At 34.6% G+C, this 60,948-nt stretch overlaps 12 protein-coding genes across 20 annotated transcripts in view; 7 read left to right on the top strand and 5 right to left on the bottom strand.

Moving 5' to 3' along the window:
• The first annotated feature begins 1,247 nt into the window (after window positions 1-1,247).
• On the top strand, window positions 1,248-4,801 carry LOC111781139 (probable carboxylesterase 15). The gene is made up of 2 exons (XM_023661587.1): window positions 1,248-1,936; window positions 4,367-4,801. Exons 1-2 carry the CDS (start codon window positions 1,293-1,295, stop codon window positions 4,671-4,673), a joined length of 951 nt encoding a protein of 316 aa, XP_023517355.1. The 5' UTR covers window positions 1,248-1,292; the 3' UTR covers window positions 4,674-4,801.
• A 3,839-nt stretch (window positions 4,802-8,640) lies between these two features.
• Window positions 8,641-9,457, bottom strand: LOC111782200 (RING-H2 finger protein ATL70-like). Its single transcript, XM_023663021.1, has one exon. It carries the CDS (start codon window positions 9,350-9,352, stop codon window positions 8,825-8,827), a length of 528 nt encoding a protein of 175 aa, XP_023518789.1. The 5' UTR covers window positions 9,353-9,457; the 3' UTR covers window positions 8,641-8,824.
• Window positions 9,458-11,023: 1,566 nt separating this feature from the next.
• On the bottom strand, window positions 11,024-12,011 carry LOC111781659 (syntaxin-121-like). Its single transcript, XM_023662345.1, has 2 exons — window positions 11,471-12,011; window positions 11,024-11,385 (listed from the first exon to the last, which is right to left on the bottom strand). The coding sequence occupies exons 1-2, from the start codon at window positions 12,009-12,011 to the stop codon at window positions 11,024-11,026; spliced, it is 903 nt and encodes a 300-aa protein (XP_023518113.1).
• Window positions 12,012-14,147: 2,136 nt separating this feature from the next.
• LOC111782214 (aluminum-activated malate transporter 8-like) lies at window positions 14,148-15,944 on the bottom strand. The gene is made up of 6 exons (XM_023663040.1): window positions 15,755-15,944; window positions 15,522-15,662; window positions 15,176-15,448; window positions 14,960-15,087; window positions 14,726-14,875; window positions 14,148-14,648 (listed from the first exon to the last, which is right to left on the bottom strand). The coding sequence occupies exons 1-6, from the start codon at window positions 15,942-15,944 to the stop codon at window positions 14,148-14,150; spliced, it is 1,383 nt and encodes a 460-aa protein (XP_023518808.1).
• Window positions 15,945-18,730: 2,786 nt separating this feature from the next.
• On the bottom strand, window positions 18,731-22,905 carry LOC111782189 (digalactosyldiacylglycerol synthase 1, chloroplastic-like). The gene is made up of 7 exons (XM_023663010.1): window positions 22,195-22,905; window positions 21,873-21,905; window positions 21,642-21,729; window positions 20,587-20,945; window positions 20,241-20,507; window positions 19,735-20,084; window positions 18,731-19,562 (listed from the first exon to the last, which is right to left on the bottom strand). The coding sequence occupies exons 1-7, from the start codon at window positions 22,804-22,806 to the stop codon at window positions 19,034-19,036; spliced, it is 2,238 nt and encodes a 745-aa protein (XP_023518778.1). The 5' UTR covers window positions 22,807-22,905; the 3' UTR covers window positions 18,731-19,033.
• A 1,023-nt stretch (window positions 22,906-23,928) lies between these two features.
• Window positions 23,929-26,146, bottom strand: LOC111780973 (ribosome biogenesis protein NSA2 homolog). The gene is made up of 9 exons (XM_023661355.1): window positions 26,021-26,146; window positions 25,809-25,928; window positions 25,644-25,711; window positions 25,180-25,288; window positions 25,026-25,094; window positions 24,848-24,905; window positions 24,506-24,741; window positions 24,364-24,415; window positions 23,929-24,231 (listed from the first exon to the last, which is right to left on the bottom strand). The coding sequence occupies exons 1-9, from the start codon at window positions 26,021-26,023 to the stop codon at window positions 24,164-24,166; spliced, it is 783 nt and encodes a 260-aa protein (XP_023517123.1). The 5' UTR covers window positions 26,024-26,146; the 3' UTR covers window positions 23,929-24,163.
• A 1,373-nt stretch (window positions 26,147-27,519) lies between these two features.
• LOC111781226 (exocyst complex component EXO70A1-like) lies at window positions 27,520-36,760 on the top strand. 4 transcript variants are annotated; one of them, XR_002812960.1, is made up of 13 exons: window positions 27,520-27,830; window positions 28,056-28,151; window positions 30,004-30,209; window positions 31,397-31,639; window positions 32,096-32,234; window positions 32,332-32,544; window positions 33,075-33,280; window positions 33,900-34,097; window positions 34,177-34,276; window positions 35,213-35,451; window positions 35,540-35,701; window positions 36,471-36,496; window positions 36,600-36,760. XR_002812960.1 is itself a non-coding variant. In XM_023661704.1 (12 exons), the coding sequence occupies exons 1-11, from the start codon at window positions 27,672-27,674 to the stop codon at window positions 35,658-35,660; spliced, it is 1,920 nt and encodes a 639-aa protein (XP_023517472.1). In that variant the 5' UTR covers window positions 27,520-27,671; the 3' UTR covers window positions 35,661-35,701; window positions 36,600-36,760. The 4 variants fall into 4 exon arrangements, 3 of the variants coding, with proteins under 3 accessions (XP_023517472.1, XP_023517471.1, XP_023517473.1); XM_023661704.1 differs by lacking the exon at window positions 36,471-36,496; XM_023661703.1 differs by having other exon boundaries at window positions 36,471-36,760.
• A 5,009-nt stretch (window positions 36,761-41,769) lies between these two features.
• LOC111781234 (NDR1/HIN1-like protein 1) lies at window positions 41,770-42,614 on the top strand. Its single transcript, XM_023661716.1, has one exon. The coding sequence runs from the start codon at window positions 41,871-41,873 to the stop codon at window positions 42,495-42,497; it is 627 nt and encodes a 208-aa protein (XP_023517484.1). The 5' UTR covers window positions 41,770-41,870; the 3' UTR covers window positions 42,498-42,614.
• Window positions 42,615-44,446: 1,832 nt separating this feature from the next.
• LOC111782041 (transcription termination factor MTEF1, chloroplastic) lies at window positions 44,447-45,924 on the top strand. The gene is made up of 2 exons (XM_023662808.1): window positions 44,447-45,500; window positions 45,792-45,924. Exons 1-2 carry the CDS (start codon window positions 44,556-44,558, stop codon window positions 45,801-45,803), a joined length of 957 nt encoding a protein of 318 aa, XP_023518576.1. The 5' UTR covers window positions 44,447-44,555; the 3' UTR covers window positions 45,804-45,924.
• A 1,179-nt stretch (window positions 45,925-47,103) lies between these two features.
• Window positions 47,104-54,252, top strand: LOC111782040 (transcription factor E2FA-like). The gene is made up of 15 exons (XM_023662807.1): window positions 47,104-47,476; window positions 49,463-49,655; window positions 49,897-49,950; window positions 50,053-50,138; window positions 50,210-50,298; window positions 50,414-50,468; window positions 50,646-50,698; window positions 50,778-50,828; window positions 50,922-50,970; window positions 52,510-52,575; window positions 52,680-52,756; window positions 52,963-53,197; window positions 53,311-53,377; window positions 53,493-53,822; window positions 53,896-54,252. The coding sequence occupies exons 1-14, from the start codon at window positions 47,270-47,272 to the stop codon at window positions 53,630-53,632; spliced, it is 1,422 nt and encodes a 473-aa protein (XP_023518575.1). The 5' UTR covers window positions 47,104-47,269; the 3' UTR covers window positions 53,633-53,822; window positions 53,896-54,252.
• A 1,407-nt stretch (window positions 54,253-55,659) lies between these two features.
• On the top strand, window positions 55,660-56,434 carry LOC111781995. Its single transcript, XM_023662751.1, has one exon. The coding sequence runs from the start codon at window positions 55,731-55,733 to the stop codon at window positions 56,220-56,222; it is 492 nt and encodes a 163-aa protein (XP_023518519.1). The 5' UTR covers window positions 55,660-55,730; the 3' UTR covers window positions 56,223-56,434.
• A 1,787-nt stretch (window positions 56,435-58,221) lies between these two features.
• LOC111780935 (lipid droplet-associated hydrolase) overlaps window positions 58,222-60,948 on the top strand; it is a 4,398-nt gene continuing 1,671 nt past the window's right edge. For 3 of the 6 annotated variants that reach the window (XM_023661300.1, XM_023661299.1, XM_023661298.1), the window contains exons 1-9: window positions 58,222-58,574; window positions 58,666-58,739; window positions 58,823-58,894; window positions 58,998-59,026; window positions 59,300-59,350; window positions 59,970-60,020; window positions 60,357-60,416; window positions 60,500-60,582; window positions 60,909-60,948. The exon at window positions 60,909-60,948 is cut by the window's right edge and continues 108 nt beyond it. In XM_023661300.1, the coding sequence (XP_023517068.1) occupies window positions 58,384-58,574; window positions 58,666-58,739; window positions 58,823-58,894; window positions 58,998-59,026; window positions 59,300-59,350; window positions 59,970-60,020; window positions 60,357-60,416; window positions 60,500-60,582; window positions 60,909-60,948 (651 nt within the window). In that variant the 5' untranslated portion in view covers window positions 58,222-58,383. Of the gene's footprint in view, window positions 58,575-58,665; window positions 58,740-58,818; window positions 58,895-58,997; window positions 59,027-59,299; window positions 59,351-59,969; window positions 60,021-60,356; window positions 60,417-60,499; window positions 60,583-60,908 lie in introns of all 6 variants that reach the window. The other 3 variants (XM_023661301.1, XM_023661297.1, XM_023661302.1) reach the window with 3 other exon arrangements.

The raw sequence follows: 60,948 nt of genomic DNA, 5'->3' as shown, positions 1-60,948 counted from the left end.
AAATTTGAACAAAAAATGCATTGTTTTAAAGGGTAACCTTAAAAAAGCAACCATTTAAATTATTAGGGGTTCAGGTCTCAATAATTGGAATGCTAAATTGCACAACGCCACCATCTTGGAGGCTGTAGCCTAGAGGTCAACTGCCTCATCACGTGACCCTTTTTGTTTCTTTATTTTCTTTATTTTGCTTTTTATTCAACCCTTGAAGTTTTAAATTTTCATCCCACTTACCTCACACTATTCTTTTATACTTTGCACCTTCCATATGCCCACATTAATGACCATACTTTTCGGTCGATATTATACACTTGGTCAATCATAAGTTTAATTTGTATATTAATATGTTTTGTGTGATGCTTGAGTAAAGAAGAGTTACATGAATGAAGCGACGCCATATTCAAACGAGAATAATTATGTGATAGCTAAGAAATATATATAAGAATGGATAGTTATTATTGATACCAATGATATACACATTTTCTTTCGGTGGCTTGATCATAGTAACTCTAAAATTAAATGTGTTCAACTCGTAATCCTAAGTTGAGTGATCATTCAATAATTTTTCTAGGAAGATGTGAGTGAGAACAAAACATGCCATAATAACTCGTGTTGATTCGTAGGAATAGTTTTTCAACTTTAGAAATAATTCAAGACATATTGAAAATGTTATACCCGGTAACGTTGAGAACGTTGCATTAACTTTATATCAATTTATCAGCTCATTGTTACAACTTAGACTAAAAAAACATCCATCATTATACGTTGAATAATCCATATTTCAAAGTCCATATTAATATCATACTAATTAACCTAATATTTTCCCACTAAATCAACTTTAATTGAAAACTCTTTTCACCGACCCATATTTTTAAATTATAAATAATTACAGTGGCATGAAACAATAAACACCCAATTATTTAAACCTTAAATAATCTAAGTCGGCTAATTACCCCTTTTCATTAGTTATGTTTATTGTTACCCCAATTTAAGTAATAAAGCTGTCATTACCATTTTTAATTGACCTCTGTAAATTAAACAACATTAAAGATAATATTTTGACTAATTATTATATATTTTTTTAATTTATTAGCCAATTTAAACATTTTTATTTTTACTTTTTTTAAAAACGTCAATTTACTCATCCACCACCACTCCCCTGTGAAATTACCATTCTACCCTCCCTTCGTCTGTGTATAAAAGCCTCTTGCCCCTTCCCTTCATTTCCACCATAATTAAAAAAAAAAAAGAAAAAAGGAAAAAAGAAATATATATATATATATATATACACACACATGGGTTCCCTTCCTTACATTGTCGAAGATTGCATGGGCGTGCTCCAACTCTACAGCGACGGCACCGTCTTCCGCTCCGACGAAATCCGCTTCCCGTTTCCAATCACCGACGACAGCTCCGTCGTCTTCCGCGACGTTCTCTACGACGCCGTTCACGGTCTCCACCTCCGTCTCATAAAACCAGCAGTATCATTAAATTCCAACACTAAACTTCCAGTCCTGTTCTTCCTCCACGGCGGTGGTTTCTGCGTTGGCTCCCGATCCTGGGCGAATCCGCACAATTGCTGCGTTCGGCTTGCCCTAGGGTTGGAAGCGCTAGTAATCGTGCCGGACTACCGTCTAGCACCGGAAAATCGGCTTCCTGCGGCGGTGGAAGACGGAGAAAAAGCGATCGAGTGGGTGAGAAAGGGGGAAGACGCGTGGATTGAAGAAGGAGCGGATTTGGAGAGGGTATTTGTGATGGGAGACTCGTCGGGAGGGAACATTGCGCATCATTTGGCGGTAGGGTTTGGGAATGATCGTGGAAGATTTGGAGTGAGAATTAGAGGATTTGTTTTAATGGCGCCGTTCTTCGGCGGAGTGGTGAGGACGAAATCAGAGGAGGGTCCGCCGGAAGATTTTCTGAACTTGGACGCGCTTGACAGGTACACGTCCTCCTCTCTCTCTAACTATAAGATTCTTTTTTTTTTTTTTTTTTATNTCTTCAATAAATCTTAATTTAGTAACTTTTTAAAAAAACAAATTAATATTTCTCTGTAAATTTTGAAAAATATGATTTTTTTTATACAACATTTAGGGCTAATTACTTAATTAAACTCTTTTTAGTAAAAGAAAAAAAATAAATAAAACTAACTATAAAAATTAATATTAAGATTTATAAAATAGACAGAGAAAATTGATATTTTAAATTGAAAATTATTAGGGAAAATTATCACTGTATTATATTATTTAAAATTGGTAGTCATGTTGGCACAACTCCTTCCCGTCATTTTTAAATTATTTATTTATTTATTATTATTATTATTATTAGAAGTTATATTGTTTAAATATTTTATCTAAAATCAATTGCACAATTCAAATGACGAAAATAACCCTAGATAAATATCACAAAATTTCAGAAGTATTTTTTTTTTAAACACATAAATACCACAAAATTTTATTTTTAAAATCAGAATATTTTAATCAAATTTGTTACCCAATCTTGGCTTTTAAAAATTCAGTCTACCATGCAATATATATTTATAATTCTATCCATTGGTCTAAATATTTGAATTTTTTTTTTAATCTCTCAATTTCCTTGATTCTTTGAAGAAAATTTCTATAAGATAATAAATTAGTTATTTTGTTTTTGGAAAAAAAGAAAAAAGGGGAGTGAGAAAATAATAAAAAGTAGAAGAAAAAGAAAAAAAAAAAGAAGGCATGCAGTGCAAATGGATGATGGGAAAATAGTCAAAACCAAATAGTTGACTTTCTTTTCTTCTCAATCTAACCTAATCTTCTATCATCTTCCCAAACATCTATTTCCACCTCATCACCCACTCCACGTGGCTATTATTCTTTTCCTAGTCAGCCACAAAATATTATTAATTTTTTAAATTTATTTATTTATAAAAAAAAAAAGTATATTTCTATTTTGAATGTTAAAGGTTGAAATCTATGGTCCACTCCTAACCACTCTCTTATTATTTATATTATTTATTTATTTATTTAATTTATTAAAAAATGAATTTAAGAAAATAATTTCTTAGAAATGTCATATTCAAATCTCCACCAGGTAAAAGGAGAGATCTAGTCTATGCCTTGGACTTTTGACCCACCATTATCACACCACAACTTCCTGGATTTATTGCTAAAATCCAAATCACACAATATATAAATACCTAAACTAAAATAATTATAATTATAATAATATAAAAATACCAAAATTTAGAGTTCATTAAAAATAAATTTGGTGTAATTTGAGTTTAATATCTTAAATTAAGAGATGATGAGATAAGATTCAATTAAATTTGATCTTCGTCAGCAAATAAAAAATAAAAACTTAATGTTTGGAGCCATATTTTTCTTCCTTTCTGATATTTTTGTAAGAGCACTTATAAATTATAATGCATTTAGAAAGTGACTTAAAACAATATTAAAGTTTTAATTATAATATTTTACTGAAATCTGTTAGGATTTAGCCACTTTATTTATATTTATTTTATAAAAAAATTAATGGATAAGTTCATTCAATTAAACTTATCCATTAATTTAATTTATTTGACCTAAATCTTTTAACTTTTCAAATATGATTGTTTTTTTGTTTTGTTTTTGTTTTGTTTCATAGTGGAGTTACAATCAACTGATTATAGTTTAAACAAAATTATGGAGGAGACAATGATTAAACAATGAAATAAAAGAAGCATAGTGGAAGGTTTAATAATCTCATACCCTAATTATGCACTAACTAATTACATTTTCTTAATATTCTTTCCTTAAATCTCTCACACATAATTCATTCGAATCTTTTGGAAAAAGAGAGGGAAAGCGACTTATGGATTCTAACCAGATCTCTATGCTTCATAAACTCATTCCCTTTGTAGTGATGTCACAACCCAACCACTCAAACCTATACTTATTTGTGGATAACACTATAGAATATATACAAAAATATATCTATATATATATATATATATATATATAATTTATCAAACAAGGTCGATAGGTGTAACAGCCCAAGTCCACTGCATCCACTGCTAGCAGATATGTCTGTTTTGGCCTTCCTCTTTCCGGCTTCTCCTCGAGGTTTTAAAACGTGTCTGTTAGGAAGAAGTTTCCTCACCCTTATAAAGAATGCTTCGTGGGGTCTTATAATCCACCTTCCTTCAAGGCCAGCGTCCTCGCTGGCACTCGTTCTCCTCTCTAATCGATGTGGGATCTCACAATAAGTACTGTCATTGAACATTATTTATGAACATAAAAAGATGTCCTCCTTCAAGTATCGATGTCAATTCGAGTGGATGAATGACATTACTAAAGATTGGAAGACATGTCTTTTATGAACACTTTAATGAGTCTCACAATTGATGGATCAGGTTTTGGAGGCTATCATTACCCTTGGGAGAAGATAGAGACCACCCATTGGCAAACCCATTTGGGCCATCAAGCAAGAGCCTTGAAGGAGTGAATTTGGAGCCGATCATGGTGATGGTTGGTGAAAATGAATTGCTGAAAGACAGAGTCCAACACTATGCCAAAACACTCTCACAATTGGGACACAGAATTGAGTATGTGGAGTTTGAAGGCAAACAACATGGGTTCTTCACTAGTTCTCAAGATACTCAACTGGGCGATCAAGTCCTGGCTATTATCAAACGTTTTATGCTTCAAAACTCTCTTTGAATTTCACATACTGAATTATCCTGATGAACTATCCATAGTGTTCTTCCATGTGATTCATGAAAGTTTGTCAAAGATAATAAGTTGAATAAATAAATGGTAACAGGTGTTCTTCGATCGGAGATTTACAGAGTTTTCTGCCTATTTTTCAGTCCTCTATTCAAAATCAAAATCCTAACCCACGAGATTGGCCTAAACCATACTCTTTCGGCCAACGAAGATTCAATAGACACATTTAGAACAAAGCCAATATATCATTTCTCTTTGTACCACTAACTAATTTCTCTTTGTACCACTAACTAAGGTGTACCTTTAACCCAACTCGAATTACAGGGATTGGGTTGGGTTGGGTTAGGTTGGATAAGCATTTCGAGTTGGGCTTGGTTCATTTTTCTGAACCCGAACTGATTCAAGACACATCAAGATGAATAAACCATCGGTTAAATACCATAAACCCGCCCAAAAGTTTAAGAACTGAAGGGTCAATACTGTTAGAAGAACACGACTCTCCACAATGGTATGACATTGTCCACTTTGAGCATAAGCTCTCATGACTTTGCTTTGGGCTTCCCCAAAAGGTCTCGTACTAATGGAGAGAGTATTATTTGATTATAAACCCATGATCATTCTCTAAATTAGCCGATGTGGGACTTCCATCATCAAACACCTCCCCTCGAACAAAGTACGCTTCCTTTTTCTTTTGGAGCCTTAGTCATTTTTTACTATGCCTTCAAGAGTCTCAACTCCTTTTCTTTTGGAGTCCTTTGTAAGATATTTGAGGATTTACTAATCTATTTGCACGACTAAGTTTAGGGCATGACTTTGATACCATGTTAGACGAACACGACTCTCCACAATGGTATGATATTGTCCACTTTGAGCATAAGCTCTCATGGTTTTGCTTTGGGCTTCCCCAAAAGGCCTCATACCAATGGAAAGAATATTATTTGATTATAAACCCATGATCATTCCCTAAATTAGCCGGTGTGGAACTTTTATCATCCAAGAGATACTCGCCCAAAAGTTTAAGAATTGAAGGGTTGATAGACACAATCAATTGCATGTATCAGTTTTCTACAAGGCCCCACCGCATTTGCACCTATATTTTTCAGCTTTTTCATGGTTAGATTTACCAGCTGAAACTTATTGATACCTTTTCTCCGGAAAATACCCACGAATTGGATATTGAAAGCTTTATCTTGATTTTGGGGCCTGATATCTTGCTTCAATGGTTCTTTCAATGTCAAATTACAATGAACAGGGGAAGGTTTCAGACTTTGTAGCTTAACATTTTAGAAGCCGATGGCAGCACAGCTGCGGACACTTCTAAACATGTCTTTTCAAGAGCTCCTGATTGGCATTTTGTTACTTCCTTGGCAAGTGGTTGCAGCTGACTTTGTCCAGCAATGGAGGTTGAGGATTTTTGAGCTATCGCCATAGAAGGCACTAGGATTTCGACTATCTGCTTCTTTACCACCACCCAACTATCATCTCCGTGCATATCCAAACCGACAATGGAGTTTGAAGAGCCAGAAAGATGACTAAGAGTAATATTCTGTCTTTGTTTCGTTTTCACCATCTCACTGATTATTTCATAGTTTATAGACAATAAGCAACTGAAGCTGTTGATCCGAAGAAACAAGATAAATTATACAGAAAACGTAACAAGACTATATATCACAATGTAGCTACTTCCTAATGGGATACACAATATTGTCCTGCAATAAGACCACCAAGTTATCCATGAACCATAGATATACGTTCAGCAGTAGCCTAACTCAAATACCAGTTTAAACAACAAGATATACTTCCAGTCTCAGAGGATCCATCAAGATGGAAATTTGGCAAAAGGTCAAGGCTAACATTCTTATTTTGTATGCTCAAAAACCTAACCTTCTACCGTTTTGGATATAGATGTGCTTCTACAGTTTTGGCTAACATCACTAAACTAAAACACATATCCATTACCAACAATTGGATGAAAGTACATCATGGATTCTAAATCCTGTTGTAAGTTGTCAGGAAAATGTATTGTCGTAACTCTAATTTAGTTCATAATCATTTTGATTCATATTTTCATTTATTTTGGTTCATAACTCTCATTTAGTTCATAACCTTTTTGGTTCATTTTCTCGTTTATTTGGTTCATGTATAAGAATTAGTATTACTATATCTATACAAAGGCTTGTCTAGCATTGTTTGGAGGTGTGGAGTCATTATCATTTTGTATTTGTCTAGAGGCAATTGGGAGGAATTTTGTAAAAGAGACTTAGTAGTGTGAGAGGAATTTTGTAATCGATCTTACTTCCGTCTCTGCTACATTAGGTATCAGAATGTTTTGGTTGTGGCATTAAGGTACAACTAGTGGTATAAGAGCATGGAAGGTTGTGGCATTATACACAACAAATCCTTTACACACTAAATAATTAACTTTTTGATTTTGATGTGAACAAATTCTGTAGTATCAAACCTAAAGACCTGAAGGATTCCCCAGTTCCTCACTCCTTCAGCCTTCCCAACTGTGATTTTGTATACTTCTTCCACTCATTGCATTCCTTTACAAGTTTGACAATCCGCATGAACTTCAAAGATCTAACCATTTAACAAGGAGATATCTAAAATTTGAAAAATCGTAGCCTCGAAATGAGATGTCATAGGCTAATTTGCATTCTATCGCTAACAATCCTCACAATTTACACAGGCCAAAACGGCCTCTGCACTTGGAAAATACAGCATACAGAACTGCACCTACGTATTTCACGAGGTAATACCAAACATTATATACATCAAGCGATAGCGTTTATCCAAGACTAATTTCTGTATTGAAAAACAAAATCGACACAGAAAATCAACAAAATAACACAACGTCTAATCACAGAAAAGAAAATTGCACGCGCAAAAAACTCTAAACTGATTATGGACCTGAAGATTCTAAAGATCGCCTAAGTGTGGTTGATCTTCTTGGAATGCTATTTAAGCTCGAAATCATAAATTTCAACTTCATTTCAACATCTCAGACGCAAACAATTTCTACAAAATCCGAATATAAGAAGAATAGCGGTAACGTACCAGCAATCGGATCTCCTCGAGAGAAAGCGAAGGTCGGCGGCATGTGGTAACAAGGATAATGGATGGTGTGATGAATCTGGTAAAGAACCTGAAGTGAGGATTTGGATGAGTCTCTCTTCTCTCTATGTTCGTTCTCCACTTCTCCGTTTCTGAAATTGTTTCCAAAATTCTTCGCCGTCGTCTTCATTTGAATAGAAAATGGCTTACAAATTTCGGATAAATAAATATTAAGCGAAATTCATTCTTTTTGGGAAATTTTCAATTTTTTTATTCAAATTTGAAAATGGTGTAACAAATTTTTATCATAAAATCTTATTTTCGAGATAAACATTATAATCTATAAGTAAATAATCGTTGCAATATTTATTAGTTTTTTTTAAATATTAATTACTCATTCCCAAGCATCACATCATCAATCAGAATCAAGATTTGTTGTAAGTTGTCATGAAAATGTATTGTCATAACTCTCCTTTAGTTCATACCCCTCGATGGTTCATATCTCATTTATTTTGGTTATTAACTCTCGTTCAGTTAATAACACTTCTAGTTCATATTCTCGGTTCATACGAGAATTAATATTGTTATGTTTATATAAAAGAAAGTCTAGCATTGTTTTGAGACGTGGAATCATTATCATTTTGTATGTTAGTGATACACAGATAAACACTGTGGTTACAGCGATTGGCTACCACTAGTGAATGTAAGAGAATTTCTTCTTATTGAACCATGTGGTGTGCACGATCGATCTTGCTTCCACTTCCGCTACAACAATTCGATATCATAATATTTTAGTTATGACATTTGGCAAAAATAATTAAGTATCAGAGCATTGAAGGTTGTACCATTACGACATAACAAGTAATATCAGAGTTTTGAAGGTTGTGGCATTACGGTACAAGAAGCGGTATCGAAACATTGAAAGTTGTGGTATTATAGCATAACAAGATTCTCGAGAGTACGAGAATTTTGTTGAGGAGAATTGGAGATTGAGGGTGAGAGTTTCTAACTATGGCGATCGCGATTGAGGAGTCGGATCGATCCGTAACAAACGAATGAATGGAGAAAATGCCGTCGGATCGTCTTCTTCAACCGTGCCATCTCGCCAATGGAACTTGCTCCGCCAGAGGAGTCGATAACGGCGTCGGAATAGGCGAGGTCCGGCAAAACGGACAGGTTGGGTGAAGCCTCAGCCACGGATCGACGCACTTGAGATGGAACAAATGACCGCAATCAGGCAAAATCCGAAGAACATCGGAGTTTTTGTAATCGGCCAAACAGATAGAGCAACAAGAAGCAGAGGAATCGTTGTTCTGAATCTTCGCCTCTGAATACAGCAATTTCGGAAAATTCCTAATCGTCTCCTGATCGATTCCGATATCGACGACAACAACGGCATCCTCCTCCGCCAGCCGAGGCGGCGGCGGCGGCGAGAGATTGGCGTTGCTCTGAATCCCGGAGGTCGGTGATTGGGCGACTCTGGTGCAGTAATAGGAAGCCAAGAGGATTGTAGTGATGAGAATCAAAAGCCCTAACGAGACGCCGATTCCATATCCGTCTCCGCCGATGTTGCCTGAGGACAGAAATCCGCCGCCGTCGTCGGTGCCGTTGTTCATCACGGTGAGATGCAGAGGAGCAATAGCCGCAGCCGGAGAGGGAAAACGGTGAGAAGATTGGATTTATCAGTTGCCATTGTTGTAAGTCTCATTGATTATTTTGGAATTTTTTATGGCTCTATTTAAAAGTCAATGCCAATTAAGGTTTATTTATAATGCATAATGTTTGACTCTTTTTTTCACTAAATATTAAAATTTATTGACCATTGATGCAATATTTAAATACATTTATATCCATTATTTTTTTAATTCAGAAATATATATGAAGATAGCAAATTTTAACACTCTATTCCCAAACGAAGATTTCAAATATGAAGAATAACGTTCGAGATTTTACCTTATAGATTTATCTCGAATCTTGACGGAAGATGGAACCTCAACAACACGAGTCTTTCTTCTCTCCAAGGAGAAGCTCCAGAGTGTAAGTCTCGGTAGAGGATTTCTCCCGAATCTTGACGAAAGATGGAACCTCAACAACACGAGTCTTTCTTCTCTCTAAGAATAAGAATCTCTAAAATGTAAGTCTCGACAGATGATGAATTTCGTTGGTGATTCTCCAACGAGAACTCGTCAATTTACTTTTCCCTCTCAAGTTTTCTCCCAACTTTCTTTCTCACACTTTTCTCTTCTGCAGATGACTCGTAGAGAATCCATAACGGGCTGAGGGGCAAAATGCCCATTTTGCCCTCCAACTTTGACTTACAAACTCAGTTAAGATTAAAATGGAACATGAATTATTTTTAAAATAGAAATTATCTATTAAATTTTTTTTTTAAATGAATTTTTTTATAAAGAAAATATATAAAAAGATGTGTTTCGGATATACAGTCTCATTCGAAATTAAACAAAGGTGCTATTGAGGCATTGGGCCCCTATGAAACCTGGTACGCATTTCGACCATTGACCGAACCAAATAAGTCAACTTCAAAGTGGATTTGTTGTGTGAAGAGGGAAAAATTTTTCCATAGGAAACTGATCCCTCGAATTCCTCAATTTGATCTCCCAAAAATAAATTGAGAATTTTGCAGAAATGGAAATTGAAATAGGAGGCGATTTTACTGTCTCCGCTCCGTCTCGTAGACATCTCTACTAAGAATTTAAACATATGATCGTTCGGATAAAATATTAAAATTAATCCAATTTATAAGAATTAGAAATAAAATTGAAAATTAAAGACAAAATAAAATTCTATATTTAGGGTTTAAAAAATGAAGTCAACGGGTATGCATGTGACCATTGGATGAATAAATACATTGGCTAAAGATTTAATTATTTAATTATAAATGATAATTGATGATAAAGTTATTACACTACAAACATCATTCAATGTTTGAAAATGACAATATAATAAGTGACATAAATTTCACTAATTTTATTTCAAAATAATTACAATATAGCCATTAAAAATTATTACTTTGAATTTGATGCCGTTCGGTCTCGTTCATTTTATTATTTTTAAATTTTTAATAACCGATGCATAATCATACGCTTCTAAGAAAATATCAACACGCTTTGAGCATCAATATATCGAGCAATCTATACTATATTATATTTAAAGTTGATAATTTTTATAGTTCATTGCACGATGACACTTCAAAGATTAAATAATTTTTTAGAACAACAAAAATTAAAGTAAAAAACAAAATAGTTGTGAAACGATGCTCGTAAACATTACTTCTTGTTGGCGAGGACGACAGAAAGAATAATGATGAAGAGGATAAATATAAAAGCAGCACCGCCTATGCACATCCATTTTCTCGTGTTTTTTTGGTAGTGTCTTGCGGTTTGTAGCTCAGTGGCACCGCGCTTGATGGCTGAGTTGGCTCGAGTCACTTGGCTCTCAATGTCGTCCAAATGTTGCCCTTGCGTTTGGACTAGTACCGCCATGTCCATGAACACTTGGTGTAGCTCTTTCAGGTTCTTCTCAATGTCTTTCACTGCGTCGTGTCTTTCTTGAATCTCTTGGATTGTTTCGAGAACTTTGCCTTTTCCTTGCTTTTGTATAGCTTTTTGTAGGAATGTCTCGCTTTCACCTTTATCATACCATATATACACTGTTTTTAATTACGGGAAATGAAAATCTAAAATAATCACAAATTCAAGAACCGAAAACCGAACCTGTAGAGATCAAGAGATCGATCGTCTTCTCATCGGGATTCTCCCCTGTAATCGTAAAATATCTTCGTTCGATTGTCTCCTTATACGTCGACGAGATCTCCTCTCTCAACCGGTTGAAATTCTCCATCGAATCACAAAGATTCTTCCTCAATCCATTGACGACGGAAGTTCTAGACCGGTCAGCAGAGGAGCCATACCCACAACCAGGAAGATTTCGATTCTCGATATTGGACCGGTCGAGTTCCTCCAATCGAAGCTTGATAAACCTAGCTTTCTTCAAAGCCAAAGTCAAATCTGATTCCATTCGAGATCGAAGATCCTTAATCGCCTTCGAGTTATGCAAAGTCTTACTATGTTCATGAGAATTCTGGAGGCTTCGATGGAGGCGTTCAAGCTCCGCCAATTCCGCTTTCACGGACTCGACATCTTCAAAGAAATTGTTGAGATTGATAGTCGTTGACGACGGAACGTCGGGGGCCATCTCGACGGAGTGGTGGTGCGGATCCCGACGGAAGGAATCGGAGGAAAACAAATCATTCATAGTGATTCTTTTACTCTAAATCTCAATGATCTTGAGGAATTAAGAGAAAAGTGGAATGGCCATTAGGAATTTAATGAGGGTGGAACGGCAAGGTTGACTTTTCAAATACCTTAGAACAAGTCTTCTACTTCCTTTATTTTATTTTATTTTATTTTATTAATTCTCTTAAGATATTATATATATATTATTTTTTTTAATTGGGTTTTTTTTTCTATTTTTTATTTCGATTGACTTCTCTCTTGTCTTTTGATATTCTTTCTCTACTCTACTTTTTCTCTCATTTTTTGNGGGTTTTTTTTTCTTTTTTTGTTATTTTATACCCATAAGCTCAAATTTTCTTAAAATTAAAAATATTTTTTAGTAATTATTAAACAAGAATATTATAGTTTTAAATATTTATTTATTTATTTATTTATTTATTCACCTTAAGTTAAATAGTACAAGATGTTTGACTTAGATATACGTAACAATCATTCTACAATATTTGGAAGTCAACGCATAACCAGCTAAGGTAAACACTCCACCTCTCACCAACTCCCCTTCCTAATTAATTATTTAAATTAAACAAATTAGAGGTTAAAATTTTTTTATTAAAAAATTATATTATAAATATGAGGAAAAAAATGTTACGAGCGAGTCATGTTTAGGTTGACTTTTAAATTATTCCAGTATTTTTCATTTATATAAAAAATAAACATATATTTTTTAATTTTATGTATTTTTTTTTAAAAAATAAAACATTTAAATAATGTCTGAGTTCAAATTTTTGTATGTTTTCAATTTTTTAATTTAATTAAAATTCAATAATAATAATTATTATAATAAACAAGGTTAATATTATGCAAGTTGTAATAATTTTTAGGCAAATTGGATAGGAATAATTGGCAAGTTGTGTGTGTGTGTGAATTTAAATATTTGTTACGAATTTCAACGGTCAAAGAGTATCCAATCATAATCACAGCTGAAATTAAAGAACATAACAACGACCATTGACTTTTTATATTGCAACAAACTCGTTGTCTTATTCTATGGTTTTAGACTTGAATCAAAATAAACACGTTTCAAGCTATAGCATATTATTAAGAGGTTTGATGTGACGTTCGAGTATATAAGAGATATATGAATGAACTGAGACCATATTCGAATGAGAGTGTGTGAGATCCCACGTTGGTTGGAGAGGAGAACGAAGAACCCTTTAAAAGGTGTGAAAGCATCTCCCTAGTAGACACGTTTTAAAACTATGAGGCTGATGGTGATACGTAACGGGCCAAAGCGAGAGGGTGGATTGTGAGATCCCACGTTGGTTGAAGAGAAGAATGAAGCATTCTTTATAAAGATGTGAAAATCTCTCCCTAGTAGATGCGTTTTAAAACCGTGAGGCTGATAGTGATACGTAATGGGTCAAAATGAATAATAGCTACTAGCGGTGGGCTTGGGCTGTTACGGAGTGACCCTGAGGATAAAACAGTTGAGAAAACCTTAAAAAAAATAGGAGTTACTACATATACCAACGTGGTCATGTCGTGGGGATGCAGTGGAATGTCAGGGTCGGTGTCATGCCGTGGGGATGCAGTGGAATGTCGGGGTCGTGGTCATGTCGTGGGAGATGCAGTGGAATGTCGGGGTCATGGTCATGTCGTGGGGATGTAGTGGAATGTTGGGGTGTGGTCATGCCGTGGGGATGTAGTGGAATGTCAGGGTCGTGGTCATGTCGTGAGGGATGTAGTGGAATGTCGGGGTCGTGGTCATGTTGTGTGGGATGCAGTGGAATGTCGGGGTCGTGGTCATGTCGTGGATGCAGTGGAATATCGGGGTCGTGGTCATGTCGTGGGGGATGCAGCGGAATGTTGGGGTCGTGATCATGTCATGGAGATGCAGTGGACTGTCGGGGTTGTGGTGATGCCGTGGTGATGCTATGGAATGTCGTGGTGATGCTATGGAATGTCGGAATCATCAAGTGTCGAATTTAGATTCCAAATCCTAATTCGTTTTACAGGTGAATCGATCCAAATCGAAAGTTTACAAAACCCTAGTTCATCGATTCATATCTTTATATAATATGAGATGTTAATACAAAGAGTTTGTTCTTCTAATTTGGCCAAGTTTCAAAAATATTCTTGGCTTCCTTCTAATACCCTATTTACACACCATCTCCCCATTGCTTGGCTTCACCTCTAAACCATGACTCTTACCAACTTCTACTTCATTATCCACCATAATTACAACATGATCTCCACACTCCCCGTCGAACAACGGGTTCACGATCCCTCGATGAAGCAACTGCGTCGACTTCTCCGGTGACACCGTCGGCTCCACGCTTTTGAAGCTCGCCAACACACCGAGCTCTTCGATAGCCTCCAATATCTTCTCCACCGACTTCACGATGTCGATCAATATGCAACAAACTGTTGCATCTGGTATGATCCCTAGAAGGTCAGAGCTCTCCATATATCCAGTTTTGAGTGTGTTCTTAAGCTCATCGATGGCGGCCGTGGCGTTTTCGATGTGGGTTTTGCTCGATGAAGACGGGTTTGTCATTGTTTTGATGGATGAAGCTAATATACGTAGAGCTTTCCCGGATTCTGAGCTTATGGCATTGCATGATTCTTCTATTCTTCTCCGAAATTGAATCGCCACCTTCAAATGAATAATTTAATTACTTATTCAATGAGATCGTTACAATATTACTATTACTTGAATCATAAACTTCTTACTTGGATTTCAGTTGGGACATTGATATAGCCATTAAGCGACTCGATTTGATACGCACATTGTCGAGTGAGTGATCCAATTTTCAAATACTGTTTCCACGGATGACGAAACGAGAATTTTCCATGACGGGGTTCCCACGATGCAAAATTTGCCTCCAAAATACAAAGAAATTCATATCAGTTCATCTGTAAATGCTCGATTTCGATTCATAAGAACGAAACAAAGATCAAAATTACCAGAGATTCTTCCGATGATTGTGAAGTCAGCACGGTTTTATAAGCTTGAAGAGATGATAATTTGTTGTGTTTGGAGTCTTCATCAACATTCTCTCCATCCTCATATCGAAAATATTCACCTCCAAACCCTATACACAACGATCACCTCGAAATCATTAAACATACCTTTTGAATTAACGGAAAGTCATTTCAAACAGACTCAAAACCAACAGTTACCTTCGAGATAATTCGCGAGTTTCTCGATATTCGAAACGATAATATTATGAAGCGATTCACCCGCCCAAACAGGACATATAAATAGAGAAATAAAGATACACGTAGCTCCACCAATCAAAATAGTCGATAGTCGTTGATGAGCCAACTCCAAGATTTTCTCAACTCGATACCCGGAAACCGAAACTAAACTAAACGTTAAAATGAAAATCAAAACCCCATAATCATAACGAGCTTTAATCCGTGGAAAGAATCGAGAAAACGTCGACGCAGCCGCTGTCAAAATATCAAAATCATAAGAAGTCGATAACAAAATCCGTTCCGATCGTAATAATAAACCGACATATACCTAACAAAAAAACAAAGAAGCCAAGAACAATAGGCTCTCCAGTTTGCCCAAAAAGGCTAGCAAAATGCTGAGCTCCGACACCCAAAGCTCCAGCAAGCAGTGTTCCAAGCCCTCTATTCAAACCTTTCGACAGTGTAGCACCTGAAATTCAACACCAAATTTAATAAATTTTTGTTCTTTGTGTCATGTTCTTAATTGGGTTAGTGAAAATGGAGGTGAATTTGGTTGGTTACCTACAGTAAATTCAAAAATTACCACAACAGTAAGAACAGCCCAAATGGCAGCAATTCCAAAGCCATCATAGAGAGGCCTCCAATAATACAACAAGGAAACAAAGGTAAGAGCTAAGCCCACTTTCAATGAGTGAATAATTCGCCTTGGGTCATCTCTTCCAAGCTTCACTGTCCTCTCCATAACGCTCATAGCTCCAAGCTTTGGTTGATGAGCAGCCATGGGTAACATTCGAGGAATTTAAGGTAATATGGTGAATGAGTGAGAAATTGAGTTATTTTCATGCATATTTATAAAGGGAATTTTGTGGGTGCAAAAAGAATATTATGTTTTTGAATTGGAAGCATATGGGGTTTGAAGAGAGAATTAGATTTAGAATGGAAAAAGGTGATGCCTTTATGAATAGGCAATGTTCAAAATAGGGTTTAAAATAATGGAAAACACAGCTGGGGAGCATTAAGGGGAGGGTTTGACCATGCACCCAAATGAGTTTGTCTGAGTGTGTGAGTGATTTGGGTGTCATTTTGATATCAAAATTTGGAGCTTTTTGATATCAAATTCATTTCATTTTGACAGTAATGAGAATATATTGAAAAGGGTTAAGAGTTAAGGGACAATTGATCTTGGTTAAGTAGTGGTTCATCACTGTATGATACCCACTTTCACTCTCCCAAAGCTGAAATGATTCCACCAAAAGTACTCAGAGAAAGAGCCACCCAACTAAGGGAGGGAGAGGGAGAGGGAGAGGGAGAGGGTGACCTAAAAATTAGGGTTAAAATAATGCCGCTCACCATTCCATATCGTCGTTGTCTTTTTATTTGATTGTTACGGTTGTTTTTTTCGTGAATCTTGCTTGTTTCTGGTCCTTCTAACCCTAATTAACAACTGGGGGCGGCTTATTTTGAACATGTATCTAATGGGTATTAGAAGAACATACAAATTCTTTATCTTGCATCCAACAGTGATCGAAAGATAGCTATGTTAAAGTAAGCTGGAACAACGTGATCGGTTGTTTTATACCGTTTAAGATATAAAATATACCTTGAACCTACCGAACAAAGAACGTGTAGATTTTTTAGGTTGGTATCGAGAGAAGGGAAGATGGGGATGTTCTATTATTGGCCCTAGAAAGATAATAATGTATTGAGCAATGGTAAGAGTCCAAATGTAAAGAGTATAAGCACCAAGCCACCACTCAAATAATATCTACATAAACTGATACATGATGTGTATACATACCAATGAAATCTAAGAGATATGGTCTAATGAAAATGGTAACTTCACTCATAAGAAAAAATAAAACATTGGTTTTACTTTATATAAACAAATAAACATTGTCCCGCTTTACGAATTTGTGGATACTTTCTGTACCAATAATATGCATATTTGAAGGTTGTTCGAGAAGGCTCGTGATTGATAATGTTATAATCACGTGTATTATCAAATGTTACGAGAAGGGTTATTGAAAACGAGACTCGTGTTTGCAACTAAATAATCTTGGAATTTAACGAGTGACGCTTCTATCTCATCAAGTTAATTGTTTTACTACAGGGTAATATTTAAGATGAAAAGATGCCCATATTTTAGAGCGACTTAACATGAACTAATTAAATAATAATAACAATAAAATAGTCCTTAAATATGTTATCTTGAAAATAATAATTAAGTAATAAAATATTAATTTGAAGAATTAGGTCACGGTGAACAAGATAATTGAAAAGTGAAAAGCAAGAAGCATTAATTTTAAAACGAAAAAGAAGATGCACTGACGTTTTAATATTTAAATTAATGTACGAAGCTTTGGAAATTAAGTGAATATTAAAGATATGATTAACATTATCATGAAGAATTAAAATAATATGAATTATGATTTATAAATTTCATGGCTTTCCAATATTAATTAATTGAAACTTTAGGTTTATTTAAATACTTAGCTCATCAAGCATTATGGATTTGGATACACTTAGGTGAATGTATTTTATTTCACATGTTTAATTATATTAGGAAGGATGTATAAAATATATTGAATTATTAGAAGCAGAAAAGAAATTAAAAAGATTATTCCATTTTCCACTTTATTTAAATGCATATATAATGGAGCAGACCTTATCAAACATTTAAACTTTTTCAAAACTTATCAATGGATGCTTTCACAATCAGAAAGGTTTGGTGGTAAGTGATTATTTAAATAAAAAAATTAAGCACTTTCAATAAAAACAAATTCAGTGCCGAACCCATTGGTAGTTCTAGGAGTTTGATCTCTTTTATAATGTTTTGGGAGGAAAAAAATGAATTTGTATTCGCTCCCTATCGAATCCTGGATTCACTTCCCTCGAATTTTGTCGTTCTTTTCTTTTCCTCTATTCACGAGATAGCTTTTAATCAATATTCTAACTGATTTAGCCACTTACGAATTTGTCATACCGAGTCTGATTCAACTTAGAGCATATATTTAATCTGATTCAACTTAGAAAGACTTATGAGTGTAGGTCTTCGCCCCAATTTTTGGGCAATACCCGCCCCGATCGACAGTAGCTAGATCCCCTCCCCTCCCAAATCTAATTTTAACAATCTTGATAACTTTGTGCTCATTCGACTTGGAAAGTAGTCTTTCATAAGCAAGTCTTCGCCCCACTTTCTGGGCATGTTCACGGGTCAATGTATTTACCCTCCCCGACTGACAGCAACTAGGTTCCCCCAAATATAGTTTTAGCATTTTAACAAGTCCATGTTCTAAAGATCATAAAAAGTACTCTCTTATGCGTTTAAGGAATAATAGAACATATGCATGATACACAACATCATAGCAAGGGGCAAGCTTTTTGTCGTCTCTCGACTCAGAAATTACAGGGTGGAGAGTCAAACAATCGACCTTCATAATTAGTGTTTTATCGATTGAGCTATAGATTAGTCAAGCTTACTAATTTATTCGATTCTATTCTATCATAAAAAGTAGCACATCCAAGCAACACAACAAATTTAGGAAGGTAGGATGAATATAGTTTGATAATGTGGCTGTATATTGTAACCCTCCTAATCAAGGAAATGGCAATGAAGCGTTTCTAAATCTCCACTGCCCAACAGCATACCAGATCCTCTACGCACATTCTATTTTCTACTCTACAGGGCACAGCCCTATAAGAGGGGAAATAATGATCCTTGGATATGCTTCTACACCTATCTAAACTAGCTACGGATTCGTAATGTACGAGTCCAAGGAATAAACATGTTTTCGATACATTAAAGACGGTTTGGAAGATAAATTTTTTTTACTTACCTGCTTAACATGTATGGATAGGATTTTCAACCTGAGGAGAAAGATGTAGTTCCTTACGGTGCTCTTCGTCATAGTTGCGAGTCCCGGGGATTGCTCCGGTACAAAGTCTGAGGAATTCGTTACCGGTGATACAGTAATGGGCAAACGCAAGACCCCCATCAACAGCTTTTGTCAAACTAGATGTTAAGATTGATTTGCTGATTGTTTTCCCATCGGTATCGTTTGATTCTAATTCTCGATCGTTGTTCAAGACTTTGTTAAGATCAGAATACTCCAAGAATCTCTCAGTGGCAGCCTCCCATGAGAGATTGTACCTTTCCTCAGGAGTGAGAGGGAGTGGTTCGTTTTCTAATGCCTCTTTTACTTTGGCAATAAAATCATCAGATGACTTGTAAATCGAGCAGTTGCGGAAGGACCTGAAGAAGTCGTTGGATGGATGATCTGCACATACTACAAATTTTCCCATGGCAAGAGCCTCGGCTGTTGCTGTACAGAGCACGTCGCTAACACTCGGGTTTATAAAAACTTTGTACCTTCAAGGAGAAAATAGAAATACTTTCAGAGTATGAATAAAAAGAACTCAATTGCAGAACTTTGTAGGTTCTTTTTTCAGTGGTAATTCAATGCAATAGAAGATTTCTTTATCAATGAAACACTGTTTAAGCTTCATAGAATCACATCTATGAATCGTCTGCATGATCTTACCCATGAGATGAATCGTGGGCGTGATCCCTTCCGCTCAAAAAGTTTACATTCAACTCTAACTTTTTAGCCGCGCTCTGAACCTCGTCGGCGTCCTCTCCATTTCCGAACACATCCAAATTGAATCCATCAAGGTCATGCTTGTGTTTTGCCAGCAAATCTATTAATTCTCTGAATCCTTTTGCCCAGACCATTTTGCCTAAGAAATAAGCGCCTTTTGAAAAAGCTAGATTCCCAAGTTTCCTATCTTCTTCGACTTTATCCCCAATTTTTAAAAACTTTGGATTTACACCATGGACATTGCAAATAACAGACTTGGGAAGATCTTGTGTGGCAGCAGAAAGTCGAAGAACCTGGAAAGAGTGGGAAAATGGTCAAGTAATTGTAACTCTAAGAATCCACAAGGATACAAGAGCGAGCCAATTACAAAGGAACGCTTGGGAGTTCATACTTCGCAAACAAGAATAAGCAGTCTGAATTAGAAAAAACTGGTGTTATCAGACCAATACCTTGTGACAGTGTGCTCGGATGACCCAGTTGTTTATGTGCTTCACAAGGAAAGCTTGGACAGCACCATTCTTCTCCCGCTTTATGTATTCCAGGTAATTTGTATGAACAACCCCAACAACAAGGTTAAATTTATCGGTCCAACGTCTGCCATGATGATACCAATTAAGGTGTTCTGGTTCTTCCAAGATTGCTATGTCGGCGTCCTTAGAAGGAACAAACTGGGAAGTATCCCCAGCAGGTAAGATACTCCGCCTTTTTTTCGAGAACTATAAAACAAAAACCATAAATCAGTTGATGTTCAATCCGTTGGGAAACAATGATTTTAGCTATTCACAAGAAACTCGCCTTTCCTGGATAGAATGAAATCTTAAAATCAGGCTTGAAGCCAATTCTTTCCTCAAGCCATTTACGAATGTAAACTTCTTGCTCTTCTGGAGAACTGAAGGTGAGAGGACTAAGATAAACTAACTTCTGATCTGACATGGAAAGCCAAGGAACTAATAATGTCACATTGTGCTTCGCAGATTGTGCTAGATATGCAGCTCTAAACAAGGGATTTACGGCTGTTCCCGTCATCCATGGAAGGCTAGCCGTCGTGACAATTGCAAAATGCCTTTTCCCATCTGACGGTACGTGCTTTGTATGATCAGTCCAAAATCCACCATCATAGCAATAACCGGTACTTTGGAGGACACTGGCTATCCCTGAATCCAATTCATCATTTACATTATCATTTCCTACAGAGGTTTCTCCCGTAGAGGAGCCCCATATAAATTGATTCTTGCGTTTGTTACACAAGTTCTACACTATCTTATCACAAACATCTGCAAGAATACTATCAGCAGGTTATGTAGAACTAAGAGGGAGAGAGAGGAGAGCATGTTGGACGAGGAGGGAACTTGAGCACATTGCTTCACTAAACAAGGAAACCGATAATCCAATTTCGATTCAGAACCATTTTATGATTCTATGCAAGTGAGAAACACAAGTGAAACCATGTAGATTACTACCCCCCACATCCCAATCCCCTCAAATCCATCTCGTACACCTTATTCACTATCATCAAACAGAGGCAAAAGGTACCCACAAAACTTGCTCGAGGTTTCAAAATGCTAACAACGATTCAAAGATCTTGCCCAACATGGAATGTCAATGATAATCCAAAGATGGGTAGGAAGAAATATGATTTGCGTACGTAAATGCAAACTTCCTTTTTTCAACATTATCCCAAAACAGTATGAACAGAATGTCAACATGGAAATTTTTGAAGGAGAGGCATTTATACTCCCCCCTCACCGACCCCGACCCCAAGAAAAGCCCCTACCTGAAGTGGTAGAGCACATCAAGAGATCTTAAAGGCTACAGTTCTAGCTAACTATAAGAAGTTAAAAGGTTATTACCTCTACTAATGCCAATTTGATCAAGAAAAGGTCCAGATTTCCTAACTAAACATGCTATAAGCTCTGATACATCCAGTGGCAGCACCTCCTATATGATAAAAAATTACGACAATCATTAGCTTAATTATACTAAACAAGAGAGAAATTGAAGCATCCTTAACCATGATCTATTGACATCCTACTTCTAGGCTAAAGAAAGAAAAATAATGTAATAATAAAGAGAAGCCCAACCTTTGAGTCTTCAGGGTCCTTGCAAATTGATCTCTGCAAAAAAGAGATTCAAATAAATCATTAGGGAACAGAAATGCCTGATTTCTTTTTTGATCATCATCAAAACGGAAACAAACAACTGAAGGGTAGAGCTAGTTTACAATGATGATATTAATCTAGTAATCTTTTTAATCAATGATTCCACACAATTGCAATGAATAATAGTACAGTAAATTTGAATATTGTGACATCTTGGAAGAACTCTGCAAGAACAATAAACAAATCATGCCAATGATTTATTGTGCAGGAACATGCTAAATAAGATTAAAGAACAATAACTCACCAAGCTCGACTTCACTTTCTTCACGAAATCGCTGTTCTTAAAGCCCTCAAACATCTCAAACTCCCTCAATCTCGTCTTCAATGCTTGGATTGGCTCCCAAGCCCTAACATCCTTCCCCTCCTCGCTCTCATTCTCTCCCCAAAACTCCCCAAACCTCACTCTATTCCATTTCTTCAATCCATTTCCATCTTCAACCTCCGACACAATTGCGTTCTTAATAGAAGACAAATTAATCCGAATTCTCGTCCTCGGCTTCAATTTCTCCAGCATTTTTTTGCTAAAGCTCGGCGAGGCATAGACCCTGCGATCCGCCGATATCTTCAGCTGCAAATTCTTCACAAACTCAATCTCAGCAGGAGGAGAGGATCCCGAACCAATTGCAGGAACATAGAAAGTAGTAGCCGAGTTAAAGAAATTCTCGATTTCACGGTCGAACGAGGTCGCCAAATTCTTGAAGGAGTTGGCTCTGGCCTTAATCAAGCGAAGATCCGCATCCGCTGAATCACGAACCTCCCTCCATCCTTTGGAAATGAAAGAGAACGCATCGGAAGAATTAGCGTGACCAACCATCGCGGACTCCGATTCAAGCCAATCAAGCTTCGAACAAGGCATTCCGTGGAGTTGAAAGAACCATGCAAAAACCAGAGTATTACATGGAATTTGGAATTGACTGTTCAGATTTCTTGATGAGCCCACCTGAAAGGAGACGAGAGACAGGGAGAATGAGGCGGTCAGGTGGGACCTTTATTAATTAATAATTAATTGTTATTAATTATTATTTTTAATTAAATTATTGTTTCTTATTTCATCTGTTCACACAAAACGTCTTTAATTATTTTTAAATACTATTTAGGGACCAAACTGGTATTCTGACTCGAAGTAAAATTGGGTATACATAAAGAAATTAATTACTTGGTCAAAACGCACCAAAGTCTACCTTAGTCCGAGCTAAGCTTAGGTTGAACACACGTTCCACGCCTAAAGTCCAATGAAGCGTGGGGTCTCAATTCAACATTGTCTCTAATCCTGCTCGGAAAGAAGGAAAAAAATTATAGGTCAATCCTCATATAAATAAATTATGATCACAACGTAGTATTGGTACCGAAACTCTTATATATATATATTGATTTTATTATAAACACCTAAACATCCATACTTATTTTATTTTTACTTATTTTATTTTTAATATATAGGCTTTAAATTTTGAAAATTAAATCGATTATTTTAATAATGGAATTATTCTTGAAAAGATGTGAAATTAAGCCCCTAAGCATATATATATTATTATTAATTATTTTACTTTTTTAATTTTTTCAGCTTTAATATTAATTTTATCTATGGAGGAAAATTTTTTAAATCTAAAAATGAATACATGAGATAATTCTTTAGTTTTCTTTTATTTATTTTTCCATTATTCTTACGAAAATTCAAAATAAATATTTTGGAAAACCAATTAAAAAGTTGACTTGTATTTTTTAAAATTTTATATAATGAATGAATATAGCAAATTTTATTCAAAACTCAAATAGTTAACAAAGAAAATTAAAATCATAATTAAACAAGTCATTTATTGCTTACTATATTAGCATTTTTACAAGTAATGAACAAACAATAATACCAAATTTAAAATTTTCTAAAAAAGCATTAACAATAACGGTAAAATCACTTACGAAATTAAAAAATTGAAACACCTGAGGAGAGAATTGTTATTATTTTTAATTAAAAAATAAAGAGTTACTAAACAATATAATATAAAGTTCTATAGATATATTTGCCTGTTCGATTCCTGGAGAAAATCGGTAAGAAATACACTTCTAAGATTACATGTCAATGAAGAGAACTAACTAATACCCTCCAAGAACACAAAAACAAAAACAAAAACAAAAAGGTCTAAATACCGCTTCAAAAAGAGTGCCATTTCTGCTCTTAATTTAATCTCTTCCCATCTCATTTGATCTGATCGGTTCGTTTAAACAAGCAGAACAGCATTTATACAGCCATCATTCTCAGGATTATTGGTCACCTGAGCATACTTCCCTGAAGAAACCACAACAAAAATAATGTCAATGATTTGCATCATTACATAATACGCTTCATCCCAGATGAAAATCAGGGAAGAATCCCAATGGGAACTGTTTAAAACTACAAAACAAGGAAGAAAATCATTACCCCATACTACTTTCCCAGCTGGTGTGACCAAACCCAGTTCACTGACATTCACCTAATTAACAATTAAAGGGAAGACATACGTGAGTGACTAATTAGAAACAGAAGTGCACGGTGAAGAGGTTGAGCGTTATGAGCACAATACCTCAATAATAGCTCCCTTGGTCATGACACCTAGAGATGTATACATGGGACCGTTTGGATTTTTCTTCACTCCAATGATCTCAAGATTGAATGTGCATTTAAGTTCGGGATGTGTTACATGTGCTTTTGTAAATCGAAGCCCTGATGGACGGATGAATCGCTCGTACTTAGGAGGTTTTCGTGTAAAACTTGCCCCAACAAATGTAGCTTTTGTGACCATCCTCTTCCATTGTTTTGCTGTAAACATGACATGGATTAATGAGTTCGACTTGATAGTTCGTAGATCGTAAAGGCATAAATTTCGAGAAAATAAATACTGATAGAAGCCGATATGAGTACTTACTTTTCCTTTTACCAGTTCTTATCACTTTAAACATCTCATCCTCAGCAACAGGCCTGACCTAAATAAAAATCCAGGACAAATAATGCATCATCAGCCCCAAAAGATAGACAACAACTATATGGACATAGTATTTTCTAAAACTAAAGATACATAAAACAAAGCCATAAACAACGCTTACCTTGGGCAGGGGGACTTCCCATTTTCCAGCTTTTTCTTTCCTCTTTTGCTTAATTGTGTTGCTAAGAACCTATTTTACAGCAGACTGTCAGATAAACAAATGAATGCAAAAAACTACATGCCTGAAGTTAAAAAAGAGTTCGAATATTGCATACTTTCGCTCGAGCTGTATTTTCACGATCCAAAAGATAGGCAGGAACAGCACCTTCTTGAACATCGTCATCGACCTTGCGTCTACTTGAAGACTCCTCATGCATAGCCAATCTGTTGAAACAAACATATGGCATTTGTCAATCTAACCCTCAATTCATTTCATTAAAAAAACATTAATGTAATTGATTTCTTTAAACGCCCTAATCAAGTGTGCCACTTCATTTATCTAAACAGTTGCAGCTCTAATCTACCATAGCAAATACCAAATGCTCCATAAGGTATTGAACAATTAACGAAACCAATTCCAGCCTACTATAGCAAATCCCAAATGCACTATAAAGCATTGACAGAAGGATAGGCATTAAACCCCAAAAAGACTATCGAAATACAAAAGAGAGAATAAGTATAAATCAAAAACATCAACATCCGAAACATAATTTCAAAAGAATGCACATATGATACTCACGTTTTCTTCATCAAAGCCTTCTCCGCATATCGTTTCTTCGCGAACATCTTACCCTTAATACCCAGAGCCTGCAAGATTCAAATTCGATCAGAAAGGGAACGGCATAATCAACCAAATCGAACACTAAAAAAGAAGAGGAAACTAACAGAAGTAACTGAAACCAACCTTCTGAGCCATGGCAGATCGCTTGTGAACTTCACGAGCCTCCTTCTTGCGCTTCCGCTCAAAGTGGTCATGGCGGTAGCCATGTCGCTTCCTGTGAAGCTCAATGTAATCTCCCTGGGGCTGTTAAACCACAAACGAAAAACCAACAAGATTAAACGAAAAAAATCTGGAACCATATAAACATTAAGTTAATGAGCTGAAGAGCAGCAGACCATGGCGAAAAGTTACAATCGCCGCCGGATTGTTTGCAGAAGATAAACCCTAGAGTTAACGAAGACGAAAGCTCTCTCTCAAAATGTAAAACCAACCGGGGCACGTTCCTGCGTTGGAGGAAAGAGGGAAATCGTCTATCGTAATTTTAGGTTTAATTGGGAAAGTTGGGCTTAGGCCCATAGCCCGGCCCATGTTAAGCCCAAACTCTTGTTAACTCGGCCCACTTTGTAAATTAATCGAAATTTGGAAGGGACCGGTTTGGTCCGGTTTTTCCACTTTTAAATTTTGATTTTGATTTTGATTTTTTTTTTTTTTCTTTTTGAATTTTTTTTTTTTTTGTGGGTTTTAAATTTGATTAATTCCAAAACAATTCAGTTAGACGAACACGACTCTCCACAATAATCATTCCCTAAATTGGCCGCTTTCATCATCCAACACCTCCCCTCGAACAGAGTGCACCTCCCAAGGAGTCTTTCATCATCCAACAACTCCCCTCGAACAGAGTGCACCTCCCAAGGAGTATTAGTCATTTTTTATTCGAGGGGGCTTGACTCCTTTTCTCCCCTCGAACAAAGTGCACTTCCCCTTAATCGAGGCTCGACCCCTTTGGAGTCTTAGTCATTATTGACCTTTTCTTTCCCCTCGAACAAAGTGCACCTCCCCTTAATCGAGGCTCGACTTGACTCTTTTTCTCCCCTCGAACAAAGTGCACCTCCTTAGTCATTTTTTATTCGAGGGGGCTTGACTCCTTTTCTCCCCTCGAACAAAGTGCACTTCCCCAAAATGCCTCATACCAATGGAGTTAGTATTCCTCATTTATAAACCCATGATCATTCTCTAATTGGCCGATGTGTGACTTTCATCATCCAACAAATTCTATGATTTCTTATGAAAAATAAAATGTTTTATTATTTTTAAGTTTAATTTTTGTATATATTAATATATGTTTTAATTGACCACTAAATTTAAAGAGATTAAGTCGTCACGAGTTTGGACAAAATATAAGAGCAAAATAAAAAATAATTATTATTTTCATCCATTATTATATATATATATATATATATATATATATATATATATATATATTATAAAATTAATTTACAATCATTTAACGAGGTTAGGAAACAATTAAAAATATATAACTTAATGTAAATTAAATTAAACAATTTCATTTAGATATTTTCTATTGTAATTTTTATGGCCATAGTATTGTAGGTTAGTTTGAAAAAGTTAGAAAAACAAATGGCTAAAAGTACAAATTGGAATACTTTAAGGGTCGAATTCGAAATAAAAACATGAAAGAAATTTGTTAAGCATAAAATTGAAGGGTATATTTGATATAATCTAAAAATTGGAGGATTAACTTGTAAATTAAAATATCTGTTTTATTTTAGTTAATTTTTCTAAGGTACGGAAGATTTTCTCCCGGCAGATTTTCGCAGTCTTGTTTCAAATGGGGGCCCAAATTCAGACAACCAATGGCTTTTCGTAACTACTTTCCTTGTTCGTCCCTGCATTTCCACGGGAGACCTGAAAACGGCGAAAAAGGCCGCCGAGGCTGGTTGAATTTCTGATTACGCATCTGAATTTTCTTCTTTTCTCCCCTACCGGACGCATTGGGGGAGAAATCCCGAGCAGATTCCATCTCCAATGGGGGCTCAAAAGGCGATGAAAGTTCTGAGCGAGAGAGCCGCACTTGTCCGAGAGTCGCTGCAGAAGAGTCAGGTTGTAACGGGGAGCATGGTCTCCATTCTTGGCTCCTTTGATCACCGTCTCTCCGCTCTCGAAACAGCTATGCGGCCTACTCAGGTGCTTTTTCTTGCTCTGTTGCTTAGCTTGAAGAATTTTGAAATGCATCGAACAGATATGTTTAATGAGCGAATTTCTTCATGTGATGCGTAATGTGTGTGAATTTGTGTCGTTTTTATGATCCTGCTGTCTATTTGATGTTTCTTATGAGATCTGCTCGATGATGCGATGGTACGTTTGATTGATTTTAAGGAAACTTCGTGATCTTGTTTTTTGACGCGATAGATCAGAACTCATTCAATTCGGAGGGCGCATGAGAATATCGACAAGACATTGAAGTATGCAGAAAGTATGCTAGCTCAGTTTGATCTTACACGCAAGGTTGATATCTCTTACCTTCTCATTCTTGCTTGCTTATTAATCATTTTGTGGAAAGAAGAGGCACGGCTTTTAATTTGCTGCTTGTTGTTTATATTATATGCGTCTTGTTCTGTAGCAAGTGTAGTAAGTTGAAATAAGATGCATCATCCCCAAGCCACGTTCGTAATTCATGCCTCGCTACTGATTGGATTTGATTTGACTTAGGTTTTGTGTTGAATTTATTTTTTGTTTTACTTGGTGGATTCTTGCGTTTTGGAAATTTATATGAAATTGGAATTATAGCACTAGCATTTCAGGGTGACTTTACGTCTCAGATTGTTTGGGTAGGAGACTGAACGGTGATGAAATCTTAACAGTTTCCATTTGCATCATCTGGACAGTTCTCTTCACCCTATCCCTCTTTGATTCAGTTTCACTAAGTCTAAAATTTGGAAACCCAAATCATATCACTAATATAATCACCTGGAGATAAGAAGATGCCATCATGGTAGAGGCACACGTTGGACGAAAATAGTAGGAACTTCTTTAGATCTTTATTGTTAACATGGTGGGACGCAAAAGATGTAATTGAAGTAGTTGTGCGTCCTTCTCTTGTTCACACGGCGCCATGTATTTTCCTTTGTCTGGTGCTGTAGGCTTGTTCTCCTCCGGCTTCATCCCAAACAGAATTGGAGAAAGATCAGTCTATGTTTCTATTGCTTTATGTCTTTCTTATCATACTATAGTGGGTTGGCAGCTGCTGTGCCTGGTGATAAATCCTAATTGTGTGCACCAAGGCGTAGGGACGAAAGGAAAAAGTAGCTGCCAATTAGTTGGCTTGGGCTGTGCATTGCTATGTTAATAGCAGTGTTTTCACTTCTAAACAACAAGCCCCTCGATCGCCTCAAGGAAAGAGACGACAGAAAATCTAGCCTTTTGAGAGAAGCGAGGCTATTAGAATCAATGCATTAAAAGAATAACGAGAAAATTACATTTTTCATCCTTAAGGTTTGACCTTAAATTACATTCGTATCTGATTTCTTTTTAGTCTCTCTGTCAGCTTTTCCTTCTCTTTTCCCTTCCTCTCCTTTCTATTTTTCCTTCAAATATGAACCTTAGATTTGTCTCTCTCGTCTTCCCTATCTTCCCTATCTTCTCTAGCGACGTCGTTCCCTTCGGTAGTAAAGACTCGCGACGACAACAACTTCTTACGGCGACTACGAGCATCCGGATGGTGACCCACGTTTAACATCGGCGACCCGAATCAACTCACGTATGGAAAGCCACCAAATCAACTCACAAAACCAATGTCGTACAACATTGGGTCCTCCATAACTTTTGTCCTTTGTCAGCGTTGTAAACGCGAGTTACGGCAAGACCCTCTTGGAAATCGAAGGGTCTCCCTCAATTTCGGAACAGATCTGGGAATCGAAGGGTCCCTTCGATTACAGTTTTTCTTAATGTGGAGAAGAGCGGAAGAAAGGATGAGAAAGAGGAAGAGGAAGAAGAAGAAGAAAAAAGAAGAAGATGAAAAAGAAAATTACAGTAGTTGGTGGCCATTGATGTGAGGAAGGAGGAAGTAGAAGAATGGGGAAGGGAAGAGAGGGAAAGAGAAAAAAAAGAAGTCAAAAAGTACTTTTATTTAATAAAAAGTACAATATTCTTTTCTAAAATATTGAAAAATAGGTTTGACATCAATTTACGCCGAGTAATTATCGAAGAATTGACGGATGGACCAAAACGCAAAATTCTCTTTGGGAGTTAATTCTTTGGCTCCATATTTTCTTCTTTGAAAGCTATTATTGCCACCATTTTCAGTTTATACAACATGATTTTCTGTGTGCGTTGACATTGTTTCATTTGAAAAATGTAGGCCGAGGCTAAAATACTCAGGGGGCCACATGAGGACTTGGAAATGTACTTGGAAGCAATTAGTCAACTTCGAAGCGCTAATCGCTACTTTACTGGGAACAAAATTTTCCGAAGTAACGAAGCTATTCTTACCCATACAAGCAACTTGCTTGCTAAAGCCATTTCAAAGCTGGAAGATGAGTTCAGACAGCTTTTAACAAATTACAGGTTTGTTTTTCTATTTTTTATGCTTTTAGTGGATAACTGTACATTATTCACTGTTGTAACATTTTTTAAAATTTTTTATAATATTTTATTTGTTTTTCTTCAAGTAATCACCAATTTAAATAGACTTTATTCTTTCTGTACTTAGAGCTATTCTTGTTCAGTTCCGAGGCTTGAAAAGTTTGTTCGTGACAGAAAGGTTATAACAGATGTTTGCCTCCTCTTCTCTGACTTAAAGTAATAATCGCCCTGTAGACTAATGCTTGGTTAACATTCTTAACAATGCTTTTATTTTTCTCGGAGTTGTGGTCTCATAAAATAGATGTTCATTTTTTATATTTATATTAGAATGAAGATTCATTCTTTATTGACTTATTCTATCGATTAAATTCATATTGTTTATTGCTACTCTTTTTCATTTGGGAATTTAAATCTTATGTACTGAAATTATGAGTGAAAATAAGAACTCTTCTCCGGTTAGTAGTATGAAGTCGGCGGACAAAATAGCATGAATTGATGTGAGAAAATGCTAGGACTCCAAACCCAGAAGAAAAAAAAACATGATACTAAATATATTGTAATATCCAAGAAAAAAATTACTATATAATCATAGCTTTTGGAGAGGGTTGTCGCTCTTCCAGGTCCCACACTGAACAATCCACTAAATGGTCCACATCCGCTCCTTTTGAGGTTCCTAATACCCCTTATTTATAACCGAGGCACCTGTAACTAATTACCACTATTTCCTTACCACTAGCATACTAATATTCACTGCATGTCTCTAACTATTACTCTCACATTAAACCTTAGTTAAAAATAAATGTAGGAAAAAAAAAACATGTTAGCTAGAGGATCTTACTTGTTGAAATTTTTACCCATGATGAATGTGGTTTTAGTGAGCATCTCGTTTATTCCTTAGGGGAAACGAAGAGGGAGGAAATAGGAATCAAAGGACTCCTTGCTATGGTCACCTTAATCCACCCTTAACATTTTATAATTATATTCCATCTTCAGGCTGTTACATTGAGCTTACAAAATTTTGTTATTCATATTTGCTGCCTTCCTGTCATAATTAGACCTGTATAAAAGCTAGGTTCTCGCTGACTTTTGACAATTGGCAAAGCCATTCTCTTAATAATACTATTAATTTATTTACAAGAACAATGAGTGTGGACCTTATCAAATTGTAGTAAGCCAGTGGAACCCGATCGTCTTTTCGATTGCCTCCCCAACTCCTTGCGTCCATCTTCAGCATCTTCGCAGCAAGGTGATGGTGGTAGCAAACATAATTCTGACAATCACAACAAAAGCTTAGAAGCTTCCATCTTCGTTCCCCCAACTCTTATTCCTCCCAGGGTTCTTCCATTGTTGCATGATTTGGCCCAACAAATGATTCTGGCTGGCCATCAGCAGCAAGTCTATAGAATATACAGGTATCACCTTTTTTCTAGCTTTCTGATGGTGTTTGACTAGTTAGCATTTTGAGTACTAGTTTATGCAATATGAGGGTTGTTTCTCCTGTAACTTTCTCTTCTAAGAAAGACTTGCCTTTTCCTTTGTGTAATATGCAAGTTGTAGGTTTCTAGATTTCGAAGAGAATATGTTCTTTAATGCAGTCTTCTTGATACTAAATTGCTGACTACCTACTCGAAATTCTGATACGTTACATGTCTATAGACTAAGTCATGAAATGTTGAGTACTGGTTGTGAATGAGTCAGCCTATCGCCGTTTATTGTTCCAATATGCTTCATTGTTATGCTTGAGGAAACTTATTAACGAAGGCATGATAAAATGTTTAAACAGCGTTTTGATGCTTCTTATGCGTCTTACTTTCTTATTCAGCCCTTCAAAATATGGATCAATGGAATAAATTACTTATTTTGATCAGGGAGACTCGCGCTGCAGTTTTAGAACAGAGTCTTAGGAAATTAGGTGTTGAGAGGCTTAGCAAGGACGATGTCCAGAAAATGCAGTGGGAGGCCCTTGAAGCTAAGATTGGGAACTGGATACATTACGTGCGCATTGCTGTAAGGATATGCCATATTTGATTGTGGTTATTTAATATTTTTATTCTGCAGTCCTATGTTAATTGTTTTCCCAACTTTTCGATACTGCTTGAAAAAGGTCAAACTGCTGTTTACTGGGGAAAGGAAAATCTGTGATCAAATATTTGATAGTGCAGACGCTCTCGTGGATCAATGCTTCGCAGATGTGACATCAAACAATGTGTCAATGCTACTAAGTTTTGGAGACGCAATTGCCAAAAGCAAGAGATCTCCAGAAAAATTGTTTGTTCTTCTAGACATGTTTGAAATAATGCGAGAACTGCAATCTGAGGTACAACTTTATCCGTTTGTATTTTTCTTTTGTCGAAGTTTAATTTCGGACTGGAGTGGATGACACCTTATGACTTCTCTTTCAAATGCCTAGACCGTAAGCAATTAACTTTTTCTTCCAAATATGGGACGTTACTTCTAATATTTTCAAGTTTATGATGTCTCGGTTTATGTCTATATTTATACTTACATCTAGAGTCGGTCTAAGGAGCGAAACATTTGGATTTCCTTTAAATCTTCTCTAATCTTATAAAATGCCCAAATGATCCTCTTTATATTTATTATATATTTAAAATTAGAAACTATCTTCATAAACTTTCAATTCACTCTCTAGAATCTCGTGAGAACTATTGGAATTTGAATATGGGTGACTTATTAAATACTGAATTTGCTAAAGAAAATCGATGTTACCTAAATTTTTATGCTTCTGTATGTGAGAAGACCAAAAACATGTTTTCACAAGTGCAACTTGCTAACACTATTATGTACTCTTTTTCCTTTTATTTTCGTTTGACGGTGTGCTAAGAGCAGATTGAAACACTTTTTGGAAGTAAAGCATGCATTGAAATGCGTGATTCTGCATTGAGCTTAACACAACGCCTTGCCGAGACAGCTCAAGAGACTTTTGTTGATTTTGAAGAAGCAGTAGAAAAGGATGCCACAAAAACTGCTGTTCTTGATGGGACTGTTCATCCCTTGACCAGTTATGTGATAAACTACGTGAAGTTTTTATTTGAGTAAGTTATACTTTCTGTGGCTTCCACTTCAATATTTCTCGTCATAGTTTTTTCCCAGAAAAAACTGTGACCCACACCCCTTACATACCATACAACAACACCTGCATTATATCTTCTCCAAGATGTTGCTTGTAAGTGCATGCTCTTACTCATTCATCTTAACATTTTATGTTATTACACCTCAAACTACTGCCTATTTTTTCTGCTCTAAAAATATTTTGTTTTTAATTCATAGATGATCTCCAAAAAGACTTCTCTGGCTCTCTTTTTCTCCGTTTTTTTCCCACCCTTCTTATTGTTGGGTCCTTCGAACATTAGAAATGATTTTTGATACAATGAAATTCCTTCAATCACTCTCTTATTTTATGCTCTCCGTGAACGATGTATTTTCTTAATCTACGTCCTCAAAATGCAGGGTATTGGAGAATGTTTTTGGTTATTGCTTATGTTCAGTTACCACAATTTTATTAAAATTATTAATATTTTATAAATCCATCCTTATGGCTGGTTCCCAACTTTTCATATGATCTCCTGAAGTTGTCTATCCATTGTTTTTATATCCTATTCCAGACCTATAGCTACAAAACTATGTTTCTCATAAACAACATAAAATGTACAGCTACAAATCTACTTTGAAGCAACTATTCCAAGACTTCGAGGCTGTTGATCCAGATGCTCAGTTAGCAGTGATAACTACAAGAATTACGCAGGCACTTCAGACTAATCTTGACGGAAAATCTAAGCAATACAAGGATCCTGCATTAACTCAATTATTTCTGATGAACAATATTCACTATATAGTGAGATCTGTCCGTAGGTGCGTCTTATATTTGGCTTGTATGTCAAAAGATTAAGATCTATCATATTTGTAATAGTTCGTTCTATTGAGTTTTCAGATCGGAGGCAAAGGATTTGTTGGGTGATGACTGGGTGCAGATACATCGAAGGATTGTGCAGCAGCATGCAAATCAATACAAAAGGATTTCTTGGGCCAAGGTTTGGTTCACTCAACTCTTTCTAAGGGAATTCTCTCTCAATCTCTTCATTATTGAATCTATTTCAGCACTCAAATTGTTGCCCCGGAGTTCATAACTGTTATGCCCCGTTGCCTAAATATGTTAAAAACTTTTCTTCTTATATTACAAATGTTGCCTAAATATGTTAAAAACTTTTCTTCTTATATTACAAATGTTCATGTGAAATGAATACATCTTTCAATCTTTAACTTCTAGTTTTTCTCTTCTAATGCTGACCATAGGTCAGTCTAAGAGCAAAAGTTAAGAGGAAGTCCTATCCTTACTGGCAATGGCATTTCGTCTGTGAAGTGTATGGTATGATCTTTATAATGTCAAGGTTGGCATCATGAAAAAGTCGGTTATTTTTCATGGCACAACTGAATTGGTTTTCTTGACAAAAAGAATTGTGATTCTTATTATTTATCCAACTATGTGCATCTTCTTTACTAAGAGAAAAAAAGAAGGAAAAATAAAATTTTGTGTTTGATTAGCCTCAGAACCTTCTTGTTTAAGGATTTCATTGGCATATTCTATCATACCTTTTTAAGCAATTCATTGAGGTATCAGTCTGTTGATTTCCCTTGGTAATCAAAATAATTGTGCTCCAATCGGCCAATATTTCACTATATTCTTCACTTTTCCTTTGAACATCGTCTGGAGCGCTCACAAATATGATCTCTCTCATTTATATTAGCTTGGGTCAAATAACGATCACAGCTCACATTTTTCATTGTACGATATCATTTCATAATGTCAAAGGGAACCTTTAAATGCCAATTATGAAACTTTTCTAGGGAATGTGGAGATTATGGACAACATATTAGCCTTTTCTCTCAGTATTCGCTATCTAAGTTCTTAGAAAACCAAGAGCTTAGTTGGAAGGTCAGCATACTAAGGTCTTTGTTCCTGTTAGCAGATTTTGCAGTGCCTCACCGTTCAGGCCTCAGGCAGTGGTGGTGCTTCGGCAGATGCAACCTGTGGACTCTCAAAAGCTATGGTGAAAGATAGGTTTAAGACTTTCAATATCCAATTTGAGGAGCTTCATCAGCGGCAGTCTCAATGGACAGTTCCTGACAGTGAGTTGCGGGAGTCATTGAGGTTGGCAGTCGCTGAAGTATTATTGCCTGCCTACCGATCCTTCATCAAGCGTTTCGGGCACGTCCTCATTACTGAACTTTAAATTTTTTTTAAAAAAAATAACATATAAAATTGCGTGTATTTACGTACATTGCTTATGCAACAGGCCTATGGTTGACAATGGGAAAACTGGTCTTCAAAGAAGCATCAAATATACACCTGAGGATCTTGAGCGTATGCTAAATGAATTCTTTGAGGGCAAGACATTCGGTGAACAAAAGCGCTAGTAGCGTCTCAAAATGCTCTGTACATGGACAAGTTAGAGCAGGTACTTCCCCTTTCTCCCTTATTCTTCTCTTCTCTACAATCTGTATCATTAGATTCTTTCATCCATTTGTGGATATTTTCCATGTTTACATGCTCCTAGTGCAGTTGCCAGCAATATGTAAGTCCTCCCTGTTGCAGGCACCCAGATTTTTTTCTTCATGGTCTCATTGTGTATTTGTCAATTTGCTTTCTCGCGCTCGTCTTTTAACTTCTAGCATATAGCAGTACATAGGAAAATACGACCCTCTACAATGGTATGATATTGTCTACTTTGAGCATAAACTCTCGTGGTTTTGCTTTGGGCTTCTCCAAAATGCCTCGTACCAGAGATATATTTCTTAGTTATAAACCCATGATCATTCTTTAAATTAGCCAATGTGGGACTTCCTTCCAACGATCCTCGACTATAATTTTTCAAACCCATATTAGAATTAATAATTTATGTCAATGTAGAAGAAAAATCCAAACGCATGAGCTCGGCCGCACGTTCTCCAGGCCTCTTGTACTAAAGGGACAAAAACTTACAAATTTTATAGTATGGCTGAAGGTTATGAAAGACTTGTAGCATCAAACTAAATAAGATATTATGATGCATCTCCCTCTCTGCTATGCAGAACTGTTAACTTTCAATGGATCCTATCCAATATGCTTGGTCATTTCCAATTCTAGATCATAGTAGTATGCAATGCTTTTGCTAATATTTTCTTGTAAAAACAAAACTTTCCAAATTTCCACTAAAACTTTCCTCTCCATACTTGTCCTTCTGACAGGAAGAACTTTTCTATTGTTCCTACGAGTAAGGATTAAGAGGCGGCGTCTATGCACGATTTGGGCTTTCTTTCCCTTCTCCTTGTAGTATTCATTTTTATTTATTAATTGTTAATATGATTTTGCCAAAGGGCCATTAAAACCACATGAGGAGGCCACGGCTGGCTTTGGTGCGCACCTTGACCACTTAAACGTACATCAAGGTATGTATTTTTTATCATTTCTATGGAATTTTCCTCGTATTTGGAAGAACAAACGTAGATTAAATTAAGCCTTCCTTCTGGTTGGTCCCTCTGATGATTCTTTGATGCACCTCAATTGTTTAGGTAGTACATGAGGGAAGTATATTTTATGACTCCTCAATCATAGAGGAATGTGAAAGAAAATGTGACTATTCGATTGTATTTATTCCAAAGTGATTTCGATGATTCTAAAATTATTACCGAATATGTTCTTGATACAAGTTTGTAGGTTTTGGAAATTGATCGAAGACGCCATGGACGTAAGTCTTATTTCATACACATTATTTTATTGGCTTTACTTTTGTCTTCCAAAATAGGATGGTGTATTTCATTTATGTACATGTGATATTAGTTTTGAAAAATAAAATGTTAGAATAGTTGAAAATGAAGGTAGGAGCCCATAATTATTGAATATGTATGATTAATTGTATATTTTACCAAATTATTTTATAATGGAAAATAATCATTGAATTAAGATATCAAGCAGCATTTAATAATTACTAAAGACAATTTAATGAAAGACAATTTAATGAAGTGTGTATTTATATTGTAAATTCAATAAATAATTATTATTTGTTTTTTGTCCAACAAAATGGAGATTCTTTTTGGTTAATAAATTTGTGATGGCTCAACCTCAAGTTTTTTTTTTTTTTTTTTTTTTTTTTTTTTTTTTTTTTTTTTCTATTTTGCCATTTTCTTCCTTGGAATTATACAATTATGAGAATTTATAAACCCTCCAAAGGTTTCGCTTTTTCAACCTTTACATTTTCTCATTTCGCCTACCTTGCTAGCGCGTGAAAAACAAGCGCCTTTGGCTGAATTCAGAAAGCAAACGGCGCCGTTTCAAGGAAAGTCAACGGCTCTGTCAATCCATTTACTTTGAGGGGTCCTTAATAAATGTTTTTTTTCTCTTCTTTTATATGATATTAGTTTTGTATAATTACGATGCATTAATTAATAAACTCTTCAACAATTAGATGTATAATTTTAATTTAATAAATATTTTTAATTTTTAATTTTTTTTTGTAATAATTTTTAATTCAATTACATCAATTTAGTATTTTTTTTAATTTTTTTAATTAGTCAATTGTGACCGCAATTTTTACCCTTTTCAAATTTCACTAAAAAAAATGTAAAAGACTTTTAAAATTTTAAATCTAATCATTCATAAATAAATTTTATTTTTTCAAATGTATAAATATTTTAAAAGTATATGACTCAAAATAAAATTTTACATTTTCTTTATATATAATTTATAATTTTGTCGGTTAATTTGCACATGTTGGCTTTCCAATTTATCAAACGTCTCTTGTACTTTCTTTTTCTGTAGGTCACGTCTTACTTTAAAAACCACACAAAAATATTAATAAATATATTTTCAATTATCCTATTATACACCTGTCTAAAATAATAATTTTTTTCGAAAACACAAAATTAAAGAGAATTTACAAAAATAATAATAATACATTTATAAATTTAAATGTTAATATAAAAATATATGTGAAAATGAAAATTACTTAAAATTCGTATATATATATATATATATATATATATTATTTTGTCACGTTAATGTAAAACTTTTTATAAGTTATTCTAATTATAATTTTAAAAAAATAATCATAAACCATCTATAAATATCATTATCCTTTAATTTTATGTCTAAGTTTAAAATGATACATTAAATTATCAAAATTAATAATTAGATTCTAAATTTCCTTACTAATTTTAAAAAGTATTTTTTTTAAACTGTTTTTATTTTCTCATAATTTTCTACAATATTTTTCATCTTTCACGATTTTGAATTTCTTTAAAAAAAAAAAATATATATTTTAAATAAGTTTTTGCAAATTATTATTTTTTAATTTTAAAAATTTTAATTTACTATCTACAAACACGTAATATAAAAACTAATATTTAAAAGCTTGATTTAAAAAGTATATTAAAAAAAGAGATATTTTTAAACATGTGAACCAAACAAAAAAGGAGAATTAATTAAGACATAATTTAAGGAGTCGTTGTCTTGATTTTTTTCATTAAAAAATAACAAATAAAAAAATAATCGAACGGCCATAAAGACCGAAGTCGTTGTTATGAGTATGACTTATTGTTACTATAAACTCAAATTAAATATATATATATATATAAAAAGAATTTTCTTTTCATCCTTGAACTTTTATAAATTTAGTTCGAGGAAAATACTAAATTTATCAATGGAAAAGAAAAAATTAAACGTCTCGATCAATTCAATATACTCTTTGTATTAGTGAACGATTAATATTCGAGCAACTTATACGATAGTAGAAAGTAACGAGCTAGAGCTATCACTTTAGAGAGTATGAAAGCTTCACCGTACATGTACTTTTTCAAGTGTCGTAGTTTCCAAGCTTCTACGAGAGTTGGATAAGCATTAGGGTTTTCATCGGACCCGTTCATTAAATAGAGGCTTTAGTATTGAAAATGAAGTCCACCTATATCGCTGAATTCAAGCTTATATATCGAGACCATTTGTTCCATTATAGTTACAACTCTTTAGGGTATAGAGAAATAGACGTGTTTTTCAACTTTGTTTAAAGTGGAGCGTTTTTTAAATAAGATATAATCTATGATAGAGAATGAATTTCCGTGTTGAAATAAAAACTGAAAAAAAAAAACATTAAAAACACCGAACTCCAATAATTCATTGGTATGAGTGGAGTTGGCTTTTGTTGACCTTTCTTCTCTTATTAATGAACGTTTACTTTTATTTTCCACGACAACTCTCTTATTATTTTCATTATAATTTATTTATTTATTTATTTTGATTAAATATTTTATCGTTCATATCTCGTTTCTCTTCTATTTGTACGTATAATATACTTTATTAGATATTATGTATTATTTAACATTAATAGAAATTAAACGTGAAAATACATACGTAACTCTATGACTTTATATTTTTACAAAATTAATTCTAAAATATTTAAATCAAGCCCGTTGTATTGTACTTTTAAATTATTTGATCCACCGACTTTAAAAATATGCATTTAATTGGCGGTCAATTTATCATAACTTAATACGAAGCTATATGATATGTTTATTCTTTTATAAATATCTATACGTATAAATAAGTGTTAAACGTCACGAAAACCATCCGTGTTCAAAAAAATTCAATGACCTGAAAAATCTTGATCAACCAAACATAACTCATACCGTATGGATTCGGTTGAGTTAGTTCATAGATTTTTCTAAAATTAATTTAAGTTGAACGGAACTCACTCGACCTTATTGTCAATTATATATATATTTTTATAATTTTTTATTGGACAACTTTTAAAAATAAATTTTTAAGTGTTTATATAATAATTTTAAAAAATATATATTAAAATTTAGCGAAAACAAGTCAAATATTTTATAATTAAATTAAATTTATTATTTAATAAAGGTCGTTTGTNCCTTTACATTTTCTCATTTCGCCTACCTTGCTAGCGCGTGAAAAACAAGCGCCTTTGGCTGAATTCAGAAAGCAAACGGCGCCGTTTCAAGGAAAGTCAACGGCTCTGTCAATCCATTTACTTTGAGGGGTCCTTAATAAATGTTTTTTTTCTCTTCTTTTATATGATATTAGTTTTGTATAATTACGATGCATTAATTAATAAACTCTTCAACAATTAGATGTATAATTTTAATTTAATAAATATTTTTAATTTTTAATTTTTTTTTGTAATAATTTTTAATTCAATTACATCAATTTAGTATTTTTTTTAATTTTTTTAATTAGTCAATTGTGACCGCAATTTTTACCCTTTTCAAATTTCACTAAAAAAAATGTAAAAGACTTTTAAAATTTTAAATCTAATCATTCATAAATAAATTTTATTTTTTCAAATGTATAAATATTTTAAAAGTATATGACTCAAAATAAAATTTTACATTTTCTTTATATATAATTTATAATTTTGTCGGTTAATTTGCACATGTTGGCTTTCCAATTTATCAAACGTCTCTTGTACTTTCTTTTTCTGTAGGTCACGTCTTACTTTAAAAACCACACAAAAATATTAATAAATATATTTTCAATTATCCTATTATACACCTGTCTAAAATAATAATTTTTTTCGAAAACACAAAATTAAAGAGAATTTACAAAAATAATAATAATACATTTATAAATTTAAATGTTAATATAAAAATATATGTGAAAATGAAAATTACTTAAAATTCGTATATATATATATATATATATATATATTATTTTGTCACGTTAATGTAAAACTTTTTATAAGTTATTCTAATTATAATTTTAAAAAAATAATCATAAACCATCTATAAATATCATTATCCTTTAATTTTATGTCTAAGTTTAAAATGATACATTAAATTATCAAAATTAATAATTAGATTCTAAATTTCCTTACTAATTTTAAAAAGTATTTTTTTTAAACTGTTTTTATTTTCTCATAATTTTCTACAATATTTTTCATCTTTCACGATTTTGAATTTCTTTAAAAAAAAAAAATATATATTTTAAATAAGTTTTTGCAAATTATTATTTTTTAATTTTAAAAATTTTAATTTACTATCTACAAACACGTAATATAAAAACTAATATTTAAAAGCTTGATTTAAAAAGTATATTAAAAAAANAACAAGTCAAATATTTTATAATTAAATTAAATTTATTATTTAATAAAGGTCGTTTGTGATTAATGGTCTAAAAAAATTGGAAAATAATAGTACGAAACTTAAAATAAAATTAAAATTATATATATATATATATATATATATATATTAATTTTATAATTTTTTATCTGATAACTTTTAAAAATAAAATTTTAAGTGTTTATATAATAATTTTAAAAAATATATATTAAAATTTAGCGAAGTAAATATTTTTATTACAAGTCAAATATTTTATAATTAAATTAAATTTATTATTTAATAAGGGTCGTTTGTGATTAATGATCTAAAAAAATTGGAAAATAATAGTGCGAAACTTAAAATAAAATTAAAATTATTTATATATAATAATAATAATAAAATTAAAATTTAAAAGGTCATGGATTTATATATATATAGTTAACGAACGGCTTCAAAATTAACCACCTCCTTCTCCCTCTATCTTCGACGAATTTCAATCACAAACACCAATCCACGGCCGCCGCCGCCGCCGCCGCCGACAAAATGTCAAAGGACTGCCCTAACCACGACAAGAAACGGCCGAAGTTAATCCGGCGAATCTACGCCGGAATCCTCATTTTCTTGTTTCTCGTCCTCCTTACAATCCTCTTAATTTGGGCCATTCTTCAGCCCACAAAGCCCAAATTCATTATCCAAGATGCCACCGTCTTCCTCTTCAACGTCTCCGCCGCAAACTTCCTCTCCTCCAGCATTCAGGTCACCGTCTCCTCCCGGAACCCTAACGACAACATCGGAATCTACTACGACCGCCTCGACGTCTTCGCCGTCTACCGGAACCAACAGATCACTCTCCGTACCGTCATCCAACCTTCCTTCCAAGACGAAAACGAACTCAACATCTGGTCTCCTTTCCTCGTCGGCGACGACGTTCCGATCTCTCCGTACAACGGCGCCGCTCTCTACCAGGACCAGTCCTTCGGCACCGTCGTCTTGTCGATCAAACTCGACGGCTACGTCCGATTCAAAGTCGGCACGTTCATCTCCGGCCGCTACCATCTCAACGTCGACTGTCCGGCGGTAATCATGTTCCGAAATCCAACCGCCGGTATCGTCGTCGGTGATAACGCTGTTAAGTACCAATTGGTTCGCTCGTGTAGCGTCAGTGTATAAAGCTCCTCTGTTGCCGCCGTCAGAATTATTGCTCTCCGTTCTCTCTCTCCTTCACGCCGTTAGTTTCCTCTCTCTCTCTCCTGATGTCTATTCTGTATTATACTTTTAATATTTTAAAATTTTCAATTAAATTCTTCATTAAAAAAAATATCATTAAATTGTTATTTTATTAACTATAAAACAACAATTTTATGTTAATTTTTTTTAATATGAATTTAATTGAAAGCTTTTAATATATTAAAATTAAATTTGGGAATTTCAAAAAATTCAGCACCAATTTAGTTTTTTTTCTTTTAATTTTAATTATAAATATAAATAGTTGTGAACTGTAAATTTTCGTAAGAATAAAAATAAAATAATAATAATAATAATATTTATGTGAATTTTGTAAAGAGAGCAAAAATTGAGTGGTGGGTGGCAATTTGTGTAATTTTGTGTTAAAGTTGTATTTATAATGGAAATTTAAATATAGTGTTTATTAATGGCTGTGTATATATCTCTTGACCGTCACCATTTTGCGTGACCTTCCCACGTTCTCCTGTCATTTTCTTTTCATTTCTTTATTTTATACTTTAAAAAATATATTTTTAATTTGCCCTTTATAATTTTTAACAAATTATAATTTAATTATGTACTTTATAATTAATCTCAATAATGTGATAAAAATATCATGATTTAAAAGCTTAAATTGATTTTAAATTTGTGTTTAATAAATTATCCGAAAACTAATTTTTTTTGTTTTCTTATCTAATATGTTTTTTTAATTTTTAAATTTATAGTTATTGTATAAAAATTAAAATTATATTTAATTTTAATTATAAATTAGTTAATTTTGTATATTTATTATAATATTCTAAAATTTATAGGTGAAAATAGTATTTATACCTAATTAACGAGATTTTATATATTTATTAGATATATTTTAAAATTTTAAAATTTATAGCTCTTCAGACACCACGAAATTGGTGTATATGGAGGCGAGTTTAGTGTCTAAAACGACCCAACCTCACTCCCCTATGCAAATCGTTTCTCTCCTGCTTGAAATTAACAAACTCGACGCCACATCACAGGTCCGCTAGTTTTAGCTTGGTAAGTTGAGTAAATAGTCAATGGTCTTGAATTCGTGCCGAGAGTCGTTGTTGTTGGAAAGAGTAGGTTCCATGTTAATTAATAAAAAGATGGTATCTATGAGCAAGGAACACTATCTACATTGATATGAGCTCAAAGTGGACAGTATCATACGATTGTGGAGGCTCGTGGTTCATAACAATACGTTTATTAATGAAAGATACTAAGGTGATAACATTTTCATTTACGATCGCAACCACTGTCATTTGTCACAAACGTCAAACAAACCACCCTCCCTTTGAGATTCTTCTTTGAATCGAAACCTACTAGAAACCCTAAAAGCAAGATTGTAAAAATCCCATATATATGTTGCCCGACGTCGTGCTGGAATCTAGTACCAATTTAATTCGTCAAAAATTTCGTCACTTTTTTAACGATTCGGGTTTTAGAGGTTGTTGGAGAATATTTCTTGATCCCCATTAATGCCGATAACGAAGTTGCAGTCGAACTCTGTTATCCCGACCGATAGATCGGTTCAAGATAAGAAGTAGCGATATTAGGTATTATTGATTCGAATAGTTTTAGTTTATAAATATAATTATTGTTATAAACATTGTATAATTACTATTTTTATAATATAATGAAATTTATAAAATATTAATTCAATAAAAATGAGTTTAATTTATAACAGAAAAATATTATATTTATTCACGAGAAAAAAAAATCTTATGAGAAATAAAATTAATTAAAACATTATTGGGCCCATAATATATGGGCTTGGGTATTATTGGGCCCAAAATATATGGGCTTGGGGGGAGGGAAAAGGGTAGGGGTATTAGCGGCATCTCCATTTGTAATTGGGAATATGGATATTATGAAGAATGAAGATAGCGCTCTTATCCTCTGCAATTCTCTTCCTCACCACTTCCTTGATTCCCTCTCTGAAAAACCCTACCACCGCGCCATTCACATTCTCTAATGTAGTTCTCCATGAACACCATGCAAGACACTGCTCTCCACCTCCTCTCCAATGGCGGATTCCTCCACCACTCTTCTCCTTCCTCTCTTTTCCCCTCTCTTTCCCGCTCTCGAACCCTCCAATTCCCCACCATCAATGCCAAAATCGCCTTCATTTTGCCCTCTAAACTTCCCTCTCGCGCCCCCGACATTCCCCCTCTCTCGCCGCCGCTCCCTCCGCCGCCGTCCCACAGCGGCTCTCGCTCCGAGTTTCAGGAGAAAATGCTCTTCCTCGACTCCATCGGTATCGATTTCCTTTCTGTCATTAAAGACCATCCTCCCGTCGCTACTGCCTCTCTTGCCGACATCAGATCCGCAGTCGATTTCATGACCTCGATGAATTTCACCGCCGTTGAGTTCCGCCGAATCGTTGGTATGTGCCCTGAGATTCTCACCTCTCGCGTTTCAGACATCGTTCCGGTGTTTACGTTCCTCCTTCGTGAGGCTAGAGTCGACGGTTCTGACATCAAACGCGTTATCAATCGACGCCCTAGGTTGCTTGCGTGTAGCGTGAAAAATCGGCTTCGTCCGACTATGTACTTCCTGCAAAGCATCGGTATATCTGAGGTACATAAACACACTTCTTTACTTTCCTGTAGCGTGGAAGAGAAATTGATTCCGAGAATCGAGTTCTTCGAGAACCTAGGGTTTTCTCGCCGGGACGCTGTGATAATGTTCCGGCGATTCCCGCAGCTGTTCTGCTGCAGCATCAAGGAGAATTTGGAGCCGAAACTGAATTACTTCGTGGTGGAAATGGGAAGAGAATTGAAGGAATTGAAGGAGTTCCCTCATTACTTCTCGTTCAGCTTAGAGAATAGGATTAAGCCGAGACATCAAATCTGTGTGGAGAAGGGCGTTTGTTTTCCATTGCCAGTGTTGCTGAAAACCAGTGAGATGAAATTCCGGGAAAAATTGGAGGTATGTTGTGGTTCTTCCATTCCCTTTCGATCTTCTCCTTTGTGGTGTACAAATTCATGATATTCCATTCAATCAATCGATCAAGTATAGAGTTCATTTCTGAGCTTCCTGCTTCTTTCTGGCTTCATTTTTGTGTTTCCAATTCAATTCTGATATACCATAAACATGTACCAGAATTCATAAACTTGATTTCAAAAAACAAGATGATCATCAAACCCAGTTTAAGCTAGTTTACTGGTAATGTTCTTAATCTGGTTTGAATTAGTTTTTTTCCTTTTTTTGATTGAGCAGCCCTGGGAGTGACTGAACTGAATCTGAAGCCCTTTTGAATTTGTATAAAACAGAGGTGAGATATGAGAATCATGCAAGATTATTTGTTTTTAAACACTTGATACTTTCACATGCCATTTATGGTTTTTTTTTCTTTTCCAAAGTGCAATTTATGAGTTGAATACGTTTAAAAAAAAAAAATGGTAAAATTACTAATGGCTAATAAGTAATAATCACTTGGAGCCCTTTTTTTTTTTTTTTTTTTTTTTGGAATATGAATGAGTTATAATATTCAACATGAAGTTAATGTAATGCAGACACGATGATAACTAATCGTTTGAATTAAGTATGAAATGATGTCATTTAAATATGATTTTAACTGTCAATGGTAATATTGTAATTGCCAAATTAATAAAAAAAATGCATCTATATTTTTGTATACAATTTTTAATATTGCTTTGGAAATTACTTGAGTATTTTTTAATTATGATACTAGCTGTAAATATATTTTTCTTTTGTTTTTTTAGTTTTAAAGGTGTTTTTTAGGTTTTTATTTTTTTTTTATACTAGGTTATTAATAAATCTTCAATAAATTTAATGGTATTTTTTAAACAAAAAAAATTAACTATAAACTAACATATAATTTTTTGATTTTTTTTTTGTTTAAATGTGTTTTTTGTATTTTTTTTAGACAAATTCGACCAACTATAAAGTTCATGACAAAATTTAGTTTTTTTCTTCTCTTTCTTTTTTATTTACCCAAAATATAACCTACATACATCAATTTGATGGGAATAATGAGGCTTATGATATATTTATTAATATTATATAAATAAAAACAAATAATTATTATTTAAATGGTTTTTATAATATTTTATCTACAACAAAAATATAATGTCAACATTTTGTGCGGGTAGAATATGGGCAAGTCCGAGGAATATAAGGGAGAAACCTCCTCCTCTCGCCTTTATTATCACACAGGTTAAAAGAAAAATATCGATCCCACAAGTTAGATAGATGTTTCTAGTCGAGATGGACATTTAGTTCACGTTTCGAGATAATATGATTCGAATTTACATTAATTTTTAATAATTTTTAAAATTGGTCTCATTTTCACAATAAAAAAAATGCTTTTTTATTTGAAAAGCTTAGTTTCTAAAAAGAAAACAAGAAAAAGAAAGAAAGAAAATAATGTAATTTTTGGGTTATTATTTAATATGGATGGGTTCCAAGGGCCAAAATGCAAATACTAAACAAAAGTATGTTTGGGTTATTATGCAATATGGATGGGTTCCAAGGGCCAAAATGCAAATAGTTACAAATTCACTTCCCTCCACATCCATCTAACACAAATTTCCCTCCTCACCTTTGGTTCCATTTTGATCCCACAACCCTATATTCTTCTTCTTCTTCTTCCTCAGCTTCTCAACTTTCATGCCATTTCCATCTTCCTTCTGCAAATCCACTGTGTTTCATTTCTCTTGTTCCTTGGATTCTCCATGCGTGGCGGCGGCTCTCGAGCTCCGAACAGGTCGGAGCCACTGCCGCACACCCAACCTGCTCAGATCCTGCCGCCTCTCAAGCGGCAGCTTGCTTTCGAGTTGTCTAGGCCGCCGTTCGTTCCTCCGGGTGACTATTACCACTTTGGCGGTGGTTCTTCCAATGCTCTTGATCAACAGCCTGATGCTATCGTCGTTAAACCTCTCGTGAGTGCTGCAATTTGTTTATTGACTTGTCTCTCAAGCATTGCTGCATAATTGACTGTTGCTTCCTTGTTTCTTGTTGCTTTCGAACCTTATGGGGATTCCTGTAACATTGCACCTCGGTTGTCTCTGATTATACGTTTTAAATTATTTCTACACTGTCCGATGATTTTGACTTTAGAATTATACTTTTATGAAGTCTTCAATGTGATTCAATTCGTGTATTAGCCACAGTCTGAGTCGATCGAAATTTTTGAATTTCTCATCGTGGTGGATCATTGCGTACACGTTTTTCTTTACTCTATGCCCTGTGCTGGCGAGTGCACGTGTGGAAAGTTATTTTAGTTGGGGGTTCCGAATGTTGGTGACCAAGTCTTTCTCACTTATCGAAGTAAATTTGAAGTTAGATTTCTCTGTCTTCACCCTTCTGCTTGTTATAAGAACTAGTCATTTATGTGTTGCACATTAAACATCAATAGATAACTAGTATCGCATGTTGTTAATAGATTAGATACTAAGGTATACTAACAATAATTTTTATTTCCTAATTGAGAATGCGTGTTACATACATGAGATTTAATAATGTAACATACATGAATCACACAAAATATGTCAGAATTGTTGGTTCAAATTTAATTTGGGGATTGTATAATCGTTCCGGAATTGTCAAAGCTCATGAGTTTGCTTTGGGCTTGAAAATTGGTTTGCCTAAGTCAATAGCCTTTCTACAAAGGGCTGTAGTTTTGTGGTCTACCCCATGAGGCCCATCTTGGAGGACCTTTGATTGAAAATGAATAAGGGGCTCTTCCAAGGATTGGATTATACTTTTCCTGTTTTTATGGGATTTGATTTGTTGTGTGGTCTATGAAGTTATGTGTAATACGAGTTCTTCTATTCATGCCAACTTAAGGATGTTTATGTAATCTCCTAGGCTTTGGAAGTAGGATTTTCTCTCTTTCTTTCCTTAATTAATTTCCACAAGATGCCAAATAATTTTTTCTTGAGTTGCTGCTATTGAGACATGAGGATGCTTTAAATTTCATGTTGAGATTTCTAGTCAAAGAACTGAATTTTAGTTACCCCATTGACCTTGATCCAACTGTATGTAAATACTTTTCACAATGATTTTCAATAAATGAACTAGATGGTTATGTAGTTATCATCTTTTGTTCTTAGGTGTAAATCATTGATAGCTAGTGTTACATGGTTAACCGAAAAACCCAAGTTTATAGCTACATAAATGTATTTGAATTCGTAGCAGGACCCACAAACTTTGCCTGCTGCATAACATAATTTTCTAAATTATTAAATCAATTGAAGCAGCCTTGTAGGGGCATGAAGTATGCAATAATGCATCTTGGTGCAATTGTTTGCTCAATGCTCACCATTGTGATCATTTAATTGTATAATATTGCTGTTGATTAGAGTTTTAGTTTATCTTGGAAGGATAGTCCTGCTGACCTTTTAAGTGTCTAGTTACAGAGAATAGTTATTCTGTTGTGATCTCTTAGTTTCCATTTCAATTGCATGCATATCGCCATATCCCCCCCCCCCCCCCCNGAATTCTAACGATTGTTTTGTAGGGCATAGTATTATGGTTGTATGCAAATAAGCAAAGGATTCTTATTTCCCCCCTTTTCAATTGGTTATATGCATGAGAAGTTTTTTTTATATGGATGTTATGACGATCTTACAAATTAATTTCACAGATAGACATATCTCGTGGTAAATATAAATTAAACTAAAGGATAGAGGTAAATCTAATCTTTTCTACAGAAAACTAACCACCAAGTAGATACATGATAAATTACATGATTTGAAGGATTATAAGGATTGCGACAATTTGGTTTGCATCCTCAATAATGGTTACTTTAGTTTAGTTGAGGTTCAACTACCATGCAAATTGTATTATTTACTTCTTTTTTACACTTAACTCAGGCGATCCTTCTTTGCTGTATTTAAAAATTATCTTCGAATTTTTTTTTTCAGAAACCAAAACAGAAGGGGGCCATGTATAACCATGTGGTTGAATCTAGTGACTGCATTCATGATCAGAGTTCTTCAAAAGATGCTCTAAGTTTTGTACAGACACCTGTATCTGCAAAAGGCGGAAGGGTATACAATAAGGCAAAGACTCCAAGAAGAGCTACGTCTGGGCCTGGAACACCTATCTCAGACACTAGTAAGAAATTTTATGTGGGTTTAATATTTTTAGGTTGATAGTTGTGATTAGTAACTTTGTTTAGATTGTCACTGAACGTAAAGTGGTTATTATTCAAATCCTGTTTTTCTTTGTGGGATGTTATGGGTACATTCTTTTTATCCCAATTATCTCTTAAAGAATTTCTCAATTTAAATTGTATGATCCTTTGATGAATATTAAAGCAGCATGACTATTATTGATTAGTTTTCTCAAATATCAGGCACTTATTCTCCTCTTACCCCAGCTGGAAACTGTCGACATGACAGTTCTTTAGGTAACTTTGCAATTCTTGCTAATTTAATATTATGTCCAACCTACATCAATGTGCATTTTCTTGTCAAATCAATGGTGTTTAAAAGAATTCTGAAACTTTTAGGTCTTCTGACAAAAAAATTCATCAATTTAATTAAGCAAGCAAGGGATGGCATTCTTGACTTGAACAAAGCTGCAGAAACCTTGAAGGTAAAATTTATAGATACTTAAACTTTGGTTTTCTGTTTAGCGGTGACTAATATGAAATATTCATGACACAGGTGCAGAAAAGGAGAATATATGACATTACAAATGTTTTGGAAGGCATAGGTCTCATAGAAAAGAAGCTGAAAAACATAATATGTTGGAAGTAATGTATCAATTGATGTGTTGGTCCAATTCTTTTCATTTAGTTTGTTTAATTGAAAATTTCGTAAGAAGTTGAAGCGTATGGTTTATTTAGAATCTATTCAATATTTGTTTAGGGGATTCAATGCCCAAAGTCCAGGAAATGTGGATAGTGATACTGCTATGTTGCAGGTTTGTGGCTCTGACTACTGTCTTTGGGTTTCAAGATCATGGAATTTTGTTTTTAACCATTATTTTAATGAAAGGCCTAGTTTTCCCTTGTACAACTATTTATTGGAATGTCTAATAATGACTCTATCTAGAACCTATCCTGTATACAGATAATTTGAGAGTGTACCTATCCTGCAGGTGGATGTTGAAAACCTTTCTTTTGAAGAGCGTAGATTAGAAGATAAGATAAGGTTGCATATTTATTCTGTTATTAGTTTCTATACTTTGAATCACAAATGATAAACTCATGTTTCACAATTATATTTGCAGCGCATTGCAGGAAAGACTGAGGAATCTGAGTGAAGATGAAAATATCCAAAAGTAAAAGTCCTTTTCTGCTCCATTCTGTCTAGTTTTCCACTTACTGGTATATGATTAAAATAACAACGTAGCATATGTTTCCTATTACGATAGATGGCTCTTTGTGACTGAAGAAGACATTAAAGGCTTGCCTTGCTTTCAGGTGAATTTGTCGTAAATACTTCAATTGTGAATATTTAAGCTCAAACTTTACTTCTAATTTTTACACCTTTTTGTATGGTCACATGATTTTGAGTATTGCATTATATGTACCAGGATTCAAAATGTACTAGTCATACCTGAACTAGGAGAATGACACATCACAATTAAAGAAAATGAAAGAAAATCATGAAAAAGATGAAAAACTAAAGACAGTTCCTAGCAGAGTTGGATCATGTGATTTTTTCTTTCTTTCTTTCTTTTTTTTTTTTCTTGAAAAGAAACGGCTTTCTTTGAGATAAACAAAAGAATATAAAAGGATATACACCGTATACAAAAGGACCGCCGAACAGGGAGAGGCCAACTATTAACCGTACAAAAAGTGCATTCGTTCAAAATGATAAGATTAGATGGGTAAAGACAAAAAGTTTATCCCAGATCACTTCTGGTCCTTCAAAACACTATTATTCCTCTCAATCTGAATGCCCCAGTATGGTTTATGGGGTGCAATTCATATGGTTGAAGGAGAAAACTATAAACTTAGATAATTTTTACTGTGTTTTTAGATTTGTCAATTCTAGATGATCTCGTGTTAGATGAGGACTAGTTAGGGTAGAGCCAACCAGTTTACATAAAGGTGTAACCAGATGCATGGTTTTTTTCATGGAAGAGATCAGATAAAGCAGTGAGGAGAAAGAAGGATGCCTGCGTTACATCAGGGACAGCTTCAGTAATTAGAAACTCCCCAAAATTTTCTAGATTAATGGTGGATAGTTTGTTGGAAGAGATTTGGTGTGGTCTCTAATCTCCTAAAATAACTCAGTGTCATCTTTTACCATTTACATTAAGAAGGGATGATGTCAACTTGCTCATGCTTGTTGATGTCCCACCTCTCTAATTTTACAGCAAAGTCGCTGATGGTATTCCAACCCTTATAACTGTACAACTGCCTCAAAAATCCTCGCACCGCATCACTAGAAAGGATTTAGCTTAACATTATCATTTGTAAGGACATCTTTTACCAATTCATCTTGTATATTTGTTCTTTGACTAAGACAATGTTTCTTATCCAGAACTGGGTTGGGCCTGCCATTTAGCATACATATTTGTGTGAGAAGAGCTTAAAAGAGAGAGTAGTAAGGAGATCAGATTGACTCATGCAAAGTAGTAAGCAATGAATGTGTGGGGGTGGGTAAGATTGATGTATATAGCTTATGGGAATGTACGAGTGAGGTAGGCACAGATTTTAGAGGTTTTCTGGGAGGCGAGGAGCTCTCATGTTTGGCTTAAACAACGAAATAGTCACTTTGAGTTCAATCAAATGTATGTTTCTTAATACGATGGTGATAATAGGGTGACATTTTAGTTAGTGATATTATAAGTAAGAAAAGTAGTTGGGAACGTAAAATCACTACAGAGTTGCATCTAGTGTTTGCTAATACATATGATAATATTCTCTTACATGATACTGTATACATTTTAGTTCATAATTTGTCAACCTTGCTACAAGTTTTAAGGAAACTAGCTATTCTTTTTTGGGCAGAATGAAACGCTGATAGCAATTAAAGCTCCTCATGGAACCACATTGGAAGTTCCTGATCCCGATGAAGTAATGGGCATAAAGTTTTAAGAAAGCTATTTGTTATGCTTGATATTCTTTTGGTTCCCTTTTATCTGATAACTCAGAGAATGTTCTCATTTTCGTCATGCTAGGCTGTTGATGATCCACAGAGAAGATATAGAATAGTTCTTAGGAGCACGATGGGTCCTATTGATGTATATCTTGTCAGGTATCCTTTTCTCTACATCATTGAGTTGTTCTCTTCAGGGGCTGATCTTTACAATAGATTATATTCCTTTGGGAGCTACTTAAAGTGATAGTTCATTTATCCATTTTCCTGCCTTCCTAGTCTTTCTTATTTCGTAACTGCTACCATTTATTATATCAAAAAAGAATTTAATTGTTTTTCATATAAAAATTCTCCTTTTTTCGTAGTCAATTTGAGGAGAAAATTGAGGAGATGAATGTGGTCCAGACACCTAGTAGCTTCCTACATGCTTCCAGTTCAGGATCAAACGAACATCTAACAACAGAAGCAATTATTGGGGAGAGCAGTAGAAACGAAATCGAACCCCAAGCTCAACTGTCCCAGTACAGCAGCATCTGTGATGTGCATGGTTCAAACGAGTTTCCTGGTGGAATGATGAAGATTATGCCTTCAGAAATTGATGTAAGCATATCATCCTTAAATATTCAGCAGGACGACTACATGCCCTTTTTTCGGACACACGTTTGAACAGAATCTATTTATGCTAGCTTCAGCTTACTTCTATATTATTGCAGAATGATGCGGATTACTGGCTGTTATCAGATGCTGAAGTTAGCATTACAGATATGTGGAGAACAGATAGTATCCTTCTTTAAAATTGTCTTACGACTACAGTCTTGTCATGCACGTCTTAATAAATCTCAAAAAGGGGAAAACCCATAGAAAAAACAGTTGAATTCTTTCACTTCAGCTATAGCAGATATTGTATGGGATCAGTCAGATATGGTTCCTCATGACTTTATAATATCTGATGTTAGTGCCCAAAGGCCAAGACCAGTAAGCCCACATTCAGAGAGGGGCGGAGTGCCTTCTGATGTTAACTTAAGACAAAGGTGACAAAGAAGCAGATCCGACTTAATCCATTAGCTACCTGTTCCCATCCTCATTACTCCACAAGATGTTGATTTGTAGCCACACAAACAGTTAAATCTTACTGGAACTCAAGCTCAACTGTACAGTGTAATTTTTATAACCCAACTAATATACTGTGGAAATTTTCCAAGCATGATAAAGAATACATTTGGAGGTTAGTATTTGCATATGCATTCTCATGCCAATCTCAATTCTGTTTGACTGTTGATGAACTCGGATCATTTCAGGAAGTAGAAGCAAACTTTTGAAAGGATGCAGATGGTATATAGGTTTCCAGACATTATCAGGCCAGCAAGAGCATCAATGCACTGGTAAAACTTTTAATCTTCAGTTTCAAATCCATTTAAACAATAAGGGGTTTGGGATATAATTGAAATCTTGTGACAATGGGTTGAATTTTGTTTTGAGTTAGCTGTTTGTTGTTAGCTGAAGATTGTGGAAACCACAGAGTCCTAGAGAACTCCATAAAGTCTATTATTATCAAAAACTTATTCGATGCTGCTTCCTTCCATTAGGGGCGAATCAATTTAGGACATCTTAGTGAAAATTGATATGACCATAAAGTGATTTTGATTATTTCAAAATCAATATTGGTCGGTTGGAGTTTGGTTTTAACGACAAGATGGAATAGATTCAAATCATGGTGGTTATTTATTTAGAATTTATTATCGTACGGGTTATCATGACAACTATATGGAGTGAGGTTAGATAATTATTTTGAAAAAATAGTCGAAATATGCAACTATATGAAGCGAGGTTAGATAATTATTTCGAAAAAATAGTCGAAATATGCAACTATATGCAGCGAAGTTAGATAATTATTTCGAAAAAATAGTCGAAATATGCAACTATATGCAGCGAAGTTAGATAATTATTTCGTAAAAATAGTCGAAATATGCAACTACATAGAGTGAGGTTAGATAATTATTTCGATGAAATAGTCGGAAATATGCTTAAGCTGGTTGTCTGATTGTGTATGAAAATTTAAAGGTAATGCACTGACCCATCTAGCCTGCGTGGATCCCCCAACTTTAAAGCTTAGTATATTGTCTTTCACTAAGTTTGGTGGAGATCTGAGTCGAATGGGACAAAAAATTGCTGATTGGACTAGTTTGGGGTTGGTATAATAGTTAACCTATTTGTTTAAATATTATTGGGCATTTTAATATATTCATGAATTTGCTTATTCAATCTATAAATAAAAAATTAATTTCATTAACTAATTCCATTTTTTGGCCTCAAAATGTTTGATAAGCTTGATGTGGGGTCAAGGATTTTTCAAATTGGATAATGCCCAATTACCTGTAAAATTAATATTCGTGCATTTGTGATGTGAAGGGAAGGAGCTTAAATCGACCCTCTTATTTCTTTTTAAAAGTAGAAAGTCACATTATTTCAACTTTATTTTTTGTTTTTAATGTTTAGAAGTTAAGTTTTCTTAATTTCTCTACTTTAGAAAAATATTTGAATTTTTAATCTGCATAACCATCTTATAAAATATTATTTCTAATGACGATATTATCTGTTGTAAGTAATAGAAAATATTTTTTCTTTTTAGAATTTGAATAAGAATTTAATTTCTTTTTTAATATAAAAATGAAATTAGTCATAGAAAATGACAGAAAAATAAGTATAATTTTTAAAAATAAAAAATTCAAATAATTGTGAATAAAATCTTTTTTTTTTTTTTTTAAGTTTTCAAAATTAGGCTTAGATTTTATAAACTTAAAAAAGTAGATAAAAAAAAAACTCTATTTTAAAAATCCCATAGGCATAAATTTTTTTATTTTTTTTTCTAATAAATAAAAAAAGAAACCATTTGTTAATTTTTAAATATTTTGGATCAAGTTATGTTTTATCTGGTCAACTCATTGATTTTATAATTTTAATTAATTAAAAAATAATAAAAAAAAAGAAGTGAAAAGGATAACACGTCAGCAAGAGATGAGTACGGCCAAACGATTGCAAATGCTAAGCCGCCGAGTTTTGCCACTTTTCCTCTGACCAAAACGTAACCATCTTACTTCTCTCTCTATAACCTTTTTTTCCTTTTTTATCTTCCATGGCCGATTCCGCCGCACAAAAAACCTACGCAGCGCCGTCGTCACCTGCCCCGATTCTCAGCCGCAGAACCTCGATTCCTTCCTCCGCTATCATGCCCCCACCAAACGTCGCCGTTTCCCCTCCTCTGTCCTCTCCGATCGACTTCAGGATCCTCTCCTCCAAGTCCTCTTCTCAATCCTACACCTCTCTCAAGGACATCCTCCCCTCCGCCTCCGCCGCCGCCGCCGCCGCCGCCTTCAACTCTCCCACTGCCGCATCTCCGGCCAACTCCGGCTACGAAATTTCCATCCGCAACCGCCTCGTTAAGCAAGCCGCTTGGGCTTATCTCCAACCTATGTCCACTTCTTCCTATTCCACCGGCTCAAATTTCTTCCACCGTTTCTGGCTCCGATTCTCCGCCGCGAATCCGATCGCTAATAGTCTTGGATTCATCAGAGGTAGTATCATTCCCGCCATAGTCCGAGTCATTCGGTTCTGCATTTGCTTGTGACGCCTTCCTCAACCGCTGTAATTGACCTAGATCGACGCCGACTTCCTCTGCCGCTGTAATGGAGATTGATGGATTTAATTCCCCTGTATAAATCCCTTTTATTCTCATACAGAAACTTGCATCCAATCCCTAAGGAGAATTGATTTTCCCAAATACATTCATAGATTCAATCTCAACATTCTAATAAATTCGCACCAAAACATTCCTGTTTCCATTTCCATCTCTCTGATTAATCTGCATCGATTTTTCTTCGTTCTTGCACAGCTTTCCCGCGATTACAAACATCTGAGTCGTGATTTTAACTCGCGAGCTCGATCCGCTGGTATATCAACGTTTATCTTCCTTCAAATTATTCCAACAATATTATTCTAATGTTTATAAGATCAACGAATTCGATACAGAATTTGTTCCAGAGTAAATTAAATTTTGATGAATTAAAATAATTTAAATTTAAAGTTCTAGCAGTCGATTTCAGTTCTAATGTTTATAAGGTCGGTGAAGATTTTAAGCCTAATTTGGGTTAGTCAAAAGTCAAATTTAAAGTTAATATACAGAATCGATTCTTGCCTACATTATTGTTCCATTGATCGTTCATCATGGTGCGTTACAACCATCTTGTCAGCTACACGTCTCCTTACGCTTCTCTAGTTAAATCTTCGAGCTTGCTACATTTTTGTTCACACCTAACTTCACTTATGTGCGATATTTCACTGGTCTCCAGTTGATTGCGATACTTCACTAGTCACCAGTTCTCGAAGTAAACCACGGAGCGGTTCGTCCTATTCGTCCTATTCATATATTCACGACCGAAACACTGTATTCTCTTTCGGGTAGGCCCTAAAAGAAGAAGAAAAGGCATATATTATTGAATTCACCCAATCCGATAGTACCCCATTTACTAGATTATTGAATTTATTCGCTAGTTGTTCAAGTTATCATTAACCGTCAATCAGTATGATAGAGATTCATGCAACACACTTTTTTTTCGCTAATTCCAACAACGTCGAAATTCGAATTGGCTTCAATTTCAGTTTCTTTACCAATAGTATAATAAATCTTCAAATTTCTCTCTTTTTAAATTTTTTTTATGATATTTTCAACTTTAGAGCATATATTAACTCATATANATAAGGTTGATATTAATTTATTATTATTATTATTATTATTTAAAAGAGAAGTTGAAGTGTAGTTGGAAGAAAATAATTGACTGGAATAATAAACATTAACCGTCAATTTCTTGCCACGTGGACGGATCTCTACATAAAAAAAATAAAAATTTACCACGTATTAACACACACGTGGGAGGTGGAAAAAGGCCACGTAGGATATCCAAGCTTGGCGTAAAATAAATTTAATGTATTTTTTAAAAACATTTTTGGAAGTTTAATTTTTTTAAGTTAAGAAATCTAACTAAAATTAAAGAATATTTTTTAGAAGGTAAATTACAACCAAAGAAACTGCTAATTAATCAATAAGTTCACTTTAAAAAATATATTTATAAAATGAAAAAAATGAAAAAAAAGATCACATAATAAAAAATATTGCTTTATTTAGTAAAGTTAATAATTTAATAATACTAAAATTTAAAATTCATTCCAAACAATTATTATTATTTAGGTTAAAATACATTATACTTTCACTCCTTATTCAAAATTTTCCAATTCCACTGTGTTATTAAAATAAAAAAAAATATATTTATTTTTTGAATTATATCGACGTTAACAAAATAAAAAATAAATAAAGGGGAGAGGTGGGCTGGGCTGGGCTCAAGCATATGCAAAAGCCCAAAAATAAAGGCCCAGAAAAGCCCAATAACTACATATCCACATAAAATTTCCTTCTTGTTTTATTTTTTTATAAATATATTTTTATTTCTGAATCATAAAAAAAAAAAAAAAACTAAATTTAATTTAATTCAATTTTTAATAATTCTTCCCAACCTTACCAAATATTAGGCATATAAACCTACTTTCATCAATATTTTCTTCAATTTCTTCAATTAAAAATTTTAAAAATTTTAAAAATTTAAACCTCACGTTCGAGACATTAGAACGGTGGTGTCTGGCAGTGCTCTCATTCTCGGTTAGAATCTTCATTTTGGTAGAAAATCGAGAGAAGATAATATGAGTTGCGGCGATTTCTAGAGAACTAGAGGGAAGGCATGTTCTTGAATCTTCCTTCACTCACCGTTCGATCCATCAATCTTCCATTTTTCTTTTCATCGGTTCGGTTACCGAATTGTTCATTCAGGTTGAAGAAATTTTCTAGGTCTGCGTTCGTCCATATGGGTCAAGAAGTTCTGAATCCTTTTAGTAGAAGGCGCGCGCAGTTTCGTTTGTGCAATGTATCAGGGTATTCGATTCTCGTTTATTTTCATTGAAATTTCTCTTGGAATTGTGGTTTTCCATGAATTAAATCGCCTTTTGTTTCTGCGTTTTGATAGTTACACTAATGAACTGCTGGAGATTCATGCGGATGATCCATCGTTGCACGTATTGTTCATACCTGGAAATCCAGGTCCATATGCATTTGTGGATGTAGGTTTTCGATGCTTCTGTTGATTTTTGCTTAATTTCTGAATGGGTTTTGTTCTAAGACAGGAATTGTTTCATTTTATAAAGATTTTGTTGAATCCCTGTATCAGTTGCTTGGGGGCCGTGTATCTATTACAGGCAAGACATGAATTGTTGGCACTGTTCTTAGAGATAACATTAATTTTTTTACATCTGGGCTGATACTTTTTCTTTTTTTGGCCATCCTTTTGTATACTATCAGCTATTGGTCATCTATCTCAAACGACGAAGGTACTTGCACATCGGTCTATAAAGTTCATATCTGCTATGCATTTTAGCTTTCGCGAGTGACAAATTCTTTTAGAAATGATGTTTTGTGCACTGCATTCTTATATATGAAATATCAATGGCTCTATGTAGTTGGAGGCTCTGGTTAGTTATGCTTCAGTTTAATGCTTCAAAAAGCAAATTAGTTTATGTTGCTCGGATGCATATAGTGAAGTTTGTTACATAAATTTCCCCAGTGATTTTATGTAATGGATATTGATGTTTCTTCTCTTTTAGGACTGGGAAGGTGGAAGGTTATTTTCATTACAAGAACAAATTGATCATAAGGTAATTGTCTGTTTTGTCCGATTTGATTTAGTTGTTGATAGCCTAGGGTGGCAAGTGGTCCATGAAAAATATTAAGTCGCGAGTGGACTTCATTCTAAATTTCATGGAGAGCTGTGCATGTGAGATCCAACATCGGTTGGAACTGGGAGCGGAACATTCCTTATAAGGGTGTGAAAACCTCTCCCTAGCAGATGCGATTTATAATCGTAAGGCTGATGACGATACGTAACGGGCCAAAGCGGACAATATCTGTTAGTGGTGGGCTTGAGTTGTTACAAATGGTACTAGATCTAGACACCGAGCGGTGTGCCAGCGAAGACATTGGGCCCCCAAGGGGGTGGAGATTGTGAGATCCCATATCGGTTGGAGAGGAGAACAAAACATTCCTTATAAGGGCGTGGAAACCTCTCTCTAGTAAAACCGTGAGGCTGACAGCGATACGTAACGGGCCAAAGAAGACTCTGCTAGCGGGGGGGCTTGAGCTGGAATAACCATTGCAGAAATTTGGAATTAAGATCTCTTTCTCCAGATTATTGTTCATTTCTTTATTATCTGTTTCCTACAGGTCTCTTTACTCTTTCATATATGGGGCTGAACTATATTCATATTTCTTTTGCAGATAGAATTTGTCAGACAAGAATTACAGAATAAAGACATTCCATTGCTACTGGTAATTATACCTTGACGATTACAGTTTATGCTCAATGTTCCCGGTAATCATAAAAGAGTCGCACGGTGCAAAATTTTCAATTGTATTGTTTTGATATCATCTGAATACAATTGAGTTATTCTTTTATTAGTAAGCCACTGCAACCTTTATAAAATTTGATTCTAGTTTAACCCATACACAATAGTTTCTGGTTATAGTGCTCATATTCTTCTTGTTACCTGTTAACTAAACCGAGACAATTTCACTTGTTATGTTAAGAATGAACTTGTTACAATTTTGCAAAGTTCTTCGTTATGACTGTTATTTCGGTAGCTGACCCGTTTGTTCTCTTTGAAGGTTGGGCATTCTATTGGATCGTATATCTCGATTGAATTGTACCGCAAGTTCCAAGATCAGGTATTGGCATAAACTCTTCGTGCCTCTTATGTATTCCCAGCTTTCAAGAGATGTTGCAATGGAAATTTTCCTTGAACCCATAGGTGGTGTATTGTATTGGATTGCATCCATTTATGATGGTGAACAGACAATCTCGTCAGCAATTTTTAATTGGCAAACTTGCAGGGTATGCCCGTTATTTGTTCTGATAACATGAATTATGCCTTCCTGCATCTACATTGCCATCAAAGCCTCTTCACTCTTTCTAATTATAGGACTCTTTTAAAATCTTTCCCACTTCAGTGGATTCAAACTCAGCCTTAGAGAGTTTCTCAGTTTTGTGTATCTTTTATATTGTTTTTGTGAGATCCCACATCGGTTGGGGAGGAGAACGAAACATTCTTTTATAAGGGTGTGGAAACCTCTTCCTAACAAACGTATTTTAAAAACCTTGAGGGGAAGCCAAAGATTAATAGTACACTGTAAGGCTGACAAGATAATTTTGTGCTGTAGATCCCGTCTTCTATCAACTTTGTTTTCATCTTTCGTCGCA

This window comes from Cucurbita pepo, chromosome LG19, assembly GCF_002806865.2.
Source record: "Cucurbita pepo subsp. pepo cultivar mu-cu-16 chromosome LG19, ASM280686v2, whole genome shotgun sequence".
Lineage (NCBI taxonomy): Eukaryota > Viridiplantae > Streptophyta > Magnoliopsida > Cucurbitales > Cucurbitaceae > Cucurbita > Cucurbita pepo.
The sequence above is the reverse complement of the archived record's forward strand: the minus strand, read 5'-3'. Positions and strand labels throughout refer to the sequence as shown.

Excerpts from the sequence above, each read along its gene's own strand:
- LOC111781659 (XM_023662345.1), bottom strand. The coding sequence starts at position 12,011 with ATGAATGATTTGTTTTCCTCCGATTCCTTCCGTCGGGATCCGCACCAC. Across the intron at positions 11,386-11,470 it reads CGATCTCTTGATCTCTACAG|GTGAAAGCGAGACATTCCTA; the intron begins GTTCGGTTTTCG and ends GGTATGATAAAG.
- LOC111782040 (XM_023662807.1), top strand. The coding sequence starts at position 47,270 with ATGCGTGGCGGCGGCTCTCGAGCTCCGAACAGGTCGGAGCCACTGCCG. Across the intron at positions 47,477-49,462 it reads CTATCGTCGTTAAACCTCTC|AAACCAAAACAGAAGGGGGC; the intron begins GTGAGTGCTGCA and ends TTTTTTTTTCAG. Across the intron at positions 52,757-52,962 it reads ATTGATGTATATCTTGTCAG|TCAATTTGAGGAGAAAATTG; the intron begins GTATCCTTTTCT and ends CTTTTTTCGTAG.
- LOC111781234 (XM_023661716.1), top strand. The coding sequence starts at position 41,871 with ATGTCAAAGGACTGCCCTAACCACGACAAGAAACGGCCGAAGTTAATC.
- LOC111780973 (XM_023661355.1), bottom strand. Across the intron at positions 24,742-24,847 it reads AAGAACTGGTAAAAGGAAAA|CAAAACAATGGAAGAGGATG; the intron begins GTAAGTACTCAT and ends TCATGTTTACAG. Across the intron at positions 24,232-24,363 it reads AGCTGGGAAAGTAGTATGGG|GGAAGTATGCTCAGGTGACC; the intron begins GTAATGATTTTC and ends TGGTTTCTTCAG.
- LOC111782041 (XM_023662808.1), top strand. The coding sequence starts at position 44,556 with ATGAACACCATGCAAGACACTGCTCTCCACCTCCTCTCCAATGGCGGA.
- LOC111782189 (XM_023663010.1), bottom strand. The coding sequence starts at position 22,806 with ATGCCTTGTTCGAAGCTTGATTGGCTTGAATCGGAGTCCGCGATGGTT. Across the intron at positions 21,730-21,872 it reads AGGACCCTGAAGACTCAAAG|GAGGTGCTGCCACTGGATGT; the intron begins GTTGGGCTTCTC and ends TTTATCATATAG. Across the intron at positions 19,563-19,734 it reads GCCCACGATTCATCTCATGG|GTACAAAGTTTTTATAAACC; the intron begins GTAAGATCATGC and ends TTCTCCTTGAAG.
- LOC111782200 (XM_023663021.1), bottom strand. The coding sequence starts at position 9,352 with ATGAACAACGGCACCGACGACGGCGGCGGATTTCTGTCCTCAGGCAAC.
- LOC111781139 (XM_023661587.1), top strand. The coding sequence starts at position 1,293 with ATGGGTTCCCTTCCTTACATTGTCGAAGATTGCATGGGCGTGCTCCAA. Across the intron at positions 1,937-4,366 it reads AACTTGGACGCGCTTGACAG|GTTTTGGAGGCTATCATTAC; the intron begins GTACACGTCCTC and ends TTGATGGATCAG.
- LOC111782214 (XM_023663040.1), bottom strand. The coding sequence starts at position 15,944 with ATGAGCGTTATGGAGAGGACAGTGAAGCTTGGAAGAGATGACCCAAGG. Across the intron at positions 15,088-15,175 it reads ACTCGCGAATTATCTCGAAG|GGTTTGGAGGTGAATATTTT; the intron begins GTAACTGTTGGT and ends CGTTGTGTATAG. Across the intron at positions 14,876-14,959 it reads AATCATCGGAAGAATCTCTG|GCAAATTTTGCATCGTGGGA; the intron begins GTAATTTTGATC and ends TGTATTTTGGAG.
- LOC111781226 (XM_023661704.1), top strand. The coding sequence starts at position 27,672 with ATGGGGGCTCAAAAGGCGATGAAAGTTCTGAGCGAGAGAGCCGCACTT. Across the intron at positions 32,235-32,331 it reads TACATTACGTGCGCATTGCT|GTCAAACTGCTGTTTACTGG; the intron begins GTAAGGATATGC and ends TGCTTGAAAAAG. Across the intron at positions 32,545-33,074 it reads TGCGAGAACTGCAATCTGAG|ATTGAAACACTTTTTGGAAG; the intron begins GTACAACTTTAT and ends TGCTAAGAGCAG.
- LOC111781995 (XM_023662751.1), top strand. The coding sequence starts at position 55,731 with ATGGCCGATTCCGCCGCACAAAAAACCTACGCAGCGCCGTCGTCACCT.